The sequence below is a fragment of the Narcine bancroftii genome, chromosome 13 (assembly GCF_036971445.1).
Source record: "Narcine bancroftii isolate sNarBan1 chromosome 13, sNarBan1.hap1, whole genome shotgun sequence".
Taxonomy (NCBI): domain Eukaryota; kingdom Metazoa; phylum Chordata; class Chondrichthyes; order Torpediniformes; family Narcinidae; genus Narcine; species Narcine bancroftii.
In genome coordinates, this window is record NC_091481.1 from 51,033,753 (window position 1) to 51,105,841 (window position 72,089).

At 40.5% G+C, this 72,089-nt stretch overlaps 1 pseudogene; it reads left to right on the forward strand.

Moving 5' to 3' along the window:
* The first annotated feature begins 5,233 nt into the window (after nucleotides 1-5,233).
* On the forward strand, nucleotides 5,234-43,042 carry LOC138748038 (NACHT, LRR and PYD domains-containing protein 3-like; annotated as a pseudogene).
* The last annotated feature ends 29,047 nt before the right edge of the window (nucleotides 43,043-72,089 follow it).

Below are 72,089 nucleotides of genomic sequence, written 5' to 3' on the forward strand. Positions count from 1 at the left end.
CTGGTTCTGGATTTTCCCAGAAATCGAAACAAGCTATCTAAATCTAGTCTGTCTAAACCCTTAAGATTCCCCCTCAATCTTCTAACTTCCGGAGATTATAAGCCTGGTCTATCCAACCGTCCATCCTTGCTATCAATCTAATGAAACTGCATATTGTACTCAACTACAATACCTATTACAATAATTATCAAATTTTTCACCAACAATATTTTTACAAGATTTAAATAAAAGTCCAAGACAGTTTATTTGCTGAGAAAACATGCATGGGATGTTTTGGAAAAACAAACATGTAAATATGGTCGGGGGGACTACAATTGCCTAATTTTTAAAAATTATTGTAAAGCAGCTGAATTAGAAATTGTCGTCCTGTTATCAGACTGGTGAAAAGATAATGTGAGCACAAATTGAAATCAGTTAAATAGGAAAAAATAAATGTGAGCATATTTTGTATAAATAGCATGAAAGACTGTTGAGAGGGCAAATTGATACACCAAGTTTGAAACATATATTTAAATCGTGGAATAGAGTACATGTAGAAAGAGGAATGAAGAATTATCAGTTGTATGGAATGTTATTAAATAAAAAAACTTTTGATTCATTTTACGATTAATAATGTCTATTTTGAAATGTGTTATAGTTGCGAATTTCAATGAGTAAATGATAGTTTTTAAAGATTTTTCTAGACCTTTGGCCAATTGAAAGATAAGTAATAAATTTAAGAAGGCAGGAACATCAAGTCACACAAATCTGCAACAATAATAACTTTGTATTCTTCAACGGGGCACTTTTCAAGGTTGTTGTTTGATTTGATATCGAGATTTTACGGCGATTTAGAGGAGGGGCACTGACAAGGTTTCATTTTATGCAGATGATCTTTTGCTTTTTGTATCTAATCAAGATATTTCTTTAACAAGCAGATTATCCTTGCAATCTCAGTTTTATAAATTTGTATATAAACTGACTCAGCACAAGAGTGCATTTTTTCCTCTAAATAGTCCATTAAAAATGTATTTAATTTTCCTTTGAAAATTATGAAGAATCAATTTATTTATCTTGGTATTATAATTACTACGAGTTGTAAACTCGCTTATAAGGAATGCTTTTCTGTTTTATTTAAATATATTAAATTATTCATTCTTAGATTGTCACCTTTATCTATTTCCATTATTGGCAAAAACAATTCAATTAAAATGAAAATTTTACCGAAATAATTACATTTATATCTGAACCAATTTGTATTCCTAAATATTCTTTCTACTCACTGATCCATATAAACCTTGGCAAAGGTTGCCATCATCCCGTATGGCAAAGAAAACGGCCCGGCTTTTATAAATCTCATCTTACAAAAGCTAAAATGAATGGTGGCTTTGCGATTCCTAATTTTAGATTTTTATTATTGGGGGGTTAATATAAGTAACTTGAATCATTTGTTACAATTTGACAATCGGGCTCAATGTGGTATTTATTTGACATATTTGGAAACAAAATAAACGTTGCTGCTCACAACTTCAAGTTAGCTCCAAAGTGGTTGATTGGGAGTAGGAGCAGTTGTCCAAATATTCGGATCTTGGCTTATAAACGAGGGCAGGAGGAGTAGGCAGCTGAATGATACCCTTTCAAACATACTCATAGAGGGAGTTTTTTTTGGAAGAAGCCTGATCTTGGCAGCCAGATTCGGGACACCGCTCACTTTCGGTCATCATCCCGTTTCCTTATTACCAAGTTAAAGGATTATCTATCTGTAAGGCTCGTGAGAGAATAAATTGGAATTACCGAGGGCAACGAATTAGAATCGTTGCGCACTGATGCCTTAAAGTTATGAGTATGCGAGAAGTCATGCTTGAGCTGCACAAGAAAGGATTCAAACCCATATTGTTATATCCATCTCATCTGCCGTCACTTTAAAAGACAGTCACAAGGAATTTTTGAATCTGGTGGAAGAGGCATTCAGTGTTTTCAATACATCTCTCTCAAATTCGTCTAATATGAACCAGTAATTGGTACCTGAAGTTTAATAAAATCTGAAGGCTTTGCTTTGTATTGAGTGGAGGAGATATGGCTGTTTTCTTGTTAATTGAAGGGGTAATGTTTTGTTTGCTCGATTGCTTATTTTCTTTCTGTTTGTCAGTAAAAATTTAAATGGAATATACTCGCTTTACTTTATAATGTGGATGATAATTACCTATTTCGTTTTTAATTTATCTAGAGCAAATAATCCAGTCTACATATTGTACTATCAGACCATGAGGAACTGGGTTGTGCACTGAATTTACTAAGTGATCGTGGGAAAAAAAAGCTAATATTCGAATAATATTCACGTGCATGGTCTATTTAAAATGTGAACTACTTATATTAATCAAGTATAGGTTTTAGATAGTTGCATTATTAATCTTGAAAAGTAATAATATTATTAATATAAATAATATTATTGGGATGTTTTTATTTTGGTATCATTTTGAATGCTGGCCATCTGGATGTTTTGATGAATTTAAGGCATCTGCTTACATATTTTTTTCTTTTCTGCTGATAGTGTAAAGGGAATTTAGTTGCAGGGAAAGATTAATAAGGGTAGGACTCTTTTCCTTAGAATGTAGAAAAATGATGGGAGACTTGAAAGCGTTTTACAAAATAATGAGAAGCAAATGCCAGTCGGAGGCTCTTTTCACTAACACAAGGAGGGATAAATACAAGAGGACATAGACTTAGGGTGAAAGATGAAATGTTTAAGAGGAACAGTATGGGGAAATTTTTCACTCAGATACTGGTGGGATGTGCAAAGATTTGCCATCTGATGTCGTAAATACAGGATCACTCTTAAGTTATAAAAAATGTGATTGAATATATATATATATATATATATATATATATATATATATAGACATTTTTGGGAGATAAATTGAAAAAGGTAGAATAGGATACATATATACACTTTAAACAGATCTAATTATAAAATACTGGACATTTCATAAACAGAGTACTTTGCAGAAACTGTGCAGATTCCCTATGGATTCCACAAGTGAGTTTTAATTGAATTGAGGTCATGAATGACCTTTGAAGCCAAAAAGCAGACAGGCTGCCCACTGATACAGGCTTCTTACAAAATTGCTCAGATGTCTTGAAGGGTTCTTGTTTACCTAATAAAACACAGATGAACCAGAAGACTAACTCCTATTGTTTGCAGGCGAAGGGTAGTGGCTTTTCAAGTAAGGGAGGGAAGGACATGGGCTTTCTGGCAGGTAGGGTCTCAGAGTCTCAAAGAAAGAGAAATAGAAGTGAGTCTTTGACTCTGTGTGACACAGAAATCTGTAACAAGGTTGGAGAAGCTTGTTGGAACTGAAAAGCTATCTCAAGAGTGGCGGATAGCTGGAATGCAATCTGCCTAATCCTTTTCTTCGAATAAGTGGAACAGAATAAAATCTCTGTGATAGCCTGAAAGAATGATGTGATCATCTGGAGAACCTTGAAGGGGGCTAGATTCATCAGTAAGACATTGAGGTGACTAATGGTGGTACCTCATTTATGGATGTCCTGAAATAACACATCTCTCTCTGTAAACATACAAGAACCTTCCTGAGTGGTAACCCGTCAAGCCACAAATCCTGGTGAACTTTATACATGTTACATTCTGTACACAGTTTAAGAATTCCCTGCAACCAGACAACTTTGAAAAATGAGAAGTGAAATTGGACTGTGAAGCAAAGAAATTTCTTAAATTTACACACACTTTACATACACGTGGGCTGAGGATTTAAAGGAGGTTAAGTTAGGTTAGTTCAGTTAATTGTGATAAGTTAGTTTGATTCTGTTTTCATGTTTAAAAATAATTTAAAACAACTTTTATTTAGGAAGCGATTTGTCGTCGTGAATATCTATTGCTGCTTAGTTTTGGGGTCCTTTTGGCTCGTAAAAAAATAACTCGAGATATACATGAGTAAGATAGGTCTGGAGGATTATGGAATTTGTGCTGGTCAGTGTGACTAGCGGTATGAAATTTTCGCCACATACTAGAAAGGCCGAATGGCCTGTTTTCAGGGATGTAGTGTTCAATGGAACACGACTTTATTATGCATTATGCTTGTATTGTGTTTCTTAACTGCAGAAATTATAATTTTTACTTTGGTTATATTATTTAATATAATTATTTATTGTCTGGAGAAAAATAATTAACTATGATTTGTTTTTAAAATAAGGAGCTATGGAACGATTCTACCTAAATCGTCCAATGGGTTGAAGAATAAAACTTAATTGCTGGAACATACTGTCTAGCCAATGAATGAGTAACAATGTCACAGACCAGATCATCCAGATATTCGACATCCAGCAATTTGAGGGTGGTCAGCACAATTATGAAAGGAGCAGATTACTTGTGAATGTACAACTTGTGACTGATCATGTATATTAAGTTCGTTAGGTAGACAGTATGAAGACGGAAATCACATGCGAAGGAAATGGATCAGTAGGAATTTTAGAAGAGGAGCATAAAATTTCGATATGAAATTATTATATAACTTTCAGACGGAAACATTAGATTGACCTCACATTTCATGATTCAAATCACTTCTGAAGTTTGAAGCTTGTTTGACTCATTATTTTCTCAATTGAATTGGGGGCGAATTTTTTGAGTAAAGATAAAAAAAAAAGAATCTCACTCCACCGGATCAGATGAGGGACATTTTATCTCCATCTGCGCCCGCAGGGCCAATCACACACGTGGTGGCAAACAACACTACCAAGAACAAGGAAGTGAGCATTTATTCCTCGGACACACTGAATTAAGCGGTCATCGGACAATTGGTTCGACACGAATAACAAATAACAGCATGGAAGATCTCCAGGGAAATCCAATTCGAAACTCCTTGTGACAGTTGCCTCGACTATTACGGACCTTGTCTCTTTAACTCCTTGGGGAAACGGGTAGGTAAATGTGAAGGTGCTGTCTTCAGTTTCAAAATAATGTGGCTAAGCGGATCAATGAAAAAACACATGCCATTCCCATTACACTTCAGGGTAGTTTATACTAGATTCACGCTGTAAGCATCTCTCACTGCAGTGATGACACCCGAAAAGTCCCAGGGTTTGGAGAGCACCAGCATAAAATGCTAGGTCTGGTCAAAAACGTACTGTTCGGATTGACGATACAAGGAGGACTGTGCCGTATTATACCAAGGAAAATTACAGGGTGATATACCGAGAGTGCAAGCGAAAAGGTTAATTGCAGATATGGATTGCCGGGATGGTCATGAGCGGAACCTCTCTGCAAGTTGGACTGAATCTGGAACGTTAGTGTTTCGGGTGTAGGGAGGAGGTGGGGATGGGGATCATTTCTGATTTTGTTTTAAATTTCTCCATAGATTTTGCTGCTGTTCCATGTAACACAGAGCGTTAACTGCACTTTTAAATCAATGTTATTGACAGTGGAAAGGAGAAAAAGAAAATTGTAAAACCGGTTCAATGTAATTTGAGCGAAAAGGCCGTTCCCCCGTCTCACGAATGTGGTTCTGGTGTCCATTCTAACATATTGAACGTGGAACTTGAATTTGAATCACACGGGATTATCAACAGCAATTTATGAAATAACTCAACATCCCTCAGACGATCGAGCAGATGGAAATAACGAAAATATATTTTCCACAGAGGCAGAATATTGTTGTCCAATTAAGGTGCAATTCGCGTATACTTTTCTGAATCCTACCTTACTGAGTTATTATGTGGCTGGAATTGAGGTAATTGTTTCGCAATTTAGAAAAAAAATCTAAAATAAAAATTGGGTCCAGAGAAGTTGTCCACAGCTTTTTTTGTAACCAGTGACATACTGCCTTAAGTATTTCCTTATTAATCACAGAACAACTATAGCACAGGAATAACTTGAAGTGGTATGTGAGTGGAAAGAAGAAGTTTGAAAACCACTGTCGAGAGCAGTGGTTCTCAACATTTTTCTTTCCACTCAAGTACCTCTTTAAGTACTTCCTATGCAATCGGTGCACTGTGATTAGTAAGGGATTGCTTAAGTGGTATGTGGGAGAAAATAAAAATTTGAAAACTCCTGTTTTAATCGTCCCTCATTGACTCGTTGTGCATGGTTTCATAACTGTAAAGGACATGAGCCAATGACAATTTTTCTCAAGCAATATATTTCAGTAACAATTAGTCTGGACCAGTGATTCTCAACCTTCACCCTCCACCCACATACTACCTTAAGCAAAAGGCAAATAAAACATCCAGGGCATTTACGAGACTCTTTGCAGGCACGTAGATATATGTCGGCATATCAGCGAGGGCCAAAAGACCTGTAGTGTGCTTTAATGCCCTCTGTTCTACGTTATATTTTCTACATTTGAGCATGCATTCTGAGTGAGATAAAATATATCATTGTTTTCTCAGACACATTTCGAATGTGTTATTTTACATTTAATTGTGTTTCCAGATTGTGAAGTAATAAATAGCTTCAAAGGAATTGGAAAATTGAAAGAACAAGGAACTGCTGATGTTGGAATTCTGATAAAGTTAGACATCAGCTGGAACAGATCACGTTTCAGGTTCAGAGTCTGCTCCAGATATTTTTTTAAAAATTTCCCTCTGGATTTTGTTGTTTGTCCATGTAACACAATGCGTTTTAAATCCATTTTATTGAAAATGACCAAAAAATCGTTAAAACGCTGGAATGTAATTTGATCCAAAAAGAGTGATTCCTTTTGGGAGGAATGTAGTTTTGGATTCCATTCTTATGACAGGCAATTGCTTCAACAAGGCACTGAAAATTATATTATGCAAGATAACAAAAAGCACCTTCCGAAACAATTCAACATCTCTCAGCTGACTGATCAGATGGAAAAGACGAAAACCCCCACAGACAGAGAATATTGTTGTGGAATTAAGCTGAGAATGTGAATTTTGTGTTAAACGTTTGAATAACAGTGGGCTTCTTAATTAATAGGCAGTTGTCAATTGCATATTTTAAATGAGTGGTTATTGATTTTTAAAAAAATTTCCACTGACATACAGCCATTAAGCACGTGTGTGTATCTAGTTTCGGAAGCTGAGCAGGTTATTACTAGGAGGGGAAACTGGCTTGGAATACCGTGCGCTGTCAGTTTCTATGAGAGAAGCTGGACAAAGAGGCGACCCTCTGTCTGCATGACATTAAACAAAATTTAAACAGTTTCATGTATGTTACATTCTAAATGTAATATAACTTGACGATAATGGAACATTTACATTACCTTTACATGCCAATTTAACTATCCCTATGCCATGGGGAATGGAACATTTACATTACCTTTACATGCCAATTTAACTATCCCTATGCCATGGGGATTTGGAAGGGATTACTTAAGCGGGGATGTGAGTGGAAATAAAAAAGTAAGAAAACAACTATTTTAAAATACTCTGACAAAGTATATAGAGATGTTTGGGAGAAAACCTGGGAAAGGTTTGTTAGAGCAGGTTACACAAACACTTTAAAACACAGACTTTTTGCAGGCGTTTTGCAGAGTGCTCACAGATTGATGATGGACTGTTGTTTGCAAAAGGCAACCAAGTTGCAACATGCCCTGGCTGCTTTGTCTGGAAAAACATTTTGCTCTCTGGAAGGGGATGTGATCTTTGCAGGGAGAAGGAGAACAGATTTGGTCTCAGAGTGGGAGGGAGTGAGAGAGAGGAGAGACAGAGACATCAGTTCAATGTTGTAAGCTTTGGAAGACGGCCTGGTCGAAGGAGAGGACTGGCTGTTTCGATTGGAATATGGGAAACAGAAAGGAACTCTGTGGTGACCTGAAAGAAAGAAATAATCATCTGGAGGACCCTGAAAGCGGGCAGGTTTCGTCAGCAAGACGCTGGAGTGGCTGTCCTGGAATGACAAAAACACTCTTAAAACCAACAAGAACCCTCCTGAGTCGTAACCTGTTAGGCACCAAAGACTGTTGAACTTTATCAATGCCAACTTCTGGGCCCAGTACAATAATTTCCTGGAACCAGTGAGATTGAACTATGAACCAAAGAACTATTCTAAACTTGTGTACACGTTACACACACGTGCGCTTAGAATTAGAGAGGGGTTAAGTATGTTAAGTGAGTCAATATAGATAAGTTAAAGTTTGATTTTTTTTCATCTTCAGACATAATTAAAAGCAACTTTTGTTTACGTAACCCTTTTGATTAGTGCATATCTGTTGCTGCTGGGTTTGGGGTCCTCTGGACTATATCTGTATCTAATTGACTTCAATACAACAATATGTAGAGGTGCCGACCAGAGAAGGAGCAGTGTTAGATCTACTGTTAGCAAATGGGATGGGTCAAGTGACGGAGGTTAGTGTTGGCGAGCACTTCGGGTCCAGTGATCATAATGCCATCAGCTTCAATGTCATTATGGAAAGAGAGAAATCAGGTCCAAGCATTGACGTTTTTGATTGGGGAAAAACTAGATTTGAGGAGATGCGAAAGGACTTGCAGGGTGTGCATTGGGACAATTTGTTTTATGGGCAGGATGTAGTAGAGAGATGGAAGTCTTTTAAAGATCAGATTTTGAGAGTGCAAAAGATTTATGTTCCTGTTAGGTTAAAATGAGGGGCAAAAGGTTTGAGAGAGCCGTGGTTTTCAAGGAATATTGGAAATTTGGTTCAAAGAAAAAGGGAGGCGTACATTAGATATAAGAAGCATGGAGTTAAGGAGATGTTTGAAAGATACATTGAATGAAAGAGGAATCTTAAGAGAGGAATTAGGAAAGCTAAAAGAAGGTACGAGAAAACTATGGCAAGCTAATCCAAAAGAGTTCTACAAATATGTTAATGGTAAGAGGAAAGCTAGAGACAAATTGGTCCATTAGAAAATAAGAGCAGAAAACTGTGTGTGGAGCCTAGAGAAATGGGGGAGATATTGAACCGTTTCTTTTCTTCGGTATTCACTAAGGAGAAGGATATTGGGAGATGTGAGATAAATAAAGCAAATTGGGTAAATATGGGGAATATAGAGATTACAAAATGTGTAGTTTTAAGGCTTTAGAAGAATATAAAGGTGGATAAGTCTCCGGGACCAGACGGGATCTTCCCCAGGACATTGAGAGAAGTGAAGGAGGAAATAGCAGAGGCTCTGGCGGTAATTTTCCAAATGTCATTAGATATGGGGATAGTGCCGGAGGATTGGCGCATTGCGCATGTGGTTCCGTTATTTAAAAAGGGTTCAAGGAGGAAGCCTGGCAACTATCGGCCTGCAAGATTGACGTCTGTGGTAGGTAAATTAATGGAGAAAATTCTTAGAGATAGTACTTATAAACATCTGGATAGACAGGGTCTGATCAGGAGCACTCAACATGGATTTGTGGGAGGAAGGTCATGTTTGACCAATCTGATTGAATTTTTTGAAGAGGTGACTAGGAATGTGGATGAGGGTAGCGCAGTGGATGTTGTCTATATGGACTTCAGTAAGGCCTTCGATAAGGTACCACATGGAAGGTTAGTTAGGAAGGTGCAGTCTTTAGGTATAAATTTTGAGATAGTCAAATGGATTGAACATTGGCTGAAAGGGAGAGGCCAGAGAGTGGTAGTGGATAATTGTCTGTCAGGTTGGAGGCCGGTGACCAGTGGTGTGCCTCAAGGATCTGTATTGGGCCCATTGTTGTTCGTTATATACATTAATGATCTAGATGATGGGGTGGTGAATTGGATTAGTAAATATGCAGACGATACTAAGATAGGTGCAATAGTGGATAATGAAGAAGGTTTTCAAGGATTGCAGAGGGATTTGGGCTGCTTAGAAAAGTGGGCTGAAAAATGGCAGATGGAATTTAATGCTGATAAGTGTGAGGTGCTTCATTTTGGTAAGAAGAATCAGAATAGGACATACGTGGTAAATGGGAGAGCATTGAGGAATACAGAAGAGCAGAAAGATTTAGGAGTGACGGTACATCGTTCCCTGAAGGTAGAAACTCACGTGTATAGGGTGGTGAAGAAGGCTTTTAGTATGCTGGCCTTTATCAATCATTGCATGGAATATAGGAGTTGGGAGATGATGTTGAGATTGTATAAGACGTTGGTGCGGCCTAATTTGGAGTTCTGTGTGCAGTTCTGGTCGCCTAATTATAGGAAGGATATAAACAGAGTGGAGAGAGTGCAGAGAAGGTTTACCAGAATGTTACCTGGGTTTAAGCATCTAGAGTATAGGGAGAGATTGGACAGATTAGGTCTTTATTCTTTGGAGCGTAGAAGGTTGAGAGGGGATTTGATAGAAGTATTTAAGATTATGAAAGGGATAGACAGAGTGGATGTGGATAGACTATTTCCGTTAAGAGGAGGAAAGATTAAAACAAGAGGACATGAGTTAAGAATTAAGGGGCAGAGGTTTAGACGTAACATGAGGGGGAACTTCTTTACTCAGAGAGTGGTAGCCATGTGGAATGATCTTCCGGGAGAAATAGTGGCGGCGGAGTCAATTGTATTATTTAAGAAAAGGTTGGACAGGTATATGGATGAGAAGAAGATGGAGGGTTATGGGCATTGTGCAGGGAGGTGGGACTAGAAAGGGGTGTTTGGTTCGGTGCGGACTAGAAGGGCCTAATGGCCTGTTTCCATGCTGTAATTGTTATGTTATGTTATGTTATTAAATACCAATTGTGTCTCGGGCAGATGTTCTCAATCGTTTACCCCCCCCCCCACTCATTTCATTTAATAAACCTTTGGTAATCATATGGCAACAGAATTACTTAACTCGGTATGTGCGTTGGAGAGGAAAAGTTTGAAAACTACTGTCTTCTTAATATGCTGTTAGATTTATGCTCTTATACGTGCTTCATCTGAGATTTCACACATTTTATCCAATGTTCAGCACACATCATATAGTGTTCTGAGAAGAGTGGAGAACCACCACGCTGAATCCAGTTGAAACACAGACAGTGAATTTTGTGAGAACGTAATTACACAGAGTGAAGGGTATCTAGAATGCCTCGCTATGGATGATGGTGGATGCTACAACAATAGGGGCATTTAAGAGAATCTTAGAGGCATTGAGATGAAAGGAAAATAGAGGATTCCAACGTAGCAATATATTTTCTGGACGAATATTTAGATTGGCACAATACCAAGGTCCGAATACCCTATGTTCTGTTCAATTTAATTGAGGATGCAGATAGAGTGAGAGAAGATGCAATATCATTGTTTCCTCAGCCATGTTTCAAACGGGAGGAGGTCAGATTTTGTTAAACATTTAATTGGATTTCCAGATTTTGAGGTGATGTTAAAGAAAAAAAGATAATTGATGATTTGGAGTTATAAAGTTTTCAAAGGAGGAATGTTAGACATAATGTGGGACAGTTCACATTTCAGGTCCAGAGTGTGCTTCAGATATTTAAAAAAATTCTGTGGATTTTGCTGCTCCTCAATGTAACACAAAGCGTTAACTGTTGTTTTTCATCAATTATACTAACAGCTGCAAAGACAGAAAATCATTAAACTGGTTGGATTTCTGAGAAATGTAGCCATGGAATCCATTCTACTGACAGTTCACAGAGACTGAAATTTGTATCATTCAGGAGAACAGATTGCTCATTTTAAAATAATTCAATATCCCCCAGCTGATCGATCAAATAGAAATCAAAAGGCAAGGCGAAAATATAACGCCACCGAGATTGTTGCAGAATTAAGGTGAGAATGTACATTTCCAGTGTTCATTTCTGAACATTTCATCATTGTATGGGTTTCTGAATTAAGTATCCGGTTTTCAATAACACATTTTTTGGATGACTTCTTGTGAAAATTGCTAGCATTGTGCTCTTTGTCTTGTGTTCAGTTGGGATTTCGCACAAATTTTTCCTGCGTTCAGTACACAATGTAATATTGAAAGCTGGGAAAATAATGATGTTGCATCTTCTCTCACTCCAACGGCATTCCCAAATGCAGTAAATAAAACAGAACATTACAGCACATAAAGGACCTTCCGCTCTTATTGCTCTGGGAAAAAGGCACGACCTGTCCAGCATATCTAGGCATCTTACTATCTGGCAGACCTCTGTGAAGTCTAACATACTACTTCTTCACTCCAAAGAGATAACACACATCCCTGCTCACCTTGCCTCTGGAGATTGGTGCTTCCGACCTGAGAAAAAGCTGCTGGCTGCCTACATTATCTGTGCTTATCTATGCTTCTCATGATCTGTAAACCACTATTGCATCATCTCTAATGCTTTTACACTCCAAAGAGAAATACCCAATTTTCTAACCTTGCCTCAATAGCCATATTTTCAAACCACGCAAACATGCTGGTAAATCTTTGCTCTAACTTCTTCATTGCTTCTATTTTCTTACCACAATGATGTTAACGGAATGGAATACAAAAATATTAGTTGTGCCATTAACTAAAAAATACTGAACTCAATACCCCAACTCATGTAACCCATCGTATTACAGGCTTTCTTAAACATATTATTAACCTGCGAGACAACCTTGATATATCTATGGACTCGAAGATCCCTCTTGACTTCCCAGACAGTTAAGTACTCTCAGTCCATAGCCTTCCATACCTTTCCCATTTATGCACCTTTCCAAATGCTTCTTAAATGTTGAAGTTGAGCCCACATACCCCTATTCGGCTAACAGCTAGATTCACAATCCACCTCTCTATATGTGAAGGGGATTTCCCTCATGTTCCTCTTAAACTTTTCCCCTTTCAGCCTTAACCCATGTCATCTAGTTTGTATTTCACCCATACTCTGTCGAGAAAGACTATCTATATTTACTCTGGCTACCCCCTCATAATTGTAAATACACTATCAAATCATTCCTAATTCTTCTATGCTCCAGGAACTAAGTCCTAACCTTTCCCTGTAACTCAGCTCCTGAAGTCTGTGAAACACCCTTTTAAATCATCCCTGCACACTTTCTGTCTTTCCTGTAGTTTGGTGACCAACACTGTATTCAATTCTCCAATAATATATCTAACCTTAACATATCATCCCCGCTCATATACTTAATGCATTCATTTATGAAAGTGAATCTGCAAAAGCTTCATTTGCAAACCGAGCCACCTGTGACACTACTTTAAGTGAGTTATGTAGCTGTATTTGTATTTCCAGATAGCTCTGTTCCACTGCATTCCACAGTGTCATACGTTTTACCATGTATGTCATTGCTTGGTTTGACATTAAAAAATGCAACATCTCACAGTTCTCCACCTTAAATTCTACCTGCCATCTTTCATCCCATTATTACATATGGCCCAGATAACTCGGCAAACTTTGAAAAGTTTCTTCGCTGTTCACAACGCCTCAATCCTAGTGTTATCTGCAAACGTGCTGATCCAATTCACCACGTTGTCATCCAGATCATTGATAAAGATGACAAACAAAAATGGTCCCAGCACCAATTAAGGCTCTCCAACATATAATTTGAATGGTTACTTCTGGAGCCTGTTTCTAAACAAGGGAAGGGCATGGGACAACCTCCAATCAACCACAACCGTGGCTAAGGACATTGTAAATATTTCTGCCAGAGCCCCGCTTATTTTTACACTAGCCTCCCTCAAGAAGTGAGAGAAAGCCTTGTCAGGCCCTGGGGATTTCTCCTCCATTATTTGGTTTAATTGAGAAAAAACCTGCTTCTATTTAATCTGTATAGGTACAATGACCTTTCTGCATTTTTTTCCTTACTTATTGATCACTTTTAACTCCCTTGTCCTGAGATAATACTGATGAAAAAATCCATTCATCATTTCCCCTATCTCTCCTAGTTCCATACAAAGCCGACCACACTAATCTTCAAAGCGATCAATTGCCCTTAATAACACTTAGGATATTCCTTCACATGTTTTGGTTAGTGGTCTTGATTCCTTTCTGGGTGTCTTCCATGTTGCCTACACCTTTCCCTTCTTCTAAACCAGATCCTCGATATTCCGTGAAAACCGAAAATCCCGATATCTGCCGAGCTTTCCTTTAATCCTAACAGGAACATACAAACTCTGTACTCTCTCAAAATGTCTCCTTAAAGGTATACCACATAACTCCCTCATTCTTGCTAGAAAATAAATAATCCAAAATCCACACAATCTCTATCCTTTTTCATGTCCTGAGAACTGGGCTTTCTCCAATTCAGAATCTCAATCCAATCCCTGGACCAATCTCTCTCTATGATTAACGAAACGAAAAGCATTTTGATCACTGGACTTAATATTTTCCCCTACACAATACTTCTGTCCACTGTCGTGTCTTGTTATCTTATATCCACCTATGCACTATCCCAGGTTGTAATCTATACATATTGATTTACAAGAGTTTCCTGAAGATATTTGACAAACTCCAAACCATCCAGACATTTTGTAGGATGGGATTAACAGCCTCTCTGTCGAAAATTAAAATCCCTACAATTATGTTTCCTGAAGTTGTCTGCTATCTCTCTACAGATTTGTTCCTGCAAATTTCTTTCTGTATTGAGCGGTCAATAAGTGTGAAATGTGTATGGAATACCGTGCTAATTTCTCAGCTCCACTCCTATAACCTAATTAGATGACCCTACTGGTCTTTCCAGCCTGAATACAGCTGTGATACCTTCACTGACGAGCACTGCCACTCCTCCATCTTTCATCTATTCCCATGTTCTATCGCATATAAAACAACGGAATCCCAGAACATTCAGGTCCAGTCCTGCCATCTCGCAACCAACTATGAAATCCCTTATCACTACTGCTCTCCTCTTCTCTTCCCTTCTCTTGTTAGCTACAGAATCATACTCTGTTCCAGATCCCTCATTGCCACGGTTTATCCCTGGAAAATCGTCTCTCCAAATGTCCAATATGATATATGTTATTAACGGGAATAGCCATACACTTCCTGCATATAACCTTTTCATCTCTTGCCTGTCGTCCATCTACCCTACAACTCCATTCTAGGTGTGAAGTGGACCTTGTCTATCACCCCGTCTACCTCCTGAATGATGAGGGGTTCATCAAGCACAAATTCCATAACTCCTCTTGTCAACGAATGCAGCTGGATGCACTTCTCACAGATGAAGTAGTCAGGGATATTGTTGGATCCCCTGAAAGCACACATTAAGCAATCCGAGCATTCTCCCCAGCCTTGGCTGAAATTCCCACTGCTTATGTCAAGACGAAATAATAGTGTCATTGTTTGAAAACAACGGGAAAAGTTGTATCACCTAATCCTGCTTCATTGTCATCTTTCTATCCAAGATAAAATGAATTGATGTTTTGTTTCGTTTTAGCGCTTTCTGGAACACAGTTCATCAAAAATTCGCCGACTCTTTTATTATACTCAGTACAAAATGTCATTCATTTCAGAGTTATAAAGGTGTAATAGAAGTAAAATGGCCTCTCAGCTCAACTAGTGTAGAAGATCAAAAGTCCAATAGATATAACAAAGTAGGTATTCGGCCCATTAATTTCACTCCACCATTTCATCATGACCTTATCCATTCTCCCACTCAGCCCCACTTTCCTTCCCAGTAATCTTTCAGAAGGCTATCATTCAGGGGTTTGAGTTCAAGAGTCGAAATGTAAAGTTGCGAAGTTACAAATATCTGGTGAGACCACACTTGAAGCATTGTGTTCAATCCCAATCACCCCATTATAAGAAGGATATTGAAGCTATGTAGAGGGAGAAGAGTAGATTTAGCAGCATTTTTCCTGGATTAGAAACTAAGTCTTGTAAGTCACGATTAGCAGAGTTGGGGGATTTTCCTTTTTGAGCATAGAAAGATGAGAGATAATAGAAGGCATTGATATGATTTACTATTTGAATTATATTGAATTTCTTTGGCTTGGCTTCGTTGTCGAAGATTTATGGAGGGGGTAAAAGTCCACGTCAGCTGCAGGCTCGTTTGTGCCTGACAAGTCCGATGCGGGACAGGCAGACATGGTTGCAGCGGCTGCAGGGGAAAATTGGTTGGTTGGGGTTGGGTGTTGGGTTTTTCCTCCTTTGCCTTTTGTCAGTGAGGTTGGCTCTGCGGTCTTCTTCAAAGGAGGTTGCTGCCCGCCAAACTGTGAGGTGCCAAAATGCACGGTTTGAGGCGATATCAGCCCACTGGCGGTGGTCAATGTGGCAGGCACCAAGAGATTTCTTTAGGCAGTCCTTGTACATTTTCTTTGGTGCACCTCTGTCACGGTGGCCAGTGGAGAGCGCGCCATATAACACGATCTTGGGAAGGCGATGGTCCTCCATTCTGGAGACGTGACCCACCCAGCGCAGCTGGATCTTCAGCAGCGTGGACTCGATGCTGTCGACCTCTGCCATCTCGAGTATTTCAACGTTAGGGATGAAAGCGCTCCAATGGATGTTGAGGATGCAGCAGAGACAACGCTGGTGGAAGCATTCTAGGAGCCGTAGGTGATGCCGGTAGAAGACCCATGATTTGGAGCCGAACAGGAGTGTGGGTATGACAACGGCTCTGTATACGCTTATCTTTGTGAGGTTTTTCAGTTGGTTGTTTTTCTCGACTCTTTTGTGTAGTCTTCCAAAGGCGCTATTTGCCTTGGCGAGTCTGTTGTCTATCTCATTGTCGATCCTTGCATCTGATGAAATGGTGCAGCCGAGATAGGTAAACTGGTTGACCGTTTTGAGTTTTGTGTGCCCGATGGAGATGTGGGGGGGCTGGTAGTCATGGTGGGGAGCTGGCTGATGGAGGACCTCAGTTTTCTCCAGGCTGACTTCCAGGCCAAACATTTTGGCAGTTTCCGCAAAGCTGGACGTCAAGCGCTGAAGAGCTGGCTCTGAATGGGCAACTAAAGCAGCATCGTCTGCAAAGAGTAGTTCACGGACAAGTTTCACTTGTGTCTTGGTGTGAGCTTGCAGGCGCCTCAGATTGAAGAGACTGCAATCCGTGCGGTACCGGATGTAAACAGCATCTTCATTGTTGGGGTCTTTCATGGCTTGGTTGAGCATCATGCTGAAGAAGATTGAAAAGAGGGTTGGTGCGAGAACACAGCCTTGGTTCACGCCATTGTTAATGGAGAAGGGTTCAGAGAGCTCATTGCTGTATCTGACCCGACCTTGTTGGTTTTCGTGCAGTTGGATAATCATGTTGAGGAACTTTGGGGGACATCCGATGCGCTCTAGTATTTGCCAAAGCCCTTTCCTGCTCATGGTGTCCAAGGCTTTGGTGAGGTCAACAAAGGTGATGTAGAGTCCTTTGTTTTGTTCTCTGCACTTTTCTTGGAGCTGTCTGAGGGCAAAGACCATGTCAGTAGTTCCTCTGTTTGCGCGAAAGCCGCACTGTGATTCTGGGAGAATATTCTCGGCGACACTAGGTATTATTCTATTTAGTAGAATCCTAGCGAAGATTTTGCCTGCAATGGAGAGCAGCGTGATTCCCCTGTAGTTTGAGCAGTCTGATTTCTCGCCTTTGTTTTTGTACAGGGTGATGATGGTGGCATCACGAAGATCCTGAGGCAGTTTTCCTTGGTCCCAACAAAGCTTGAAAAACTCATGCAGTTTGGCATGCAGAGTTTTGCCGCCAGCCTTCCAGACCTCTGGGGGGATTCCATCCATACCTGCTGCTTTGCCACTTTTCAGTTGTTCGATTGCCTTATATGTCTCATCCAGGGTGAGGACCTCATCCAGCTCTAGCCTTAGGGGCTGTTGAGGGAGCTGGAGCAGTGCGGAATCTTGGACTGAGCGGTTGGCACTGAAAAGAGATTGGAAGTGTTCTGAACATCGGTTGAGGATGGAGATCTTGTCGCTGAGGAGGAGTTTGCCGTCTGAGCTGCGCAGCGGGCTTTGGACTTGGGGTGAGGGGCCATACACAGCCTTTAGAGCCTCGTAGAAACCCCTTAAGTCGCCAATGTCCGCGCTGAGCTGGGTTCGTTTGGCGAGGCTAGTCCACCACTCATTTTGGATCTCCCGGAGTTTGCGCTGAAGATGGCTGCATGCGCGACGGAAGGCTTGTTTCTTCTCTGGACAGGACGGCTTTGTAAGGTGAGCCTGGTGGGCAGCTCGCTTCTTTGCCAGCTGCTCCTGGATTTCCTGGCTGTTTTCATCAAACCAGTCCTTGTTTTTCCTGGAGGAGAAGCCCAGTACCTCTTCAGTGGATTGCAGTATGGTAGTCTTCAACTGATCCCAGAGGGTTTCAGGGGACGGGTCCGTGAGGTGGGTTACATCGTCGAGCTTTTCTTTGAGGTTTGCCTGGAAGTTTCCTCTCGCTTCGTCTCACTGCAGGTTTCCAACATTGAATCTCTTTCTGGGGGCTTTACTGTTCCTGGGCTTTGGCTTGCAGTGAAGGTTGAGCTTGCAGCGAACCAGCCGGTGGTCAGTGTGGCATTCCATGCTAGGCATGACCCTGGTGTGGAGCACATCTCGTTTGCCACTTTCTCGCACCAGGATGTAGTCCAGGAGTTGCCAGTGTTTGGATCGGGGATGCATTGAGGTGGTCTTAAGGCTGTCCCTCTGCTGAAAAAGGATGTTTGTAATGACAAGCCGCTGTTCTGCGCAGAGCTCCAACAGGAGGCGCCCATTGTCGTTGCACTTGCCGACGCCATGCTTGCCCACGATTCCTGGCCAGGTTTCTGAGTCTTTGCCGACACGAGCATTGAACTCGCCCAGGATGACAACCTTGTCAGCTGTAGGGGTGCATTCGATGAGGTTGCGCAGGTCGGTCTAGAACTTGTCCTATTCTGCTGGTTCCGCCTGGAGGGTTGGAGCATTGACACTGATGAGGGTGATGCGACGCTTGTTTTGAAGGGGGAGTCGCATGGACATGATTCGGTCCGAGAGGCCTGTCGGAAAGTTTTCGAGTTTGGAGGCAATGAAGCTCTTGACCATGAAGCCTACACCAGATAGGCGTCGTTATTACCATATAAATTGACAATGTGCGCATAACACCGACATTTTACCTGCTCCATCCGAATATGAATTTCGAAAAATATAAAATAACGACGAAAAGGACAGATAATATGCAGATTTATCCAAAGTGCAAAAAGGTGCGACTTTGCAACCAGACAGCCAGTCCTCACCTTTGACCACGCCGTCTTCCAAAGATTGTCATCTTGTCCCTCTGGAACCGAAGTCTGTGTCTCTTCTCTCTCACACTCCCTCCTACTCTGAGAGCACAGCTGTTCTCCCTCTGCCTGCAAACATCACATGCTCTTCCAACCGTTTTTCAGTCAAATCACATTTGCAAATAGACTGCTACTTTTGCAGATAGCAGTCCGTCATTGAAGTCTCAAAGAACTCTGCAAACCTCCTGCAAAGATTTTGTGTTTTTAAGTGTTTGTGTGTGACCTGGTCTAACATACCTCCCGACCTATCTCCCAAACACCTCTATATACTGTTTCACATGTCCTTCTGTGGTATTGGAGCAGTCAATCCTAAGTACAACAATGGTGGGATGTGGTGGTTGTAGGTAAAGTTTCAATATCTAAATAGCTGTTGAAAACAAATTGTACTTGAAGAAAGTTGTGCTGGTCTTCGAGCCACTGTCTGAGGCAGAAGAGAGACGAGGTTGTGGCCAAACTTATCCTGCATGATCCTGCCATGAATCAGCGTTTCCCAGTTGTTTTCATGTCTGTTTGTGCATTCGAGTGACAGTAAAAAGATAGCCAGCGTGTAAGTCTTCATTACGCTCAGAAAAGTTAAGTTCTTGCTTTTTCAGACAACTTTGCTCGCGTTGCTTTGATGTTTATACACATCTCTGATGGAATGCTTCAGCCACTAAATTCATGGGCTTGCCCTGTGGAATGAAGATCCGAGATATCGATGATTGTGAAATTTCGACAAAATTGTTTTTTAAAAAAAAATATTGGTAGTGGATCGTTAGATATGTCAAATGTACGTGACACTATTGGCTTGAAATTATTGCAAAATGGACATGGGTTTTTGCTTCGTTCACTTCAGATAGATTTCGAGTTGATATCGAAGGTTGAGCAGTTTCAGTTGCAAGTATCTGGAAATGGAATTGGCTATTGTAAAACCATGAAGAAACATGGTTTCTTCTGGCTTGATGTTAACGGACAGGTATGTGATAAAGTGTGATAAACCACATAGATTGCGCTTTGATTCTCTCCACGCGGCGACATTCAACAAAAAGTAAAGGTCTTGATTTGGAGGAATGCATCCCTAAAATTTGAAGTGTGTTATACTAAATGTCCATTGATGAGAGGAGGAATGGGGCTTAGAAGACCAGGCACTGGGAAACTCAAATTGCCATGGCGGAGAGTATAAATGCACTTCCCGTAAGTACACTGGCATGACTGTCCTGAGTGTACGGCAATACCAGAGACAAGCTGAGTAAACCATAGGCTTTAATACACAGACGAACCTTACTGGCCCGCATCCCAGGATAGGAATGGAGGCAAGAGAAAAGTGGCAAGACCTTTATGGCCCAGGACCACGGGGGAGGAGTCATAGTCATCCATGGGCGGACCAGCTCCATATACAATGATAACTATAAACAATGGAGGACACATATCACCTCACTGAGACCTCACAATTTCCGAGTCAGGACAAACGAAAACTGGAGATACAACACTGCCTATTACACTTGAGCTGTCCACACGCACATTGTCTGAACTACAAGCAAATGTTAATCAGCTTTGTACTTTATTTTGCGGGAGTTCAGAAGAATGACCGGAGATTTGATAAAGATAAACAGTGCAGATGGGGTAGATTCAAGCTATCTTTATTTTCACTAAGGTGAAGTTATATTAGTACGTGAGGGCATTGTTTAAGGGTGAAAGGTGTGATGTAGAGACTGAACATTATGGGAGGACAACGCATAGTATTGAGAATATGGAAGGAGCATCCATCTGAAATGATGAATGAGTGTACTATTTAGATATTATACAAATGTTAGATAGATACATCGATGATAAGATTCGCCCCTTCACATTCGGTTATGTCTGCTCTGACATTATATCCACCGTCTTGCCTCTGTCTATTAAATTTCAGCATTGCAAACCTTTGTTTTCTAATCACCTGCTCCATCCTGTATACTTTATGCTCCTCGGCCTGAGATTGTAATAGACACGGACAAGAAGACGTGGGTTGGAGTGAAATATCAAATATTTAAGGCGAACAATGAGGGCACATCTTCACTCAAGGACCTGAGGTTCTGTTGAACGGGCTGCCGACAGAGATGCTGGATGCAAATTCGATATAAGCATTTTGGGGTGTATTGGATAGACACGCTGATGGGGTGGGAAGGGAGGACTATGTTTCAGGTGCAGGTAAATATGCCCAGGCAAACAAAGAGTTCTGCAAATATTAGATATGGACAGCGGCTGTTGAGTTCTATTGTTTCTTCTCTCATGTAACGGGTTCGCAAGAGGCAAGGTCTTGGGATCTTAAAGTAACACATACCATCGATTGGATCCAACATATAAGAATTGTTGGATTCAACCATTGCTGTTGTGATGCAGTGAACGGAGACAGTATCACATTTGGAGGGTAATTTTGTTGACACTATCTATCTTTTTTGCAATTCAGATAACGGCCCAGTAAGAGAAAACAAAACTGGAAGATTGACTATCATTCTTAGAATCAATATAGACATGGGTAAGCCCACTCCGTTCTTTACAGTTACATTTGCCCCCGTTTCAGTCTTGGCTAAATTTTCAAGTGGAAATTGGAGCTCCTTGAACTTTGAGAGATTTTATAAAATCAGGAAACTGGTCAGGATACCCCGAGTTTCAACAGTTGCAGTACAGGAAAATGCACTGGGGAAATGACGGTGATTGGACTGACTTGGACCTGTTTTTTTTTACCGTGAAGATGCGCAGGAGGCAGTCAGATTAGAGGAGAGTGGGTACACTGATGCAGGTGTAAAGTTCGGGAATCAATGGCTGTGGGAATGTAAAATTTAATGGAAAGGGTTCAATCTATTTCCAGACACTGGTGGACCCGGTGCGGAAAATGGACCACCACCGCAAAGGAGAGCAACAGCTGCGCGTTTGTTTATGACATGAAGAGGTGCATAATTTGCAGACTTCAGGAAAGTGCGATTTGGTACAGGTCTGACCATGAGAGGCCAGCAGAACATTTGCAATTAGTTTCAAGGTAATGATGGGCAATGCTTAGAATGTTATGTGGCCGATCTGTGAAACATACACAGGTGCGTGAGCAGGAAAGAGCTCATTGTGGAGATTATCTGTTTTATAGATGATCCTATCCACAAATTGGTGACTTGTATGATAGCCGCACATGAAAATGGGTTTTTAATGCAAGGTTTTACGTTATCCTGTATGCATAGATCTGATCGCTGCAATCTCCGACTTCTTGGAAAACTGCGATGATCACCAGCTGCTCCACTTGACGAGATTGTACTGACCTCGACTTGAACAGGCGATCGAAGAGGGTGAGGAGGGATTCGGCTTCATGTTAACAGGAGCCAATCTCATCACTGGGCGAAAGTATCACGTAAGTAAGAGGAACACGGATTGAGTGATGATTCTTCAAAATGCAACTTTGTCTGGTTGATCTGATGTAAAGGACCCGCTGGACAGTGGAACGGTGGATATCCGTGTAAATTAAAGATTCAAAGTGGAATACTAGGACACATTCACTGAGTTTTGAAGCATGGAGCGCGACAATTCAATTATCTGAACACATTCACTGCAGACACATTTTGAGACGTGACCACAATTAACTGTTGACGGGTACTGCAACACCTCAGACCACTCCGCATGCCTTTCCGTGATCTATGAAATTCATGACTTGGAGATTCTAGATTGACGTCTATGTTCATTTAATGACCAATATTTGCAACTGAGACAGAGTATATAGAAGTGTTTGTGAGATAGATTGGGAGGTTTGTTAGAGAAGGTCACACACAATCACATTAAAGCACAGAATCTTTGCAGGAGCTTTTACAGAGTGTTCAGAGACTTGATTTGCAAAAAGGAACAATGCAGCAACATGCGGGCAGTTTTGTCTGAAAAACAGTTTGCTGTCTAGAAGAGGATGTGATATTTGCAGGCACAGGCGGAACAGCTTTGCTCTTAGAGTGGGAGGGAGTGAGACAGAGGAGAGAGAATAGATTTAAATTCCAGAGGGACAAGCTGTCAAGGTTTGGAAGACGACCTGGTAAAAGGAGAGGACTGGCTGTCTGCTGTTTCCCTTGGGATAGGAGAAACAGAAAGGAATGTTGTGGTGACATGAAAGGGGGCAAGGTTCGTCAGCAGGACACTGGAGTGCCTGTCCTAGAACGAGAAAACTCTCTCTGAAAACAAACTAGTACCCTCCTGAGTGATAACCATCTACATTTTAAGCACCAAAGCCTGGAGAACTTTATTAATGTTAACTTCTGGACACGGTACTAGAATTGCATGCAAGCAGTGAGATTGGACTCTGAACCAAATATCTTTCCGGAAACTTACAAATAAATCATACACACCTGCGCTTAGAATTAGAAGGGATTAAGTAGGTTAAGTAATTCAATAGAGATAAATTAAAGTTTAATTCTATTTTCATGTTCAAAGAAAATTAAAAACATCTTTTGTTTAAGTAACCCTTTGTCGTGAATCATATCTATTGCAGCTGGGTTTTTGGGGTCCTCGGTGCTCGTATCACCATGCAATGACTTGTGATTTTATTTTTATCTCGTTCCAATTTCATCCTGGGCGCTTGAGTCATTTACACAGGCAGCTATGTATTATCGTGTTAATACTGAACAATTTAAAGATTGGTCAAATTCTCATCATGCAACATAGTTTGGTATCCTTCTATTCCTTAAAGTGTTCCATGCCCAATATAAAGCATACGTTTAAAGCTATTGGGGTGATTCATTGCAAATATTCGAAGTGGATTTAGCACAATTAACCGTGGATTCTTTTACCAGCTTGCTTGAGAGATATCTGTTTCCTCTCATCGTGAATGAAATATAATGGAAAGGCACTTTTAAAATTATATAATTCTTTATCTGATAGTCCCCATGTAGTTCCTTAATTCTCATGAGTTTGCTTGTGCCTCGCTCTGATGCGAAGAGCCATGACATTTCTGTCTGCTCCTAATGCCAATTTCCAGAAGTATTTGATCCAAAATGGAGCCGCGTAGTGAAATATTTGCTCGAATAAGTTCACCGATAATCCCTCAGGATATAAGTTACAACCCAGAAGACCCCAACACCAATAGCAATAGATATGCACCAAGGGAAATAGTTACGTAAACGAAAGTTGCTTCTAATTATCGTTAGACATGAAAATATAATCAAGTTTTAACTTAACTCCATTAACTTAACTTACACCAACTTAATTCCCTTCTAATTCAAGTGCATGTGTATATAATGTCCAGTTGCACTTCCCATTCTTCCAAGTTCACTGGTTGCAGGAAATTTTAGTACAGTTGACAGAATTTAACATTCATAAAGTTCACCTGGCCTTGGTGCTCAAAAGTTAAATTGTTACGACTAACGAAGACTCTTGACAGTTTTCAGAAAGAGAGTTGTTTCTCCAGGATGTCCACAACAGATGGACGTCGATTATTCACCTCAATGTCTCGCCGAAGAAATTTTCCCCATCAAGGTTCTCCAGATGATAACCTCTTTCTTTCAGGTCTTCACAGAGTTCCTTTCTGTTTCACCTATTCCAAGGTAGTTCAAGTGGTTCCGGTGTTTCGAAAGGCTCCAAAATAAACCAAGAAATTACAGGTCTGTGAGCTTGACGTCGTTAAACTATTTGAGGGTGTTCTGGGAGATTGGATTTACACAGCCAAGGGCTCGTTAAGGATAATAAGCATTGCTTTGTGAGCGGTAGGTTTTGTTTGACAAATCTTAGGATTTGTCAAGGAGGTCACCAAGACAGTAGATGAAGAAAAAACTGTGGATGTTTTCTACATGGCCATTAGTAAGCCATTTGACAAGGCCCCACTAGGGAGGTTAATGTAGAAGGTTCAGACACTAATATCCATGGAGATGATGCAAATTGGAATCAAAATAGGCCAAATGGAAGAAAACACAGAATAGTAGTGAATAATGGCCTCCCAGAATGGAGGCTTGTGATTAGTGCTGTGCCTCAGGGATTGGTGCTAGGACCATTGTGGTTGTTGTCTATATAAATGATCATGGTGATTATGTGTTAAAGTTGATCAGCATGTTTACAGATGTCATTATGTTTGGCGGTTTTGTGGACAGCCAGGAAGGCTTTCAATGCTTGCAGAGGGATGTGGACCAACTCAAATGATGGGACAAGAATGGGCAAATTGGATTTAATGCAGACAAGTGTGAGGTGTTGCATTGTGGAAGGGAAAAGCAAGGTAGGACATACACATGGTTGCGTGGAATGGTTGGCCACTGAGCCATGCAGAGAAACACAAGTGTCTGGGAATACAGATACATAATTCCCCGAAAGTGGTGTTACAGGTACACAGGGTTGTAAGAAAAGCTTTTGGCATCTTGGCTTTCAAAAGCCAAAATATTGAGTACTGGAATTGGGATGTTATAATGAGGTTGTATAAGATACTGGTGAAGCCAACCTTGGTGTTTTCTGTGCATTTCCGGTCACTTAAGGATATTGGTAAAATTGAAAGAGTTGGGTGTAAGGGAGTTGAGTTGCAGGGAAAGAATAAAAGTTTAGGAATTTTTTCCTTGGATCACAAAAGAATGATGGAATGTTTGGTGCTTTACAAAATTACTCACAAAATGCGAGTAGGCTCTTTCCACAGATTCGGAGATATAAATAGGATAGGACATGGGTGAAAAGGAAATAGTTTAGGGGAACATTAAGGGCACTTCTTTACTCAGAGAGTGGTTGGAGTGTGTAAAGATCTGTAAAGTGTGATAAATACAGTCTCACTATTACATATTAAAAATAAACTTGATAGAGGCATGGATGGGAGAAGTCTGGTGGGAGTGGAATGTGTGCAGATCGGTGGGACTAGCGGGATGGTGTTTAATCACAGACTAGAAGGGCCGAATGGACTGTTTTCTGTGCTGATGGTTATGGCACTCAGAACTGACTGCAATCTCCTCTTTTTAAAGAGGTATCGGACTCTTTGCGCATTTTGATAAAGAGCGAGCTTTATCTGAACTTACCAACCAATTAAAAGATAAGTGTCATAATGGAAATCCCAAGCTTGAGAATCTGATTATCTGTCTTTATCTGCCTGTTTAGTCTGTCGGACTAAAGACGGACCCCCTTGGATAAGTCAACTCAAGCCATTGAAGTCGTTCATCTGGAGCCCAGTGCCTGAGCCCATGTTACAGGTCATGAGAACCTAGGGCACATGATGGAGACACTTATTTTTCCTTGAGAGGGACAAATAAAGTTCTCAATGCCGTCGTCGATCATTGCATTAAATCCCAAATAATTTGAAAGATGCCAAGCGGATTATAATGCATAACTCCAGGAGAAAAACTCACAAATATAACCGACTATTGTAATATTGTAATATAATGAAGAAGGTTGGTGCGGGAGTAATACAGTGCGTTTGTGGGTCCCTGGTCTGATTGGATCTCTTTATCCAAACCAACTAAAGTGTAAAATCTCACAGACCTCTTAACACAGTTCTGGTATTAATATTTTAAGTGGTATTGCTTCAAGACACCTAGACATTGTACACATGACAGTTCATAAATACTGATTCCAACGTTTTGTCTTGTGAAATGGGCGAATGCAATCAACAATTACTTTAGTAAATGGTTTTCCAAAAGCACAAATTAGTTTTAAAGGGGCTACTGAGGGAGTCCAATTAGGTTTCCACACAGCCTGAGAAGTGTGATTTGTCCGGAAAAATGTCACAACATATTTTTTTCAAACCAAGATGAACACTCAAGGTTGTGCTATTTGCCAAGATTAATCTTTCGGAACAACAAACTTATGAACAATTACCTATTCTTCACTGGAAGGAATATCAAGTGGTCTTCAGTTCCTCATTAGCAGCACTTTCGTAAAATAATATCCAGTTGGCATTTTCTTACTTTCCGACTCAGGGAGAGCCGTACGCTCAGGTCGATGACAAATCCTTACTCTTGTCTTTAACACCAGAACTCTGGTCCCAACCATGAGCCCTGCCAAGCTTTGTTTTAGAAATTGTGTCGCTGCACCGACTGGATATATATTCGAATCGCTCTTTATTTCATCAATTACTGGTTTGGCAGTTAACCTTAACACAGGGACAATTTTACGCTCTGCAAGATAATTTCCCAATTTGTTTTCTAATTTATGTTGATATTCCACATTATCCCTTTGGAAGGGTTGAGTTGGCACATATTTAACCCTCTGTAAGAATGCACGTGGCACAAATGTAAAGCATATTGATCCGCAAATTCAGCAAACCCTGCTAAGTTTCCATTTCTTTCTCAAATTGTGCTATTTCTTGGCTTTCTCCCTTCTATTATTTAGCACAAACTGATTTTGTTCCTCTGCAGGCCTAAGTGTTTCTAATTCTAGCTCGAACTGCCTTTGCTTCTCTTCTTCTTCTGCCTCAGGCTTTTCTCTCAAACTCCAATGTAAGCTTTTCCAACTCGATTTGTTTTATTTGTGACCTCTACTCACAGGATTCACTTGAGGGAAATTGTTTTATCTCTTCCTCTCCAAATGTCTCTTTAATTACATAATAGTCACCTCTTTTCAATCTTCTTCAGCATGATGCTGAACCAAGCCATGAAAGACCCCAACAATGAAGACGCTGTTTACACCCGGTACCGCACGGATGGCAGTCTCTTCAATCTGAGGCGCCTGCAAGCTCACACCAAGACACAAGTGAAACTTGTCCGTGAACTACTCTTTGCAGATGATGCCGCTTTAGTTGCCCATTCAGAGCCAGCTCTTCAGCGCTTGACGTCCTGCTTTGCGGAAACTGCCAAAATGTTTGGCCTGGAAGTCAGCCTGAAGAAAAATGAGGTCCTCCATCAGCCAGCTCCCCACCATGACTACCAGCACCCCCACATCTCCATCGGGCACACAAAACTCAAAACGGTCAACCAGTTTACCTATCTCGGCTGCACCATTTCATCAGATGCAAGGATCGACAATGAGATAGACAACAGACTCGCCAAGGCAAATAGCGCCTTTGGAAGACTACACAAAAGAGTCTGGAAAAACAACCAACTGAAAAACCTCACAAAGATAAGCGTATACAGAGCCGTTGTCATGCCCACACTCCTGTTCGGCTCCGAATCATGGGTCCTCTACTGGCACCACCTACGGCTCCTAGAACGCTTCCACCAGCGTTGTCTCCGCTCCATCCTCAACATCCATTGGAGCGCTTACACCCCTAACGTCGAAGTACTCGAGATGGCAGAGGTCGACAGCATCGAGTCCACGCTGCTGAAGATCCAGCTGCGCTGGATGGGTCAAGTCTCCAGAATGGAGGACCATCGCCTTCCCAAGATCGTGTTATATGGCGAGCTCTCCACTGGCCACCGTGACAGAGGTGCACCAAAGAAAAGGTACAAGGACTGCCTAAAGAAATCTCTTGGTGCCTGCCACATTGACCACCGCCAGTGGGCTGATAACGCCTCAAACCGTGCATCTTGGCGCCTCACAGTTTGGCGGGCAGCAACCTCCTTTGAAGAAGACCGCAGAGCCCACCTCACTGACAAAAGGCAAAGGAGGAAAAACCCAACACCCAACCCCAACCAACCAATTTTCCCTTGCAACCGCTGCAATCGTGTCTGCCTGTCCCGCATCGGACTTGTCAGCCACAAACGAGCCTGCAGCTGACGTGGACTTTTTACCCCCTCCATAAATCTTCATCCGCGAAGACAAGCCAAAGAAAGAAGAAGTCACCTATAACTTTTCAGATCTCTTGCCTTCTTCATTGATCGTTTGACCACCACCAATTCCAAATTTTGTGCAATAGTCAATAACTCATTCTATTAACCCTCTGCGAATCTGCAAAAGTGAGCCATCCCACTAACTTCTCAAGGCCCTTCACTACTGTCGGTCCACACAAAAGCCTTTAAATTAGCTCAAAAATTCTTATCAATCTAATTGAAAATGAACCGATCACACAGCCCCCAATTTCCAGTGATCCTAGATGTGCCCTTAATTATGTTACATGCTAAGACAGCAGCAATAGAAATTAAATAACAAAGTGTTATGTGTATATGTTTTATTATTAATTAGTAATAATTAAACACCTTATATGAATTATCTAAATTTAAGCCCCAAACTTGCACCACCTCTGTGGGAATGGCAATGTTTGTGCGTGGAATAACATTACAATTCAGGAATGATTCCTGAAGGTTGGTTCAAGGTTTCAGTGTCAGAAATCCAGTGTAAACATAACATATAACATAACATAACAATTACAGCACGGAAAAAGGCCATTAGGCCCTTCTAGTCCGCACCGAACCAAACACCCCTTTCTAATCCCACCTCCCTGCACAATGCCCATAACCCTCCATCTTCGTCTCATCCATATACCTGTCAAACCTTTTCTTAAATAATACAATTGACTCCACCGCCACTATTTCTCCCGGAAGATTATTCCACACAGCTACCACTCTCTGAGTAAGGAAGTTCCCCCTCATGTTACCTCTAAACCTCTGCCCCTTAATTCTTAACTCATGTCCTCTTGTTTTAAACTTTCCTCCTCTTAACGGAAATAGTCTATCCACATCCACTCTGTCTATCCCTTTCATAATCTTAAATACTTCTATCAAATCCTCTCTCAACCTTCTACGCTCCAAAGAATAAAGACCCAATCTGTCCAATCTCTCCCCATACTCCAGATGCTTAAACCCAGGCAACATTCTGGTAAACCTTCTCTGCACTCTCTCCACTCTGTTTATATCCTTCCTATAATTAGGCGACCAGAACTGCACACAGAACTCCAAATTAGGCCGCACCAACGTCTTATACAATCTCAACATCACCTCCCAACTCCTATATTCCATGCAATGATTGATAAAGGCCAGCATACTAAAAGCCTTCTTCACCACCCTATTCACGTGAGTTTCTACCTTCAGGGAACGATGTACCGTTACTCCTAAATCTTTCTGCTCTTCTGTATTCCTCAATGCTCTCCCATTTACCACATATGTCCTATTCTGATTCTTCCTACCAAAATGAAGCACCTCACACTTATCAGCATTAAATTCCATGTGCCATTTTTCAGCCCACTTTTCTAAGCAGCCCAAATCCCTCTGCAATCCTTGAAAACCTTCTTCATTATCCACTATTGCACCTATCTTAGTATCGTCTGCATATTTACTAATCCAATTCACCACCCCATCATCTAGATCATTAATGTATATAACGAACAACAATGGGCCCAATACAGATCCTTGAGGCACACCACTGGTCACCGGCCTCCAACCTGACAGACAATTATCCACTGCCACTCTCTGGCCTCTCCCTTTCAGCCAATGTTCAATCCATTTGACTATCTCAAAATTTATACCTAAAGACTGCACCTTCCTAACTAACCTTCCATGTGGTACCTTATCGAAGGCCTTACTGAAGTCCATATAGACAACATCCACTGCGCTACCCTCATCCACATTCCTAGTCACCTCTTCAAAAAATTCAATCAGATTGGTCAAACATGACTTTCCTCCCACAAATCCATGTTGAGTGCTCCTGATCAGACCCTGTCTATCCAGATGTTTATAAGTACTATCTCTAAGAATTTTCTCCATTAATTTACCTACCACAGACGTCAAACTTACAGGCCGATAGTTGCCAGGCTTCCTCCTTGAACCCTTTTTAAATAACGGAACCACATGCGCAATGCACCAATCCTCCGGCACTATCCCCATATCTAATGACATTTGAAAAATTACCGCCAGAGCCTCTGCTATTTCCTCCTTCACTTCTCTCAATGTCCTGGGGAAGATCCCGTCTGGTCCCGGAGACTTATCCACCTTTATATTCTTCTAAAGCCTTAAAACTACACCTTTTGTAATCTCTATATTCCCCATATTTACCCAATTTGCTTTTTTTATCCCACATCTCCCAATATCCTTCTCCTTAGTGAATACCGAAGAAAAGAAACTGTTCAATATCTCCCCCATTTCTCTAGGTTCCACACACAGTTTTCCACTCTGATTTTCTAAGGGACCAATTTTGTCTCTAGCTTTCCTCTTACCATTAACATATTTGTAGAACTCTTTTGGATTAGTTTTCACCCTGCTTGCCATAGTTTTCTCGTACCTTCTTTTAGCTTTCCTAATTCCTCTCTTAAGATTCCTCTTACATTCAATGTATCTTTCAAACATCTCCTTAACTCCATGCTTCTTATATCTAATGTACGCCTCCCTTTTTCTTCGAACCAAGTTTCCAATATTCCTTGAAAACCACGGCTCTCTCAAACCTTTTGCCCCTCCTTTTAACCTAACAGGAACATAAAGCTTTTGCACTCTCAATATCTGATCTTTAAAAGATATCCATCTCTCTACTACATCCTGCCCATAAAACAAATTGTCCCAATGCACACCCTGCAAGTCCTTTCGCATCTCCTCAAATCTAGCTTTTCCCCAATCAAAAACCTCAATCCTTGGCCCTGATGCAGATTTAATTTTTTTTTGAACAGAGGTCATCAGAAAGTAGGCGAGAGAGACCGGGCAACAGACTGTTTTAAAGTCACAAAATTCTTGTCAAAATGTTTCCAGCTAAATATCCTGTCAGACAAGCGGTTATCAAAATTCCCCTTTTTCTTCTCGTAGAGGATTCGGAGCTAGTAATTCTCACAAAGCTTCCAGAACACTTTTGAGGATCATCTGTCCGTCACTATAGTCTCGATGGGATTGAGCAGGTCCCCTTCAAAGGCGACTTTCCATTGGCGACACGAAACCAATTCACCACAGTATTCCTCAAAGAGCTGCTGCTCCTGTGCTGCTGACTCAAAATGGACCATATCGAACAGCATAGTTTCTATAATATGTTAGTCACATGGTCTCTACACCAGAGGTCCAGTGGCACTTCCTCGCTCTCTCCATAAGTATCGAAAATTATGAACTCTGTCCAAGCCTACCAACCCACAATCTTCAATGTTTTTCAGCGGGAAGCTTAAGTGACAGTCCCACTCAAATATAAATGAAGTTAGAACACTATATAGTTACAGCACATAGGACCCCAAAAACCAAGCAACCACACCCGTAGGAAAAGTGAATCTCAAGATTATATGTGATCTAACTATAGAGACGGAAAATATATATACTCTATATGTGTGTGTGTGTGTGTGTGTGTGTGTGTGTGTGTGTGTGTGTGTGTGTGTGTGTGTGTGTTTGTGTGTGCGTGAGTGTGTGTATATGTGTGTGTGTGTGTGTGTGTGTGTGTGTGTGTGTGTTAATTGTACTCAAGAGTAATTGTTTCATCTCGTTTGATATGTTCATTCTGTTGACAAGGAAGAACTTGAATTGGAATGTGCAAAATATTTACCCACTAAATATGTTCTACAATGATATCTCGCGTAGCCAAACAGCATATCTAGCTGTGCCCAACTTGCGTTGAAAACAAACAGAACCGACACTGAAAACTATTTTCTTCGTGTCCATTGAGGTTCAGAACCGACACTGAAAACTATTTTCTTCGTGTTCATTGAGGTTCAGCGGCAGCAAGGAAACTCTGCGGACACAAACGGAGAAACTACGTGTGAACACCATATGGATGAGTGAGAAGGTTAAGGTTTTCCAGCTGGTTCATCGATACACGGAGCTTATGGTCATTTCCACTTTTCGACCCCGAAGGCTTGTGCAAGATGAACTGCTGACGCGCGGAAGAGACCACGAGGAGTTGAGAGAGAAACATCTACTGGGAGAACTGGAAAGAATACAGATAGATCAGTTGTTTTAGAGCAGCCATTTGAGGACAGGTATGGGATGTTTCTTGGGAGTTCAGCAGGACTGGCTGGAGACCCGTGAATCTGGAAAACCATAATGGTGCAAAAGATCCTCCATGACTGGGCCACCATGAAAATATACCAACATTTCCAATTTGACGTCACGTTCGAATTCCGGTATTTAAACACTATAGAAGGCAGGATAAACCTGACGGACTTGATTATGGGTTAGTATCCTTACTTTAGAAATGTCTTGGGAGAGATCTGGAAGATTCTGGAAGAAATGTTGTTTATATTCGATGCCTTAGATGAATTCAAGCATAGCATTGATTTGGATGACAGGCGGAGAGCCACAGATGCGCAGTCAGTGTCCAAATCCTGCGTGGTCTTTTGAAGTGTCTGACATCGTATACAATTTAGACCTACATAAGCAGCTCCCAGAATGTTCGGTGCTCGTGACCACCCAGCCTACAGCGTTACATTTGTTGAGAAAATCGAATATCATTGTCTGGACTGAAATTCTGGGATACCATGGTGAGGAACGGAAGGAATATTTCTGCAAGTGTTTTGAAGATCCCTCGTTGGCAGCGGCCGTCTTCAAACACATGGAGGAGAACGAGATTCTGCACACTATGAGCTACAACCCTTCCTACTGCTGGATACTTGGCCTGAACCCCTTCTTCACAAGAAGAAACAAAGAAGCGCAAGGAGATCCCAGAACCATCACCCAAATGCATTCCTACTATGTTTACAACATCCTGAAAAAGCACAGTCGAGAGCACCGGTGACGTGCTCCTGAGGGTTGGTCAGATGGCATTCACAGGAGTGCAGAAAAAGAAAATCGTGTTGACAGATGGGGATTTGATCAAATACAATCTGCAGCCTTGTCAATGCCTGTCCTCCTTCCTGGTGGAACGATGGGAGAGAGAGGATACTGCCGGTGGCATGGTGTACACTTTCCCACACATCACGATCCAAGAGTATTTAGCCGCACTCGCACAATTCTTGACTACAGACCTGGAGAATATCACGGAAGTTCTCACCGAAGCCCACAGCAATAGCGATGGACGATTTAAGTTGTTTCTCCTTTTCATTGTTGGTTTCTCCTCCCCAACAACCCTTCGAAACCTGGAGGAATTCCTTGGTCAGTTTCCTCATCGAAAAATTTGCCGAGTGATTGACTGGGTGAAGGAGGTGGGTAACGCCAGAGTGGAAAAACAGAGAGTAAATATGAAACAATGCGTCTCATGAACATATTGAACTATCTGTTTGAATCCAAGAATCGTGGGGTGACTCTGGGATCTATCGAAGAGCTGTCACTTAGGGAATTGCCACTGACCCTACTTGACTGCACGGTCCTTTCCCATCTCATTGGTTTCTGCGATGCAATAAACCATCTCGACGTGCAGATTGCAGCATTGGGTATGATGTGGTCCAATATTTGGGAGATGGGATGCACAAATGCAAGACTTTGAGGTAACTGATAATTTATCTCTAACTGCATTTTCAATATTCAACATTTTATTTAAATGCATAGGAAAAAGTTTGGATAAAATTGACAAAGTGCAATTGTGATAAATAAACATAAAATCATTCAAAGACTTGGATACGAAATTTTATTTTTATACTGTTACGATCCCAAACTCATCAGCAATAGTTATTCACCATGGCAAATGGTTAATTAAACAAAAGTTATATTTAATGATCTTTAAACATGAAAACAGAATCAACTTTAACTTATCATTACTAATTTAACTAAACCCCCTTCTAATTCTAAGCGCACGTGTCTGTGATGTGTGTGGAAATTTAAGAAAATTTATTTGGTTCACAGTTCAAACTCACATAATTCTTCCAAGTTCACTGTATGCAGGCAATTCCTATACTGTGCATAGAATTTAACATGTCTAAAGTTTACTAGAATTTGGTGCTCAAAGGTAAATTTTTACTGCTCAGGAAGTTTCTCTTAGGTTTCCAGGGAGAGAGAGGGTTATTTGTTGTTCCAGGATTTCCACAACTGAGGAACCACCATTTATCACCTCAATGTGTTGCTGATGAAATTTGCAGCATCAGGGGTCTCCAGATGACGACCACTGTCTTCCAGGCCATACAGAGTTCCTTCCTGTTCCACTTATTCTAAGAGAAACATAATAAAGATATCACTTCTGGCCATCCGCCACTCTAGAGTTTCTGTTTCAGTTCTGTGTGTGTCTCCCTCCATCTCTGCGATTCCAACTGCCAGCCACACGTCCTTCTCTCTCTCTCTCTCTCACGTGCAAAACTATCTCCATTTCCAGCAAACAATGGAGTTATTCTCCTGCTCCAAACTGTTGATATAGGAAAATAAACTTCTGAATGATCTTTGAGTGAGCACTTTTCAAAGAGGTTAGAAGACTTGTAAAAATTTCCAACACTGACAACCAGTCTCCAGTCCATTCGATTCATGACATCATTTCAATTAGAACTTGCTTGGGAAATGAACATAGCATTCTCCATATTTCTGTTGTCACTGAATATAAGTTCTTCAGCATTTCAAATAAGATCTGTTTTAAAGTGTGTAACCTACTCTAATTTTACCAATTTATCTCCCAAAAAATTATCAAATATTCTATCACAATACACATGAATAAAATACACAGATAAAATAAAATACAAATAATGTAAAATAAATCTCCTACTAGTTTAAACATATAAAAGCACATGATACCCCAATTTGTAAGTTTAAGATGGTTGTTTTTGAAAGTATATTAGTGACTTTATCAGATCTGAAAATAAATGTCATTAATTTAATATACTTTATCACATCTTTTTTCCGTGTTTCTTAATGTCCTTTCACGATGCTTCAACGAACAGCTACTGGCACCTAGGCCTAGAGTAATTTCAACAGTTGGTGGGTCGTAGCATCTCGCTTTCCCAATGGAGAATTAAACTTCTGAGTGAAGTTGTGCAAGATATTCCATTTCGCTCTGCGACTCTCCCTTTCTCATACTTCCTCTTCCACTCTGTGAGTCATCTCTCTCTTTCTGCCTCTCCCCCTCTCTCTCTCTCTCTCTCTATCTATCTCTCTCTCTATCTATCTATCTATCTCTCTCTCTCTCTCTCACTCTCATTGAAACCTTCTTTGAATGTAAGACACCCCCTTTGTGACATGACTCCCCATCTTTGTTTTACCTCCCTTCTCTCTGCTTCACATCCACCTGTTAATCCACTTTGCGTGTACGAGTTTCACTCTCCTTTTAAATCTTCCCCTCTCTTTGACTTCGCTTCTCTGTCAATATACCACTATCTGTGTTTCAGACTCTCTGTTCCTTTCTGTGAGACACCCCCTGTCTGTGAGTGTCGTCTCTCTGTGTGAGTACATCTTGTCGATGCGAGACACCTCTTCCATTTGAGAGCTCCCTCAATCTGAGACTTGTCATTTCAATGAAATTCTCGTCTCCCTATGTGAGAGTGCTCTTTACTGTGTTAGAGTCTGATTTCTGTGTGACATCATCTCCGTGAAATTGTCATCTCTCCCTCGCTCTCACACACTCACTCACTCTGCCTATTTATATCTCTCTATCCTTCTATTACCTAACTGAATCTTTATTCTGTTCATTGCGATCTTAAGTCTCCGGTCACCCCTGTCTCAAACTCTCCCTCTCTCAGTGAGTTCGCAGTGACATCCTGACTCACTCCATGTTTTCTGATATTGTCTCTTCTATCTGCTCCTCTCGCTCACTTTCTCATTCTCTCTCTCTCTCATTCTCTCTCTCTCTCACACACACACAAACACGCACACACACACACACGCACACAAACACACACACACATACAAACACACACACATACACACACACACATACAGAAAGACACACACACACAAACACACACACACATACAAACACACACATACACACACACACACAGACACAGACACACACACACACAAACAGACACACACACACACACACACACACACACACACACACACACACACACACACAAACAAAGACAAAGATGTGTGTGCACGCAAACAGGATGTCCGATTAAAAAAAAAGGTAACAGCAGCAGCTTTTGTTTTTCTCTACTGTGAATGAACAGGGAGATGATAATATGAAAATCATGACAGTCAATATCATGTGCAGACGATGTAAGGTGTAAATTGTCCCAATTTCATAATATCCGGCTGAAATGTGGCCAGTATCTCAATTGTGAATCATTGCTACGTGATAGCAATGAGATCAACAATCTGAAACTGAAAATATCTTACAAAAGCAATTGACAATAACTTGCAAAATCTGTACCACCTAAATATGTTTTCAGGAAGGTAGAAGGAGACCTCGAGAAATGGAGAGATTACCGATTAACTTGGTGGGAAGGGGTAATTGCATCAAAATTCAAGCAATGCCAATGTTCAACTTCTGCCAATTCTGTGACCTAAAAACCATACTAGACAGTTCGTATAGAATAATAAGGCACCAAGATTTACATTGAAAACAAAATGACATTGGACCACGGGCTTGCAGGTCTTAGACTTCCAGGCTAAATTTCTCTCAGTCTTCTTCACTGAATGCAATACACATCCCCCACCTCCACCATCTTGTGTTCAAATGGAAATATAACCAATGGAGGAGGGGAAAGCAAAGGAATTTATCTATAAATGGAGTGTCAAAACACTAAAGGAAAAGATGGATAACCCCATTCCAAAATGTAAGATTAGAACATCGTAAGAAATTAATGAAAAAAAAGATGGGTTGTCAATAAAAGCACCAATGTGCTAAAATGTGTTACTACTTTTGAGTAGAGCAATCGAATATTAACTTTGTGGTATGCAAAAGTATAAGATATATTAAAGACTGTTACACAAGAGGAATTCTTATGTCCTTTGAACAATTTAAACATAAATATGGAGTGACTAGTGGGATATACTTCTGTTTTCTCCAGATTAGGTTGTTCTTAAGAGAAGGATAAGGACCAACTTTGACTCCACCTGATATTAATCAAACCGTATGAACGGTTGTGATGGGGAATACATACAAAGTTTTTACAAGAATGTACAATGCTCTCCAGAGAGAAAGTGAAAATCCAGGGTTGAAGACGTCAAAGAAAAGATGGGAGTCGAACTTGGGTGTGGTGATTTCAGAAAGAAGCTGTTTGGATTGGTGTAAGGACAACATGACATTAATGATAAATACAAATTATATCTGGATCAGTATAATTTTAAAGCCAGTTATATCTTACCCCACATAAGTTAGACAGATCAGAATCCGAAATTTCAGGGATGTGTTTCAGATGTGGGACTGACACGGCAACCTTTCTACACGCCATGTGGTCATCCATGAACGTGAGGCCATTTTGGGAAGATATCGCTGGAAACAAATATCCAGGACAACAGGAGTGGCCGACGTGTACGACCCAGTGCTGTATCTATTAGGTGATTTCTTGGAAATAAATGAAAAATTTACCAAATACCAAATTGCATATATAATAGTAGCACTTGCCTTAGCTAAAAAAAATCACGATCACTTGAACATCTGACACCCCACTAGGAATAGCAGGATGGACAGCTGAATTAACCTATGGAAGAAAATTACATAGAACTTATAAAATAAATATTACATCTTTGTAAACCTCTGGCATCCTTACCAGGACCACATAACTCACCAGATACATTATAAAAAGGAACAAATATGTTAATAAAAAGTAACTGTTATATATATGAGTATGTAATTTCCCCAACTGTAATTTCCTTAACATTCATTGGAATGACTTCATCACCAACATCGAAGTACTCGAATTGGCAGAGTCCACAAGAATCGAATCCATGCTGCTGAAGACCCAACTGCGCTGGGTGGGTCACATCTCCAGAATGGAGGACCATCGCCTTCCCAAGATAGTGTTATATGGCGAGCTCTCCACTGGTCACTGAGACAGAGGTGCACCAAAGAAGAAATACAAGGACTAATTAAAGAAAGCTCTTAGTGCCTGCCACATTGACCACTGCCAGTGGGCTGATATCGCCTCCAACCTTGCATCTTGGCGCCTCACAGTTCAGCGGGCAGCAACCTCCTTTGAAGAAGACCGCAGAGCCCACCTCACTGACAAAAGACAAAGGAGGAAAAACCCAACACCCAACCCCAACCAACCAATTTTCCCTTGCAACCGCTGCAACCATGCCTGCCTGTCCCGCATCGGACTTGCCAGTCACCAACGAGCCTGCAGCTGACGTGGACATACCCCTCCATAAATCTTCATCCACAAAGCCAAGTCAAAGAATCTAATTTCCCCAACTGTACTCTATATACTTCAAATATATACAAAATCTGATGGTGGACGTGTTTATATGTATGAATGGGGTAAGGAAACTGTTTTGTTTTTGTTTGCTGGGCTTGTGAGCAAAAGGTTTTATATCGTCTATTTAAAATGTGACTATGTATATTAAAAACAAAAATCATATATTAAAAAGAACTATTCTGACCCTGATTCTGAATAATAACGTGCAGGTCAGTGATTTAAGTGTAATATTTTCCAACACTACCTCCCACACCCCCCCCCCCCATTCAATTATCAGAAGAGGATAAAGCGTTCGCACTGACAGCACTTCACGCACTAAAAACTTTGGACTAGCAAGTGGAAAGCAAAGAAGGGTTTTAAAGATTGTAGATGGTTCTGGGCCGGCTGCTAAAATGTAAGCTGGAAGTTAATGCTGAAAATCGTGAAATATTGCATTTTGAAGGGACATATCAGTATATGATGAACGGCAGGGCAGTCAAACAAAGCGACCCGGAACACAGAAACCTAATTAACTCCCTGAGACTGTTGCCACAGGTCGGTAGGTTCATAAAGAATATTATCCTTCATAAATCACAGTAGTGCGTCTAGTATTTGGGATGATCTGTTAAAGTTAAATCAGACATTAGTGAGACCTGACTTAGAATCCTGCAGACAGGTTTGATCACTTGACTACAGAACGCCAGCAGTAAAATTGAAAGTGCGCAGAGAATATTTACCAGGATGTTGCTGGGTCTTTAGGAACTGTATTACAAAGAAAGGATTTTATTCCCGGGAGCGTACAAAAACAGGAAGGGAAAATTGATGAAGGATTCAAAAATTGTAATGGGTATAGTTCAGTAGTTATTAGCTCTTTGTTAACACTCACATACCACCTTAAGTAACGCCTTACTAACCGAAGATCACCAAATTCATCCTATTCAATTTGTACGAGACTGCAGGTGATTCAGGACAAACCTTGGGTCAAGTATCAGGAGATTGAGCAAGCGTCCAATAACGCTTCAAATATCATCTAAACGAAGAGTTATTAAACCAAGCTCTCCTCATTTGGTTCAGAAATATGTATAGATGCTCCACTCGTGTTGGACGTGAGGTAGGAGAGGAGAGCGATTTATCGGGATATTCGTTGTGATTGCCCTGTGAGGAGACACGTTCAAAGACTAGAAGCAATCAGGTAATAACCTCTTATATGGGAATTTAATTGTTATCGGGCAGTTGGCAATATGAATTGGGGAAGAGGGCATGTCGAGATATTGCAGAGCGTTCTCTGAAGGATTTTGTTGCATTATTGAGAAATGTTAAATTTCCAGAATATTAAGGGTTTGGGCCGGATGGTAGTTCCAGAAACTTCCTCAACCACAATATAAGGCGCTGAACCATCTATTCAGGAACAAGATTGGCGAATGGTTGTGCAGGATCAGGAAGACGGATTTGTGCGCTGCAGTCCGTAACTCCATTAATTTTAGCATTTCTCTTGAAATTCTGGAAGGGCTAAACACGTGCTGAATTGAAGACATTTATCCTAAATAAGAAGAACATGGTTCAAAGCGTTTTTATGATGGTCTTGTGTTTGATCTCGGATGGATACGCGTCTGGAGAGTTATGGGAACTAAACTACGCCAGTATGTTCGATGGCGTACAGGATCTTCTGATATTGATGCCGATCACCTGGATTTCAGCATTCTGATGACTTCACGGTATACACGTGGCGTCCATGTATGAATGCTTCAATCGTCTTATTCGTCACGCATTCTTCTACACAAATACTGATAAAATCGTTAAGAGCCACGATGCATTTACTTTATTATGGAAAAGTCCACTGACTTGAAGACCCTGTGTCTTCAGACCATGAACTTTCACCTTTCCAAATTCTGCCCGTGAGCGAATGGCATCAGCACTGTTCCGTTATCTGACTTGCCAAATGTCGGCGTGCTGTGCATCGTTGGAATTGTTTACAGGGAGTGTCAGACATGAAGGGGGCCTGATGTGACAGAGGGAACTTTTACAAAACGGTCGTTCTCTTAACTGAAGTCCTATGAATTCGATTGCAGCTTCAATATATTTTAATGAGATTATGTTCGTGGTGAATCACTCATCCAGCACTAGCATTTATGTTGCCAGCGATGGTGCATCGTGGTCACTCAATAAGACTGATGTGAAGTCCGAAAGCAATATTTAGGACATGTGTATCACCGCTTGATTTCCAGCTTTGCAAAATCAGGTTCACCACTTTCGGGAATCACAAAAATTCCTCCCTTATTATACACTCATCTTTGTTTTACAAACCTGTGGTACAACACTAATATTACTATTCATAGAAAGAGATGATGTTTGTGAAATAATTCAATGATTAAAATATGTATTTTTTTTATTTCACTGGTTCAAATCTCATGACATATTGGGACATTTCCCCCCATATATCTATCCAAATAGCATGAAAGCAATTAATGTCCATGGGACCAAAAAATGTTGATTACCACGTGACATAACATGTAAACATGTTAACTCTAATTGTGCTTCATTCCGTGGTTTGAGGCTAATCCGAATGAAAATGCCATTAATTACCTTAATTAAGTTATCACAGGGGTATAAATGTTCCCTGAACTAGTGTCAATTGGGCATCAACAACCGCGTTGGTTCAGGCCGAAAATGGTTTATCCAGCCATTTTCCAGATAGTCAGAATTTACTATCCTATACAGGCAGCGGTCGGTATTCCGGGTAAGAAAAGAGATTCATGTGGATCTCTAATTATCTTATGAAATTTGAAAGGTTGACACGATGTCTCTTTCCTGACAATTCTGCAGTTCATTTTAGAAAGAGAGTATCAGAAGAAAATTGGTTCGTTCTGTTTTATAAACATATTTCTGTACATTCAGAGGTTTGATTCCCGTTGATTAATTAAATAGTTTTAAATCTAAGTTTTTTTTTCTAACATTTATTGTAAGTCGAAGAATAGAGTTTAAATCTGATTCTATTAATCGCTGCCAAACCATGATGCCGAGACTTGTTGGATTTATAGGAGCAGTGCAATAGGTTTGGCTTTTAACCCCTGAATGTCGAAACTAAGTGGTATAATCTGATGTGCGTAAACTAAACTAGGAGGGGAATGGATAGAGTAAGTGCAAGAAGAAATTTTCCACAGTGTTGGTTTACTGGAACGACTTCACGCAGATTGTGGTAAACGTTGCCATATTAAGTCAGGGAAACATGATAACTGTCGACATGCAGGTAGACTTGGACAGGTGCATGGATTGGAGAGTTGTGGGCCCATGGTATAGGTGCACGTCAATGGGTAGCGGCAGGGAAATCGTTTGATGCTCCATAAACGAGACCCGGGTCTGTTTTGTGTTGTAGTGGTCTATGGTTCCAGTATATAAGAACGCAATGTCCGGTCTCTTACGTGCCTGGCGAATTTGACGTCTTGTTATTCACCGTGATGAAAGCTGTGCTGTTTGCCAGCTGGTGCCAAGATTCTGATGAGCTCTCTGTGTCATTATTTCAATCTCTGGCTATGGTCAGTTCGAGATGGTGCCTATGGCGTGTTAGTAGGTTGCAGGTGACATATGTGTCACGTCTGGATTAGGCGCTAAATTAACCCCTGCTGTCACGGAATTCCTAGAAAGGTAGGACCTTTTTCTTTGCTGCTATTTGAGTAGAATTCTTTTTGAAACGAGGAAACCACAATTATTCTATTTCCAGGCACGTCTGCATCATTGAAATTGAAATAGAATAGCAACAACATTGTTTGTCGTCTGCCAAAATCAACACAGTGCCGAACAGAAAAAAAAAGAGATATTAAATATCTCAACCAGCTGAACGGCAGTGAAATATCCAATGTCATCGTCATTCAAAGGTAACTCCGTTTGAAATGTTCTCCGCATGACACCTTGGTAATATGGTGTCACGTTCCAGCAACGAACTGTTTTTTTTTTATCAATGCCACAACCAAGCCTATCTAAAAGAATTGTATTAAAAATAAAAATACGGTAGTTTGTCTCCCCATGATTTCCCCCTGTTACTGCAACAGGAAAATGCCGTCAAAACTTTGTAGCCATTTGCCAACCACTTTGGCAGTGAAGGAATCTAATTCGGAGCAAATCGCCAGTCACAGAATTATGAACGAATAACATCCAGGTCAATCATGTGGTTCATGAAGTTGGACTTAAAGCTTTCAAAGAGGAAATTCTTTTCCGACGAGTTTCACGAACTACAAGATCCTTCTCTTGAGAGTAAGGAAAACGAAGAATTACCGAACGTGAACGATGTTCCGAGGTTGGCATGGGAACTGGAAACTGTGGTGTGCTCTGTCTAGATTGGGCTAAGTAGCAAAAGCCTCTTTCCACGAGTAAATTGGAGAAGAAATCCCTTAACTTGCCTTCCTCGGCATCTTCCAAAAGCCCCGAGATCCGAGCATGTTGGCGTTGGCTCGTTCTCCCTAAATCGACCATCCACGAAATTAACTTGGCCTTGCTGGTAGATAGTGCTTCACTCTCTATTAACTGACACCAATCTCCACAGTTTCCAAAATCATTCTCAATTGCTGAAATTAAATGTATGGCTTGTTTTCAATCTCTCGTTGACTCTCTTCACTGCTTTCTCGTGTTATCTTCCACCTTTTCAGCCTGTCTGAAACGATGTCACCAGTCAGAGGGGCTGCCTCCTCTTTACCATTTTTTTAGGAGCTTTATATCCTCTGGTTGTTGTCATTTTCAAAAGCAGTGATAGTAAATATTGAAGGGACCATTTTTGAGCCACTTTGGGTAAAGAATAAGAAGGAAATGTTTAAAATTAGTCGGAGCACCAACTAATACCTCGTACACCATGCAATCGCCAGACCGGAAGGCCCCAAATACTCTTTTCGATATGCCATCAGCATTTACCTTGCCGATAGTGAGGAATTGTGAACCTTTATCGATGTGAGTGAAACACGAATGACTGCCAGCGCTGTGATTCTAATCAAAATTCTGGACGAATGCATGCGATCTTACAGCGTCCATAGGAGGTAAAGATATATCATTACCGAGTCGGGCTTGAGTCTTGCCTCAATATATGATTGAAGAAACACGACGTCTTAATTGCAGGCTGGTGGAGGGAAGGGGGACACTGGATGGAGGAGGGGTACAGATCAACATACAAAATGTTTTTATTGGGTATGATAAGAAAGACGACAATTAATTATGCACTGTAAAAAATGGAAGGAAAGGGAATAGAGAGAGATAGAGGAACTGAGCTGGATAAATGGATATGGGGAGGAGAAGAAATCACTGTTAATGCTATTCCTCCAAATTGCAGATGGTCTCAAGTCCCCGCCCCATTCCCTTCCAGATATATCTGTCCATGGTCCCATGCAATTTCCAGCACAGGCCGCTCAAAATTTATAGGAACAGAAACTTGAATAAGAACCATCGTCTGCAATTATTCCCCACGAACGAGACGCATTGATGGCAACACTGTTCCGCTAGGCGGAGAGACCAGATCTCCTCAAATGGGACGATGTCCATCCTTATCCCTAGCCTTGGGAAGCTTTTAATGTAGGATGAAGTCAGATGGCCTTTTATGTCATCAAAAGTCTGTCTTGCGATCAGGCGTGATGCCTTTCAGAATTTGTTCCATTTTATATAGTCAACATTGCACGGTATCAGCTATTCTACCGAACCACAGCAACTCCGTTAATGGGATGATTTCAGGTGCCAGAGAGAAAGAAGTTGTTCCCTTTTTCTAATGAGGCGGCCACCTCCGCGCTCTGAGAGCATCATGGTCATATTCCAAACAGGATCGGCTTCCAGATTTCTCGCTGTTACTTGATGCGGGAATTGAGATATTCGACGACTCAGTTCGTCATGCTAATGGAGTGTCAATTTGAACAATGAACAAAAACCAATCTCATTCAGCGCAGGCGGGCATGTGAGGTCCCGGGAAAGCCTGATTTGGACCTTTCTGCATGTAAGGTGACTCAGATCATTTTCTCCCACGTGCACGTAAGGCTATATTTTCTCAGTTCTTTCAGTTAATGTAACTGCGATTGTGATCCTGTCACTCCGGAACTGTGGCCTCTCCAAATGCCTCACTAGCTATCTAGTAGCTATGGCGGTCGCAGATCTGATGGTGGTTATCGTTGCCGTTATAATGCATCACATTAATTTTATCTATATGTTCGCGAATTTCTTGTTCTAACTCTGATATGTTCCATCACCTTTCTCCTGCAACAGGTAAACATGCACTGTTCCGTTTGGTTAATTGTGGCTTTCACTGTCGATCGTTTCATCGCCATCTGCTACCAGAAGTTGCAAATTAAATACTGCACGGTTGACCAGCCACCGTGGTGATCGTTTCAGTGCGTGCGGTGAGCTGTGTTCATAATGATCCATTTTATTTCGTAGACATCCACAGCACTGCGTCGCCTCGCACGAATACATGAGGGTGCCGGTGTGGGCAGTGTACAGATTATTTGAACATATTATGAATCCGGTCTTACCATTTGGTTTAATTCTGATATTTAATACATTAACCGTCAGACACATTATAGCGGTGAATAGGGTCCGTCGGAAACTGCGATGCAAGAGTGAGTTTAAGAAAGATACCGAGATGGAGAAACGGAGAAAGTAGGTGATTTTGTTCTTCGCTCTATCCGCCAATTTCATTTTAATGTTGGCCACTCAAATTATATATTCTATGACACGGCCACCTGAAAACTATTCCTACACAGACAAGAATTTGAGCACTCCGATGTATATCCTGCAACAATGTGGGATGATGTCGAAGATGCTCAGTACCTGCACAAACACGTGTATCTACGTGCTGATACAGAGGGCATTCAGGGTGGAGTTGAAGAATGGGGTGAGATATCTGTTCACGTGCAATGGGAAACACTTGAAATGAAACGTAAACCGAATTATAAACTTTCTTGACCTTCAAAATACCTAATCAAGTGTGCTTTTTTTAAGAAAAACAATACGACTGGAAATAGTTCTGTTATCAACACATTGTGTTCAATTACTTGGAGTACATACTGGACACCCATACCACCGATACACAAAGATACACTCTAAGCCGTTGAAAGACTAAAGGACGATTCACTCGTTCTTCTCGCGCTCATCACCCACCTTCCCCCACCCCCCACCCTGCATTTATTCACGCACACTTCAACGATGCTGAACACTTCCATCTCTGTGCCTCCCACTGCAAACAGGATTCTCCGCTGCACCGCGAACACCTTCTCCCGGTTTAACTTCTTTCCTCCTACTGGACACCTTGTTCAAGGCTTCCACCTGCTCTGGACATTAAACTCGTAGACTTCAGCACTCCCCTCATTCATAACAATCTCATCTCCTCCACTCACTCTGCACAAATCCCAAACGCACGATCAAAGCCGACGACAAGCGTGGCCCTGTTATATTTGGTGTACTGACCTAGATCTGGACAAATAAATACCTCAGAATCAAGACACTTCCTTGTACTTACCCCTACAATAGGAATCCAACAAAACTAATCAACCCACTCGATCACGCACCATCTCTGAACTCATCATTTACATGGCCTCCAAACTTTTATTTGCAACCCTCCCACTGTTCGCTCCTAGCTCCTACCCAAGATTCATAAACACAATTATCCCAGCAGACTCATCGTTTCTGCAATTCCTGCACAAACGATCAGTCATCAGCTTACATTGATTCAATTTTGTTCACCAAGCCTGTCCCCACCCATATCCACACATCCTCTGTCACTTACAGTCCATAAATATCACCAGCTCATCCTTACCATGGATATAGAGTGACTGTACACCTCCATCCCCCATACCGAAGGTCTCAAAGCCCTGCTGTTTTATTTGGACTATAGATGCAACCAGCATCGCTAGAGAATCACTCTCCTCCAGCTGGCAGAACTTGTCTCACTCTCAATAACTTATTTTATCATTCATCCAAATCTGTCCACGTGGACCCCAGCTACGTCTATATTTTTTATTGTTGTCTATGTGGAGTTATCCATGCTACCAAACGATGCAGCCAAGATCGCTCAACTCTTCCTTTGTTAAAGCGATGGCTAATTTGGTGTTGTCTCATGCACCCATGAGGAGCTCCTCAACTCTATTCAGTATGCTGCCAAGCTCAACCATGATCTCAAATTCGCTTGGCCCATCACAAACAACACACTCCCTTTTCTAGATGTACCTGTGTTGTTCAAGATTGTGTGGGTCCCACAGTTTAGGATCAGGTCAAAATTGAGGTACGATGATCCCATTTATTTCAGAGATGCAAACGGGACAACAAGGTCGATGTTAGGCAATCGTAGACAACATGCACAATATACAAGAAATATAACCTTCGGACAACGAGGGAGGAACCAACATAGAATGGGGTAAATTACATGAACATACACATTCATCAGTCTGTTCAATATGTCACTGCGTGCTCCCACTTCTTGACGTAAGGTCACGGCTCTTGCAACCTGACTTCAGAACCTACTCCAACCCAGTGTGAAGGGTTATTTTTACGTGCCATGAGGAGTTAAAAGAGGCAGAAAAAAGGGGCACATTGTCCTTTATAGTTCTGCAGGCAGTATTTGGATGCCAATCATCCTGACAGGCTGGTCCCATTTGGGTGCTGTGGACAATATATCAAAGCCAAGTGCAAGGGCACAGCAGGGGTCAGCCGAGGTGATAAAGGTCAGGGCTGAGTCTCAGCATGCGGCCTGGACTACAGCACCCGGTGATTTAGGTGGGCCAATCACAAAGGTCATCTTGATGGCTTGGGGTGAGTCTTTGGCCTTGATTGGAATGTAGTGTGTCCTACGAACATGAATGCAGAGGCGCCACCAGGTGGTGGATGCTGCCTGTCCATAAAAATCTGTATCAATCTTGGGGGACCCATTTTCGACGGATATCGTCGGCAAACCGAAAAACCCGAAAATTACCTTGACTGCACTGCTTCGCAGCCTCTCCCCTGTAGGGATTGCATTCTTGAAATTCATTCTCCCAGGACGAGGTTTTCCAAGCCAGATCATATTGATATGTTACAAGAAGTTGTCCTCCTTTTCCAAACAATGTTGATTCCTTTCTACCAACATGAACCAGGACCGCACCTGCAGATCTTCGCACATCGGTCCTGGCTCTCTTCATCTACACAGAATTTCAGAACAGGATTTCAGTTTTCCTCTTGCTACACTCCATCAGCCTCTGCAACCAAAATATCCGCCATTATCATTTCTGTCACCAACGACATGATCCCACCACTATATACACGTTTCCCTTTCCTCTCCTCTCTTCTCTCAATGGGGACCGCTCACTCCGTAATTCTCTCGTTTACTCACCCCTCTCCAACAATCGTCCCCTTGGCCTCTTCCCCTGTGATTACTTGCGCTCACTCCAACATTACTGACACCAAACAGTCCTTCCATGTGAAGCAACACTTCACTCTTGAATTTGCATGGGTCGCCTTCTATATCTGGGGCGGCGTTGTCGTCTCCCCTGCATCAGAGAGATTGATCACACTGGGAAATCGATTAATTCAGCACTTCAGCTTTGATCCCTGCAAATGGATTGGTCTCCAATTGGCCACCTATTTCAATTCCGCATAGTATTCCCTCACTGAAACATCGGGCCATGATTTCATGCACTACCAGACAGAGACCACCCGTGAATTGGACACCTCAATTTCCATTTGGGCACATTTAAACTGAATAGCTTCATCATCGACGTCTGAGAACCGCCTGTATACATTTGAAGGTTTTAGACTGTTATCAAGATGTTCAGGAAAATCTGGCTTGAAATTTACTTTCAATTGTTCGTTGAGTTTCACAAAATAAATATATTGCAACATTTTGAATACTTCTGAGCAATGTCATTCTTTCTTTCCAATCGACAACTGATTGTCAATCAAAGCATAGCTCTCACACTAGATACTAGTTCTATTGGTTCCATAGCCTTTGGTACATCTAAACTAATTAGCATACCAATCTCAGAGCTATTTCCCGGTATATAAAACTTTCTCAGATATGTCCACTGACTCGCATCACTTTGATATGGTACGTTTCCTTTATGCACAGGCATAGAAGTCTGTCTTTTCACGCCGGGAAAATCAGAAAAATCATCGCTGAGTATTCCAGCAGCCTCAAACGGGAAAGCATGTTAGTTTTATCAACCTTTTTTTTATCGAATGATTTTCAATAGAATCTTTGTTCTCCCCACTTCTAGGTTATGCCTTTTCATTAGCTCCACACTGCAAAATAACACAGTGTTTCCTGGGTCAAGAAATGCATGTATCGTAAGGTTGCATTCCCATCATTCGCTTTAACCTGTAAAGACCCTATCAAGGTTTTGCAGTTATCTTCACCATCCCCAGATGGACCGTTTGTTCAAGTGGAAGCTTCAGCGCTGCTTTCATCTGCTTCTTTCATCGACGTTTATTCTTTTTCAGTATTCTTCTTTTTCCTTGAAGACATGTAATAGTTTGTGATGCTTATGACAACATTTATCGCGGTTGAGTCACTTTTTGCACTGTTTGTTGATGTGTCCTTTACACTGCCAGACAAGCATACTACATTTTCCTTCAAGAGAGCGATTTTTTCACTATGTATCTTCTTTTCCATTGGTACACAGTCTCCAAAATATGCTTATTATTACAAAACGAACATTTGTTTTCTCAACAGTTGAACGTAGGTTTTCCTTAATTTCACTGTCAAAAAGGTGGCAAATGTATGTCCTTCAATTTTGTTTGTGATACGATTTGGACTTTTCAACTTCTTTATTCATTGTTTGAATACCCGTAATTCCAGACACTGGATATGTGAGAACATACGCGTCCTTCATAAAATTAACTAAATCCTTAAAATAGCTGTTACATGGTATCTTCTCTGGTATTCCAAGTTCCTGAAGATGGACAATCTCCATCAAGACATTGCAACATCCTGTTAGAAAGAGGGTGTAAGCTTATAAACCATTCGTGCCCTCTGCTGTCATTAACGACCATGAAATCCTTCTTCATACAAGCTGAAAGAATGTATATTTGTCACCAAAATATATCTCGAGTAACCACGTCGTCTTTTTGGATCGTATCATCCGGCTTCAGATGTTGACAACTCTTTACGAATCCATGTGGTTGTCTTCTCATGACCTGTTGCAAATAAATGTAAAAAAATCCTCCGAGGTTTCATTCATTTTTTTCAGTATTCTTTTCAAACTTTTTATCTTTCTTCTTTCTTCTTTGGCTTGGCTTCGCGGACGAAGATTTATGGAGGGGGTAAAAAGTCCACGTCAGCTGCAGGCTCGTTTGTGGCTGACCAGTCCGATGCGGGACAGGCAGACACGATTGCAGCGGTTGCAAGGGAAAATTGGTTGGTTGGGGTTGGGTGTTGGGTTTTTCCTCCTTTGCCTTTTGTCAGTGAGGTGGGCTCTGCGGTCTTCTTCAAAGGAGGCTGCTGCCCGCCAAACTGTGAGGCGCCAAGATGCACGGTTTGAGGCATTATCAGCCCACTGGCGGTGGTCAATGTGGCAGGCACCAAGAGATTTCTTTAGGCAGTCCTTGTACCTTTTCTTTGGTGCACCTCTGTCACGGTGGCCAGTGGAGAGCTCGCCATATAATATGATCTTGGGAAGGCGATGGTCCTCCATTCTGGAGATGTGACCCATCCAGCGCAGCTGGATCTTCAGCAGCGTGGACTCGATGCTGTCAACCTCTGCCATCTCGAGTACCTCGACGTTAGGGGTGTGAGTGCTCCAATGGATGTTGAGGATGGAGCGGAGACAACGCTGGTGGAAGCGTTCTAGGAGCCGTAGGTGGTGCCGGTAGAGGACCCATGATTCGGAGCCGAAACTTTTTATAAACAGTTGGAATTTAACATCATCAAAAACTAGAATCTTTTTCTTGGGTAAAGCATATAGAATATGTAATTCATTTAATGATTCAGCAAATTCATATTGTTTTCTCATCCCAAGGCGAATGTTACTTTGTCCTTCTGGATTGCTAAGTCTTGACAGGAGTTAAGAGATGGTATTTGTCTCCGATATTTGTCCAGAGCGGCCATCATTGGTGTTTGATCTCTGGTTCTTTGGATCAACCCAGTTAACTCATTATCTTGCACATCTCGCATTTTCGGCGCTGGCTCAGCTCATTGCCTTTTCCTGCCTGGTCCAAGAAAAAGCATGTCTTAATGTGGTTGCACTGGCTAAACATCGAGACTTATTTGGCTCAGTCCTTGACCATGTGCTGCTTGTAGTTCTATCACTGGCACAGCTTTGGTAATTGATAGATTCTTTCTCTGAAGTCCTTCATCAAAACGACGCTTTCAATAATTTACTTTGAGCAGCAAATACCACTGAGCATTGTAATGCTTATGACGTGGCCACATTAGCAATTTCTTTGTCCAGTTCCAGTTGCTACTTTAGCTCCATTCTTAGCTGCTCCTCCTGTAGCTCCTCTTCATTCCATCGCAGCATGTCCTGCAGCTCCCTTTCTTGTTATCGCCACTTCCATGTCTTTGTTCACAGCTCCTCCTTATCTTCTAAATCCAATTTGAACTGAAACCTTTTCCACTTGAACAACAGTTGTGCCTGCTAGAATATTCAAATGCATAGAATCAGCATATGAATATCTGGAACCTACCCTAAGAAATCGAGGAGATAGCTCCTATTAGGTTCTGTGCATCATGTATTGTTTCAATCTCTGAGCATGTCTCTATTTTGGCAGCTCTTTCCCAACACCAGTGTCTGGTGGACTTTCTTCATCCGCTATTTAGAATTCAATCTCAAAATCAATTAATGGTTTTTGCGGTATTTTTGCAGGATGTGAATACTTAAAAACTTTACTTTCATTCTTGTCTTTTTCATCCCTCAGCCATTTCACTTCCCCATATATGAAACTGCCGCCTTTGCAATGCATCAAAAAGTTCTATTTTCCTCACCTTCTCGGCACATAGCTTCCTATCTGCTGCAGTTGCTGGTCTATTCGTTGCATTCAGAAGCAATATATGAACGAGCTCCATGTTATTTATTCTAACAGCACAAAAGAACATTGAACACATTTTTTGTTTATATTATTCACGCATAAAAGGACATTGGCTGCCGACTGTTACCACTCAAAAGAATTTCAAATTTTTTTATAGACAACTAGAAATTTGCAAAATATTTTCCAAGTAATTATAAATAATTTTATACCATTCAACTGCCATGTGAGCACTGTTGTATCCCTGCGTTTATGTTTGAGAACGGGATATGTTTTCATTTCTATACTGATCACTGATTTCCAGTTGCATCATGTCCTTCAAGTATTTTGTAGGCCATTGTGGCCCACCAGCCCATACAACCCAAATACACGAATTAACCTTTTTTTAGAAGATAGGTGGACGGGGCAAGTGTCGTCATCAATTCACTGGAGTGGATGATGACAAAGGTCTGTCTGTTTCCAGGAATAACACATTTCGGAAAACGGACAATAATCTGTCTTAGCAGTAACCATTTGAATTCTTTTCCAATTTAAAAATATATTTTCCAAACGAAAACTTTTAACAAATCTATAATATAAAAATTAGAACTCAACTATCACCACCTCAACCGACTGCATAAGGGAAGCATTAAAGAAAATATTTATCACAATTTAATATATTACTAAATTCATACATTTAAAATAAGGCACCAAAGATTCAAGTTAGAATAGTATATTCTTATGAATCAGAATCGCCACTCCTCTTGCTTTCGAATTAATAGAGGATGAAAATGCATAATCGACCCGAACGCCTTCAATTTAAAATGTTATCTTTCAGTTAAATGTGTTTACTGCATAAAAGCAATATCAATATTTCATCATTTTATATAGGCTATAACACGTTTCCGTTTAATCGCGTTATTTAAACCCTGCACATTAAATGCTGCCAAGTTCAAATTAGACATTATTATCAAAGTTAAATAAAAAAGAATAAAAGTCCCTCTTTCTAATCCTTCTATTCACACAGATAAAATGTCTCTTCTCCGATAATAAATTTAATGCTCCATTGCTAAGTAAACTAAATTCAACAATCACTAAACACGTCTCTAAACAAAGTAAAACTTACACTAATGAAAATATATTTTTGTATAAAATTAAACTATAAAAGTAGTAACTTCCCACTTAACTGAAAAAAATTGAGAGTTTGGATCCAATAAAAGTATTAAAAAAGTGGATTCCTGAGGCACTGGGATTTCAATTTTTTTCACCAGGTGGTTTGGAATTAGATAAAGCACAGAGGGCCTTATGAAGTAAACCATATCTGAACTTGTACTTTACAAAATTGAAAGGCACCATCCATTTCTTAAAATTGTCTTGAACTCTATCCACCATATTCAAGTATCTATTAACATCAGCTTTAACAACAGAACTATCTTTCTTAACAGAAGAAACTTCTTCACAAATATCATTCATTTTTTCAGTCTTATCCATAAATCGATGGTCAATTTGAGTAGATATTTATATTGACATATTACCCATTTGTTGAGCCATAGATTCCAAAATTGTAAAATCAACATCAAAAGTCGTATCAATAGTGTTTCCATGAGGCCCACCTTCTTTCCATTCAATCACAGTCATTTACTCTTCTTGCCTCAGGATCTTCGTGATGCCACCATCATCACCCTGTACAAAAACAAAGGCGAGAAATCAGACTGCTCAAACTACAGGGGAATCACGTTGCTCTCCATTGCAGGCAAAATCTTCGCTAGGATTCTACTAAATAGAATAATACCTAGTGTCGCTGAGAATATTCTCCCAGAATCACAGTGCGGCTTTCGCGCTAACAGAAGAACCACTGACATGGTCTTTGCCCTCAGACAGCTCCAAGAAAAGTGTAGAGAACAAAACAAAGGACTCTACATCACCTTCGTTGACCTCACCAAAGCCTTCGACACCGTGAGCAGGAAAGGGCTTTGGCAAATACTAGAGCGCATCGGATGTCCCCCAAAGTTCCTCAACATGATTATCCAACTGCACGAAAACCAACAAGGTCGGGTCAGATACAGCAATGAGCTCTCTGAACCCTTCTCCATTAACAATGGCGTGAAGCAAGGCTGTGTTCTCGCACCAACCCTCTTTTCAATCTTCTTCAGCATGATGCTGAACCAAGCCATGAAAGACCCCAACAATGAAGACGCTGTTTACATCCGGTACCGCACGGATGGCAGTCTCTTCAATCTGAGGCGCCTGCAAGCTCACACCAAGACACAAGAGAAACTTGTCCGTGAACTACTCTTTGCAGATGATGCCGCTTTAGTTGCCCATTCAGAGCCAGCTCTTCAGCGCTTGACGTCCTGCTTTGCGGAAACTGCCAAAATGTTTGGCCTGGAAGTCAGCCTGAAGAAAACTGAGGTCCTCCATCAGCCAGCTCCCCACCATGACTACCAGCCCCCCCACATCTCCATCGGGCACACAAAACTCAAAACGGTCAACCAGTTTACCTATCTCGGCTGCACCATTTCATCAGATGCAAGGATCGACAATGAGATAGACAACAGACTCGCCAAGGCAAATAGCGCCTTTGGAAGACTACACAAAAGAGTCTGGAAAAACAACCAACTGAAAAACCTCACAAAGATAAGCGTATACAGAGCCGTTGTCATACCCACACTCCTGTTCGGCTCCGAATCATGGGTCCTCTACCGGCACCACCTAGAACGCTTCCACCAGCGTTTTCTCCGCTCCATCCTCAACATCCATTGGAGCGCTCACACCCCTAACGTCGAGGTACTCGAGATGGCAGAGGTCGACAGCATCGAGTCCACGCTGCTGAAGATCCAGCTGCGCTGGATGGGTCACGTCTCCAGAATGGAGGACCATCGCCTTCCCAAGATCGTATTATATGGCGAGCTCTCCACTGGCCACCGTGACAGAGGTGCACCAAAGAAAAGGTACAAGGACTGCCTAAAGAAATCTCTTGGTGCCTGCCACATTGACCACCGCCAGTGGGCTGATAACGCCTCAAACCGTGCATCTTGGCGCCTCACAGTTTGGCGGGAAGCAGCCTCCTTTGAAGAAGACCGCAGAGCCCACCTCACTGACAAAAGGCAAAGGAGGAAAAACCCAACACCCAACCCCAACCAACCAATTTTCCCTTGCAACCGCTGCAATCGTGTCTGCCTGTCCCGCATCGGACTGGTCAGCCACAAACGAGCCTGCAGCTGACGTGGACTTTTTACCCCCTCCATAAATCTTCGTCCGCGAAGCCAAGCCAAAGAAATAAGATTTCTTCAGTTTGGCAAAACGCTTTTCCTTATTATTCCTTTGATTCTGCCAGTTTCATCACTTTGCTTCTGATCTGCACACCTGCAGACCCAGAGACGACATGTTCAGGTCGCTGCTGGCCGACTTCTCTGACAGCCCAGACCCTGTCCAGAAGATCGCGTACTTGCGATGCACCACACTTGCATGGCAGTGCCAGGACCCGCACATACATGTCTTCTGATGCGCTGTCTCTGGCCTCCATGCCACGGGGACCCACAACATTATCATAGTCAGGCCCGACACTCTTAATGCCGGCACTTAAACAGCGTACATGGCATCGCAGGCATATTGATCAAGCTAGAAGGAAAAAAATTAGAAGCGCAGTGCCATCTTAAGAGGGCGACGGGTAATGCATAAATGAGCTGAAGTGCATTGCTGCTTGGGCGGCTGTCCAATCAATTCCGTGCATTCCACTTGGTAAGTCGGCCTCATTTCTTATTTTTAAGGAAGTTTACTCTGAAACTGTGTTTTCGACATGTTTGTTTTAGTAGAAAGTATTGTCTTTTAACATTCAGACAACTTCTGAGCAAAATTGCCAGACTTTGTACAAGTATTTTAATTCGGATATTTATTACTCTAACTGGGGGAAGATGGAATTACACTTCTCCTGGCCTGAGGGTAACAATTTACTTTCAAGCACCAAAGCGTGGTGAACATCATAAATGTTAAATAGAGTATAAAAATTGCCTGAAACCAGTGAACCTGGAGGAATGAGAAATGTGATTGGACCTTAAATCAAATAACTTTTATGAACTTAAACAAACTCATGACATACACATGCACTTAGTATTAGAAGGGAGTCAAGTTACGTTAGTAAAGTTCATGGTGATGTTAAAGTGTGATATTAATTTCATGTTTAAAGATAATTGAAAGCAACTTTTGTTTAAATAACAATTTGTCTTGGTCAATATCAATTGCTGCTGGGTTCTGGGCATGCAACACCACACTTTCATGTATACATCTAGAAAGCTCTGACAGTTTCACATTATATTTCTTACCACATTTATTCCTGAATTCCAGTTCTATTTCTTCCTATCTTTACTCCAGACAGCCACTCTGTTTCAAAATCTTTCACTGCAAATCTCTTTAAATTTTTTTCTCATCCTCTTAAATGTATATGTTCTTGTATGTGAGCTTGCTAGCCTATTTAATATGCTCTAAATGTCTTCTCTATTAATTTCTCATATAATTGTATAAAGTCGACTGGTCATCCCTCAGCAAAGGAATCCCCAGAGAAAATCAGATTTCCAAGCCTTTATTTGAAAATCATGTCTTTGAATCCAGAAAAAAGAGTACTGTCAATCCATTCTACTTCTTTTCAACAAAACTTATTTAGTCTTTTCATAGTGCAACCATAATTGTGCAGAAGCAAGGTGACCTCGTTGTTTTGTTGTCAGTATCCATCCCAATGAATGCAAGTGTGACATTCGCCAAATTTGTCAGCCTATATATTCGTGATGCCATTTAATTGAGCTTATCGATGTGAGACCAGATATCCCAGTGCACATCAATGGTTTTTAGAGTCCTGCCATTTACGGTAGAGTATCCAGATCTACCGAAGTATAGCACTGCTCATTTGTCTGGATTAATCTTAATTTATCTGTCCATGTACTGTATGTAACTGAACAATAATATATTTTGTTTGGTGTCTTCTTTATTTTTGTGTTATACTAGAACTGACTAAATATCCACCGAAACTTTTAGCCAGATCCTTTATCAACGACGTCACAAAGAACTATCTAGCACAACATGTGTTGCACCACTTTTAGGGGCCTCCAAAGTACTACCTGATTATATTATTTTTTATTATTATTACAGGAATATTTGTGTAATACTAGTAGCCTCCGAAGAGAGGGCATCAATAATTATATAGTTATATAATATTTTCATTACCTCTTTCCAATATAATTTTGGATAAATACTATTTTATTAGCGAACTATTCTGCTTTGAACTATTATAAACCTTGGTGTACATGTTTTGGAATCACTGTACACATGGTCGAGTTGATGTACACGCTGTGGAGTCTCGTACATGACTGACACCTCATGGTTTGCATGGTGGGCTAAAAACGACATTGCTTCTGTCACATGGATGGTATGTGACATCGTCCATGAAAACATCAGGTCAGATTAAAAATCTGTGTTGGATGCAGGTCAATTTCACGCGTTTTACACAGCATGTCCGTCGTTTTAAAAAAATATTCTGCATATAAATGTTTAAAACCACAATTATAACTATTAAAATTAAATTGAAAAGGTAATACATTTAGTGTGTAACCCTTATTCCCTCTTTCCCACCCTCAACCACCTCTAAACTCCTAATATAACGAAAAAAATATAAAATATAAATTCAATTCAATAACTGTGTAGCTGAAAATTACCTCAGATGGGTAATTGAGAGCAATCAAACCAACATATTTTAAATTTAGACTCCATATTTTCAAAATTAAATTATATTTATCATGTAAGTTATGTTATTTTTTTGGAAGTGGAATACAAGAACATAATTCAGCATGCCATCTCTGTATTCCTAAAACTACAGCTGATTTCCAAGTGATGTATGTGAATTTTATGGAAATATCTAAAGCTAATTGTAAAAATTGAATTTGATACATTGGTAATCTTAATTTAAGACTAATGGTTTTAATATAACTCAACAAAATAAATCGGGTCAAGTGGAATCTTTACCTTTAATGTTTTTTCAAAAAAATATTTTCATCTCTATTCAGAAAGGTTTTACGTTGGAAGTCAGGTGGAATAAAAATAAGAAGCTACTTCTTGTCCAAATCTAAAACATAAAGCTGGTAATGTGGAGTGAGGTATTTTTAAAAAAAAATTTGAGGGGTTAAATATAATTGATTCAAACACTTATATTTTACATTTATATCTACCATTAATAATTTTTATCATGGTATCTTTACATAAATGCTTCCAAACATTCCCATCGATCTTTCTATCTAAAACAATTTTCCATCTTAATTTTGCTTTATGAATGCCTAATTTAGGAGATTTTTTTCGAGTAATTTATAAATTCTTGAATTAAATTTATTCATATTACTGTTAGTAACCAATAGTTCTAATTCAATCTGTCTAGGTAATCGTAAATTTTAATCTAATATATCCATCACAATAGCCTTAACTTGATAAGAACAAAACAAGTATTTTTTAGAACATTAAAGGTTTTATTTATTTATGGAAAAGTAATAAAGTCACTAGCATCAAAACAGTCGTCTGTTTTTTGAATCCCTAGTTGATTAAGAATATTCAAAAAATGAATCGTCATAATCAAAAGAAAAAAGTCTATTTTGATAGAAAGGCATTTTATGTGAGATCAAGACGTTCCAATTTTTCTCATAATCTATTTTATTGCACAATTCAAATTTATTCTAAATAGGTGTATCTTTAGTACCTATGAACAATTTTTAATTCTCTTTATAAATAAAATCCTGCATATATTATTTTAAAATTCTATTATAACACATTTAATATCTCGTTAAATCTAGCATTATGAAATTGAGCTGCTTCATAATAATTGACAAAATGTGGAAGTTTTAACCTCCTAATTCAAACTACCAAGTTAATTTTTCCCTTCCATAAAAGTTACCTAATTATTGAATTCAAATCTTTTTAAAAATTCAGAGGAATAATACGTGGGCAGTTTTGAATCCTTGGAAAATTATTCATTTCAATGCAATTTACTCTGACCATTAGAGTTAGAGGTAAATCATTCAATCTCTTTAAATCATCCTTATTTTTATTAAATATTGGTAAATAATGCAACGTACAAATTAACCAAAAGTTTCAATCAATTTTAATCCCTAGATATTTAATTCCATTATCTGAACATCTAAAGTGAGCAATTTATTTACGTTAATTATAATCCCTAACAACCAAACACATAATTTCACATATGTGCCAAATTAATTTTCTAACCTGTTATTTCGCCAAATTCTCTCAATAACATAAAAAATGCAGAATTCATAGGATATGTTATATATATCAAAATATCATCAGTAAACAAATTTCTCTTATATTCCTCACTACTAATTTTAATTGCCTTAAATATTGATATCTTGTCTTACTAACTGTAATTGAAGCAGGAGATAACGGATATCTTTTCCAGTTGATCTAAAAGTTGAATGATGAAGAAATCCGTCCATTCATCATAAATTTAGCCGATGTGTTTTTATATCAAATTATAATGCAATTAAGAAATGTTAATCGAAAGCCATTGTTTCTAACACCTTAAATAAATAATTCCATTCAAATCTATCAAAACCTTTATATCATCTGAAGCTAGAATCCAATGCCCATTCTGGTTTCTTATGAAACATACGTATTAAAACAATTAATTTAGCAATATTATCAACAAAACATTTTGTTAAATGTTTTTTTAAAACTAAATTGATCCATATGAATGAAATCTGGTAAATATGTAGTCAATTTATTTGCCAAAACATTAGCTAAAATTTTGTAATTAACATTTAATAATAATGATTACACTATAAGATTCAGATTTATATATATATATATATATATATATATATATATATTTCTTACTCAGGTATAACAGATATAACGGCACTTAAACAAAGCTCTTGTAAAAAAATGGATTTCCTTTGCTTGTATCAAATTCTCAACAGGCCCGAGGTCCTGTTGCTGCCGGCGCCGGAGGCCCGAGGTCCTGCCTCCTCCGCCGGAGGCCGGAGATCCTGCTGCCGCCCGGGGGGTCCAAGGTCCTGTTGCTGCCGCTGCTGGAAGCCTGAGGACCCGCTGTAGCCCAGTGGGGCCCGAAGTCCTGCCTGAGTCCGCCTGAGGTAGCGGCCGCATCGCGGCGAGAGACAGCCAGTGAGACAGTGCCTGCCTGCACCGCTGCCCGAGCACCGAACATAGGCCGCCGTCACCAGGCAACCCCGGCAGCCCACATGGCCCGACCATTGGCAGCCGAGCCCCAGGCCGGGAGCGGTCAATGAGAACTGTTTAGTGTATTTCAGAGTTTAATACACACCTCAAAATCCAATAGTCTAAACACTAACAAATGTAAACTCCATTGCAGAGTTCTCTCCAGTCTTAAAAATTTCTACTAGAACATTTCTTTCTGATCCTCAACCAATGCTGTATCCACTTTACTCGGGTGCGGCAGGAGTAAATGCACACAGGCTGATTCCAGGGTGCAGCACTCCATAACTATGGACAGCGGTCGTAGCTCTCCAGAAACGGTTCGACTTAATAGGGGAGGTGGGCCTCTTCAGCCCGGTTAAGCAACCTGCATAGGAGAAGGTCACTCGGATATAAAACCTACAACACAAAGGCCTAGCTGCCACATCCCAGCTTGCTTGGCCATGGCACATGAACCTTGGGTGTAAAGCGTGGGGCCAGTACTGCGCACACTGCATTCCACTGAAAAGCTCCTTTGTGCAGGCCGGAGGACAGGTCCACTTCCTCCCTCTCAAAGGATGCACACAAACCCAAGCTAGCATGCTGGATCATCAGAACCATGGCAGCCAAGGCTGACAGCCACCGACCTGAACGTCGGCCTGCCCTCATTGCACATGAACTCCTCAGACTCAACATCGACATAGCCGCTCTCAGCGAAGTCTGCCTTGCAGATGTAGGCAGCCTCCAAGAACACGGTGCCGGCTACACACTCTACTGGTCTGGAAAGCCTTAGGCTGAATGACGCCTTTCTGGTGTTGGCTTCATGCTCAAGAACTCCATTGCCTCTAAACGCGAAAAACTCCTGACAGGCCACTCTGACCGGATCATGTCCATGTGACTCCCCCTCAAAACAAGCAACGCATCACTCTCATCAGTATCTATGCTCCAACCCTTCAGGTGGAACCAGCAGAAAAGGACAAATTCTATACTGATCTGCGCAACCTCATCAATGCACCCCTACAGCTGACAAGGTTGTAATCCTTGGCGAATTCAATGCTCACGTCGGCAAAAACTCAGAAACCTGGCTAAGAATCCTTGGCAAGGATGGTGTCGGCAAGTGTAATGACAATGGGCGCCTCCTGTTGGAACTCTGCGCAGAACAGCGGCTTGTCATTACTAACACCCTTTTCCAGCAAAGAGACAGCCTGAAGACTACCTGGATACATCCCCAATCCAAATACTGGCACCTCCTGGACTACATTCTGGTGCGAGGAAAAGACAAACAAGATGTACTTCATACCAGGGTCATGCCCAGCGCAGAATGCCACAATGATCGCCGGCTTTTTCGCTGCAAGCTCAACCTTCACTTCAAGCCAAAGTTTAAGAACAGTGGAGCCCTCATAAGGAGGTTCAATGTTGGAAACTTGCAGTCAGACTTAGTGAGAGGAAACTTTCAGGCAAACCTCCAAGCAAAGTTCAAGGATGAAAACTGCCTCACGGACACGTCTCCTGAAACCCTCTGGGATCAGCTGAAAACGGCCATACTGCAATCCACTGAAGAGGTACTGGGCTTCTCCACGAAAACCAATGCCTGGTTTGACGAAAACATCCAGGAAATCCAGGAGCTGCTGGCAAAGAAGCGATCTGCCCACCAGGCTCACCTTGCAAAGCCTTCCTGGCCAGAGAAAGAGCGAGGCTTCCATCTTGCATGCAGCCATCTTCAGCTCAAACTCTGGAGATCCAAAATGAGTGGTGGACTAGCCTCGCCAAATGAACCCAGCTTAGCGCCGACATTGGCGACTTCAGGGGTTTATATGAGACACTAAAGGCAGTGTAAGGCCCCTCACTCCAAGTCCAAAGCCCTCTGCGCAGCTCAGACAGGGAAGTCCTCCTCAATGACAAGATCTCCATCCTCAATCGGTGGTCAGAACACTTCCAATCCCTGTTCAGTGCCAACCGCTCAGTCCAAGAATCTGCCCTGCTCCAGCTCCCTCAACAACCCTTGTGTCGAGAGCTGGATGAGACATATAAGGCAATTGCACAACTGGAAACTGGCAAAGCAGCAGGTATGGATGGAATCCCCCACAGAGGTCTAGAAGGCTGGCGGCAAAGCTCTGCATACCAAACTGCATGAGGTAGTGACCATCTTGAGTAGACTGAGGAAAATGTTCCACGCTATGCTGGATCACAATCGTAGTAGTGGGAGCCATCGTTTTGAATGGAGGTATTTATGTATGCAGACCCAACAGGAGCTGGTCACCGAACGAGGCTCCAAAGGCACGGCCTTGGATGCGCTGAAAGCAGTAATGCAGTATTCGCTGTCCGTGGAAGTAGCCAGGCGGCTCTCTCACCGGAGGAAACAGGTATAGTAGAAATAATGAGGTTGTGTGTATTGAGAAGTACATTATTGAAATACAGATGCACTTTTCCTGATTTGAACCACACTGCCCAGACACAAGCAGACAGGCTGACAAAGGCTCAGATTCTCTGTAAGGTGCTGCAGAGCATGATGTCCACACTTGACCGGGAGGAAGGAGAGAGGGTCCACTACTGGGCAGACGTGGCATTGGAGCAAGTGAGAGCACTGCTCAACCACCTAAAGAAAGAGGAGGAGACCATGAGCCGGTGCGAAGAATACAAGCACTTACAGGCAGTGACTCGCTTGACATCGTGAAAATGAACAGGGAGTACTCCATATTCCAGGGATTCGTCTCACGAATTGACGTCTGTCTGTCCTAGTTCTCACAGCCCTATGGAACGCTTCCTCCCATGTACCTGCCCACTCGGGTCAGCATGGCATTTCATGCAACACCAGTGCATCACGGCAGTGGCCACATTGAAAGGAATGGAATGCTGTTGTTCATCACTGGTTTCCCCCACCCCCTCCTCATTCTTCTCAATAACAGAATGATTTGTGTGTCCGCTTAATGCACCTCCTACTTTTGTTGTTGATGGAACCCTGAGAAGTGCAATATTCTGTGCACGATTTGAAGGAATGAAACACTCATCAGTGGGATGAAATGGTGCCGGGTGGAGGTGTTACCCTTGTAAACATTTTTCTTTATGTGATATCTTCATGTGTGGAATGGATTTGCACTGTTTCTTTCTCCATTCAATTGTTTTCAGTTAGTTGGAAGACAACATTGAATATTTGTGGTGCATTATCTACCTCAAGAATTTATGAAACCAGCCAAGGCTGATTTAACACATGTTTAATTAAAGTTTTAAAAAAACATAGAATTCTCATGTTTCATTAATTTCTCACTATTCGTGTCATACGTTCACAGTATGAAATATGAAGGAAGGCAGCAGGGTCCTGTCACAGGTCTCTGGCCTGGGATTGCGGTGGGCTGAGAGCATTTGGTGGGAGTAGGGTAGGTAGGCTGGAGGCACATACACGAGTCGCACGGATTCAGTCCCCTTACTTGATGGACATAATTGCAGAAAGGATGGCCTGTAGTCTATGGGTTTGGTGTTCATTGCAATCCTGGCTACTGTGTGCAGGTGGATCTGCTCGAACCAATGTCTACTCTGGCAAAAAGTTCTCCTGTTTGGGCTCACATATATTGTGCAGTACACAGCAGGCAAACGGAACATCTGGGACAAAGGCAGTAGCAACATCAAGACGCTTGGACAAGCATCAACAGCGATCTTTTAGATGGCCAAATGCATTTTCCACCATTCCTTGCTTTCACACACAATCGAAGGATTCCCAACATGCCATCAATCTGACCCCAAGGATTCCCACCAATGCTGTCACTCACAACCCAAGGATTCTCATCAATACCATCACTCATAACCCAAGCATTCCTACCAATGCCGTCACTTACAAGTCAAGGTCCTATGGTGCCATTTCATAAATCATTTTCTCCATTCACCTTCAGGCAATCAGTCACAATCCATGATGGACAAGACAATGAAATGATGATATGTTAAAATGAGAAAAGGGTTGTCTCGGGTCTCAATTTGTAGGCAATTTAAAGCTTATCGGCAGCTGACGGCAGTCACACGAGAGATTGGGCAAAGAGGGAGTGCTAGATTCCGTTTCCAGATCCCCGCGGTTCCGCACCAGCGGTCGTGCTGCCATAATAATAGCTCCCGCTGTAAAGAGAACGTTTGGAATATTAGCCTTCATAAATCATTGTACTGCGTCTAGAATTTGGTATATTTTGTTAAAGTTAGATCAGCCATTAGTGAGACCTGATTTAGAATACTGTGTGCAGCTTTGGTCACGTGAATACAGAACGCCAGCTACACAATTGCAAGCACAGGTTAAGATTTTATTCGCTGAAGCGTTAAAAAAACTGAAGGGACAATTGAGGGAGGAATCCAACATTGTTATTAGTATAGATGAGTGGTTCTTAACTCTTTCTTTAACACTCTCATTCCACCTTAAGTAACACATTGCTAACCACAGATCACCTAAGGCATCCTATTCAATTTGTAGGAGACTACAAGTGTTTGAGCACAAACTTGGGTGAGGGAACAGGACATGGAGAATGCGACTGAAAACGCTTCAATTATCATCTAAAGTAAGGGTGTCAAACTCAAATTCACGAAGGGCCAAAATTAAAAACTTGGGCTAAGTCGAGGGCCAAACTAAATATTTATTGAAAAATTTCAACAACATCTGCATGTTTTCTCTTCTTTCAACATATGTAATGTTAAACTTTAGGATATAACTTTAGGAGGATAATGTTACAGGTCAGGAATAGGTAGCGCAAGTTCACCCTTTGCTTGACCTGAGGGAAACCTATTTGGTCCCTGTGGAGATGTAGTCAGCATTCCCAGGCTGTGTCCATTTTGGCCCGCATCAGGACTCAGCATTTCCTGCTCACTCCTCAGGCTCTAGGCCTCTATTCACCCTCGACCCACCATCCCTCTACCTGACCAGTCCTTTACCCAACCTCTACTCACCCCTCACTCCACTCACTCTGCCTCTACCCACCCCATCCTATACACGCCCCTCTACTGCTTCTCCCCTCAACCTGTTCCTCCCTCTACCGTCTCTCACCCTCTAATCACCCCTTCCCTACTTGCCCTGCCCCTCCCCTTTTACCTCTTCCCTATACACCCCTCTTTCTACTCATCCCTCCCTCTAACTGCCCCTCGCACCACCATAACTTCCCCTGCCTACTCCTCACCTTCACCCTCTGCCCACCCCTGCTTACCCAACCACTCAGGACCAGCGCGCTGCCGATCAGCCTTTGCGGACAGCCACTTCACGTGCAGGGCCGAACCAGCCGTCCCTGGGGTCCGCGCGGGTGCAAGCGCTGAAGGCTGTGGCGACCGGGAGAAGTGCGATCGCGCTGTGGAAGGGCCGTCTGGTGCCAGTCGCGCGAGGCTCGCGCTGCCCGGGGGCCGTGCCCGTCGCATGACAGGAAATCACAGTCGCTCGCCCATCCGCCGCACCGCTCGACACGTGGGAGAAGTGACTGGTTGTGCAGGGAGCCTTCCAACTGGCTTGCCGGCTGATGTCAGCGACAGACTTCTCGTGTTACAATTTCTCTTGTTACAATGGGGAAGGATGTGCGATGAAGGGGGAGGATGGTGGGGGTGACATTACCAAAAAATAGCTTCGGCTCTCACTGCAGGGCGGGCCACCTCTAATACATTTTTGAAATGATCTTGCGGGCCAAATATAATTATATCGCGGGCCAAATTTGGCCCGCGGGCCAGAGTTTGACATGTGTGATCTAAAGGAACAGTCATTAATCGAACCTGTCCTCGATTGCTTGAAACTCGCGGTGGAGGTGAGGTGGGAGAGAAGAGCAATAATTAGAGAAGATATTCGTTGTGATTTCCCTGTGAGGAGACACGAGCAAATAATAGAAGCAATTAGGTTATTATCTCTTTTATTGGGATTTAATGGATACTGATCAGTCGGCAATATGAACTTGGCAAGTGGGGATGTCGAGATATTGCAGAGCGTTTTATGAATGAATTTGTTGCATTATTGCGAAATCCTAACTTTTCTGAATTATTAAGGGTTTGGGCAGAATGGTAGGTGGAGAAACTTACTCAACCAAAATATAAGGCGCTGATCTATCTATTCAGGAACAAGAGTGGTGAATGGTTGTGCAGGATCACGAAGACGCATTTGTGTCCAGCAGTCCGTAATTCCATTAATTTTAGCATTTCTCTTGAAATTTTAGACTGGGAAAATAGGTGCTCAATAGAAGAAATATATCCTAAATAAGGAGAACATGGTTCAAAGCGTATTTATGTCTTGTTTTTGATTTCGTATGGATACATATCTCGTGAGGTATGGGAACTAAACTATGCCAGTATGTTCGATGGCGTGCAGGATTTTCTGACATTAATGGCTATCGCCTGGATTTCAGCATCCAGACGACTTCACAGTATATAAATGGCGTGCATGTATGAATCCCTCAATCGCCCTATTCGTCACGCATTCTTCTACACAAATACTGATGAAATCGATGAATGCCACGATATATTTACTTTAATATGGAGCATTACACTGATTTCAAGACCCTTTGTCTCTAGACCATCGACTTTCACCTCCTCAAATTCTGTCCGTGAGTGAATGGCATCAGCACTGCTCCTTTATCTGACTAGCCAAGTGTAGGCGTGAGGTGCATCGGTTGGAATTGTTTACAAGGTGTGTCAGTGATGAAGGGGACCTGCCGTGACAGAGGGAATTTTTACAAAACGGTCGTTCTCTTGACATAAGTCCGCATGAATTCGATTGCGGCTTCAATATATTTGGTTTAGATGCTGTTCGTAGTGAATCGTTCATCCAGCACTGGCATTTATTTCGCCTGCTATTGTACATCGTGTTCACTCGATAAGACTGATGTGACATCCGAAAGCAATATTTAGGATAGGTGTGTCACCGCTTGTTTTCCAGCTTTGCGAAGTCAGGTTCACCACTTTCGGGAATCACGAAAATTCCTCCCTTATTATACACTATATTGTTTCACAAACCTGTGTTACAACACTAATGTTACTATTCATAGAAAGAGATGACGTTTGTGAAATAATTCAATAATGAAAATATGTATTTTTATTATTTCACCAGTTCAAATCTCATGTCATATAATTCATATTGGATCATTTCCCCCCACATAATCTATCCAAATAACATGAAAATAATCAATGTCCATGAGACCATTAAATTCGATTACGAAATGACATAACGTGTCAACATTATTAACTCTAATTGTGCTTCCTTCCGTGGTTTGAGGCTAATACGAATGAAAATGCCACTCATTAGCTTAAGTTCTTACTGGGGTATAAATGTTCCCTGAACTAGTGTCCATTGGGCGGCTAGAACCTACCGTTGGTTCATACCGAAAATGGGTTATTCATCCATTTCCCAGATAGTCAGAATTTACTATCCCGTCCTGGCAGCGGTCGGTATTCCGGGTAAGGAAAGAGATTCATGTGGATCTCTAATTATCTTACAATTGCTGAAACGTAGACACGATGTTTATTTCCAGAAAATTCTTCAGTTCATTTTGGAAATAGGGTATTAGAAGAAAATTGATGCCTTCTTTTTTATAAATATAATTCCGCACATTCAGCGGTTTTTAATTTTTTTTCTATTTTTCACACTATAAACCACATTGATCAAGATACAAACATTTTTCTTTTCAAATATATACAATGTAGTTTTCTCCCCCCACCTCCCTCTTCCAATCCCACCCTCCCTACCTCCCCTCCCATTCATTTAAAGTTCAGAATCTAAGATACATTAAACACGTCAAACAATGTTGTCACTCAATAAAAATAAACAAGAAATTCCACTGAGTCAATTCTTTTCATTCCCTTCTCCTTCTGTCATTTTAGGTGGTAGATGTCCCCATTAGGTTTTCTCTATTGTATTTCATGTATGGCTCCCATATTTGTTCAAATATTGTAATATTATTTCTTAAATTATATGTTATTTTTTTTCTAATGGAATACATTTATTGATTTCTATATACCATTGTTGTATTCTCAAGTTATCTTCTAATTTCCAGGCTGAGATAATACATTTTTTGGCTACAGCTGGAGCTATCCTAACAAATCATTTTTGTGCACCATCCAAATCAAGTCCAAATACTTTGTTTTTTATGTTACTTAGGAGGAAGATCTCTGGGTTTATTGGTATATTGCTTTTTGTGATTTTATTTAATATCTGGTTTAGATCTTCCCAAAATTTTTTTCACTTTCTCATATGTCCAGATTGCATGAATTCTTGTTCCCATTTCCTTTTTACAGCGAAAACATATGTCAGATACTGTTGGGTCCCATTTATTTAACTTTTGAAGTGTAATGTATAGCCTGTGTATCCAGTTATATTGTATCATATGTAACCTCGTGTTTATTGTATTTCTCATAGTTTAAGAGCATAACTTCTCCCATGTTTCCTTTTTTATCTTTATATTTAAATCTTGTTCCCATTTTTGTTTAGTTTTACAATTTGTTTCCTCATTCCACTTTTCTTGCAGTTTAATATACATATTTGTTATAATTGTTTTGATTATCATTGTGTCTGTAATCACATATTCATAATTACTTACCTCTGGTAACCTCAGACTGCTTCCCAATTTGTCCTTCAAGTAGGATTTCAGTTGGTAGTATGCCAACATTGTATCGTGAGTTATATTATATTTATTCTTCATTTGTTCAAAGGATAATCATTTATTTCCTGAAAAGCCATTTTCTATTCTTTTGATGCCCTTTTTCTCCCATTCTCTAAAGGAAAGATTATCTATTGTAAAAGGGATTAGCTGATTTTGCGTCAGTATTAGTTTTGGTAATTGGTAATTTGTTTTATTCCTTTCTACATGAATCTTCTTCCAATATTGAGCAGATGATGTAATACTGGAGAATTCCTACGTTGTACCAATTTTTCATACCATTTGTATAATATATGTTCAGGTATCTTCTCCCCTATTTTATCTACTACTAATCTAGTCCAATCTGGCTTTTCCCTTGTTTGATAAAAATCTGATAGGTATCTTAATTGTGCGGCTCTATAATAATTTTAAAAATTTGGCAGTTGTAAGCCTCCTTGTTTCTACCATTCTGTTAATTTATCTAGTGCTATCCTCGGTTTCCCTCCTTTCCATAAAAATGTCCTTATTATTTTCTTTAACTCCTTGAAGAATTTCTCCGTCAAGTTTATTGGCAATGCTTGAAATAGGTATTGTATCCTTGGGAAAATGTTCATTTTAATACAGTTTATCCTTCCTATTAGTGTTAGTGTTAAGTATTTCCAATGCAATAAGTCGTCCTGTAATTTTTTTCATTAGTGGATAATAATTGAGTTTATATAAATGGCCGAGGTTTTTATTTATTTGTATACCTAGGCATCGTATTGCTTGCATTTGCCATCTGAATGGTGATTCTTTCTTAAATTTTGAGAAATCCGCATTATTCATTGGCATTCTTTCACTTTTATTTGCGTTAATCTTGTATCCCGGCACTTCTCCATATTCCTTCAATTTCTTATGTAATTCTTTTATTGATATTTCTGGTTCTGTTAAGTATACTATAACGTCATCTGCAAATAAACTGATTTTATATTCTTTGTCTTTTATTTTTATCCCTTTTATTTTATTTTCTGTTCTTATCAATTCTGCTAGTGGTTCTATAGCTAACGCGAACAATAAGGGTGATAGTGGGCATCCCTGCCTTGTTGATCTGCTTAAATTAAATTGCTTTGATATATATCAATTGACTGTCACTTTCGCCAATGGCCCCTTATATAATGCTTTAATCCAATTAATATATTTCTCTAGTATACTGAACTTTTGTAGTACTTTGAATAAATAATTCCTTTCTACTCTGTCATAGGACTTCTCTGCGTCTAAAGCAACCGCTACTGTTGGAGCTTTATTTCCTTCTACTGCATGAATTAAGTTAATAAATTTACAAATATGGTCTGTTGTTCGTCTTTTTTTAATAAATCCAGTTTGGTCTAGATTTACTATTTTTGTTACATAATCGGCTAATCTGTTTGCTAATAGTTTAGCTATTATCTTATAATCTGTGTTAAGTAAATATATTGGTCAATATGACACTGGTGCGAGTGGATCTTTCCCTCTCTTTGGTATTACTGTAATTATTGCTGTTTTGCATGAATATGGTAAGCTTTGTGTTTCATCAATCTGGTTGATTACTCCCAGGAGGGGAGGAATTAATAAATCTTTAAATGTTTTATAGAATTCTTTTTTTTTGAAGACTTTATTGAAAATTTTATAACATGAAAACAATAGAAAATTACATTTAAAGAAAAAAAGATTAAAATGGTATGATTACAATATTACATCAGAAAACTACACAAAATAACCCCCCCCCCCCCCGGTTCATTGTAACACAATGTTAATAGCCTAACATAAAATTAGTCCAACCCTCCCCCACACAAAATAAAGAGTGAAGAGTTAATAAAATTAACAATATTATATATGGAAAAAATACCCACTTACAAAAAAAGACATAAAACTTAACCTAAACAAAAATTCTAACAACAAAAAAAATTGTCAATACTAAAATATCACGCTTAAACATATATTTAAATCAAACTTAAATGCATATAATTAGCAAACGGAGTCCACTTTAACTTATAAAAAGACATCTTATCATGAATTGAAAAAGATATCCTTTCCATAATCAAACAAAATTTCATTTCCAAATACCACTTATCTAAAGTTAGTATATTTCTATCTTACCAAGTAAGTGCTATACATTTCTTAGCCACGACTAAAGCTAAATAGATAAATGAAATCTGATAATCCTCTAAACCTAAATCAATTAATGATTGCATGTTCCCTATTAAAAATATATCGGGATCTAATACAAGATGGATATTATATAAACTGTTAAAAATAGATTGAATACCTTTCCAAAACTGTTGCAATCGATCACAAAGCCAAACAGTATGCAAAAAAGTATTGGCCGTCTGATCACATCGAAAACAAGAATCCAATTTACTAAGACCAATTTTTTAAAATTTCTCTGGCGTTAAATATAGCTGATGAATAAAATTATAATGAATCATCGCTGGTCTAGCATTAATTAATTTCCGAATACTATTCTGACAAATTTCCATCCAAGCTTCTTCAGCTATTTTATGTCCTAAATCTTTTTCCTATTTCAACTTATCTTTATCCCAGTCTGTTTTACTATCAATTGCATGTAAAATACAATACAAATCAGATATATATCCCTTTTTTGCTATTGAAAGTACATATATTTGAAAACTAGATTCAGGCAATAAAATCATATGTTGACCACATAACTATTTTACAAAAGATCTTAATTGATAATATACAAATATAGCATTTGCACTAATACCATATTTCCTTTGTAATTCGTCAAAGGAACAAAAACAACCCTCAGAAAAATAATCAGATAAATTTTTTATTCCCTTCTTTTCCCATTGTTTCAAAGTGGCATTGGAGACCGTAAAAGGAACAAGTTGAATATTATATAATAGCAAACTTCCAGAATATATATTTTAAGTCCCAATTTTATAAGTTCACTTGTCCATAAATTCATTAAATGTTTCAATATTGGTACATCATAAGTTCGTAATAAATTTTTGTTCCATCGAAACAAAAACTCATGAGGAGATTTTTCTAAAATAACCGCCATTTCTATCTTTACCCAACTAGGTGGGTCGTCCATATTCATTAATGCACTAAGAAATTTGAATTGAGCTGCTTCATAATAATGCTGAAAATTCGATAATCTTAAATCTCCAAATTGAAAATCCCACATCAATTTTCTCATTGCTACTCTCGGAAATTTTCCCTTCCATAAGAATTCTCTAATCGCTTTATATAAGTCCTTAAAAAAAACTTTGAAAAAAAATAAGGAATTGTTTGAAACAAATATTGTATTCTGGGAAGAATATTCATTTTTATGGTATTAATCCTCCCTAGTAAACCCAAAGGTAGATCCCTCCACCTAATCAAATCTAATTTAATCCTTTTTATTAAAGGAAAATAATTAATTGAATATAATTCTTGAAATTCCGTATTAACATTAATTCCTAAATATTTAATTTGTGTAGTCCACTTCAAATTTGTAATATTTTTAT